This window comes from Triticum urartu, chromosome 5A (genome assembly GCF_056163025.1).
Source record: "Triticum urartu cultivar PI428250 chromosome 5A, HENAU_Tu73, whole genome shotgun sequence".
NCBI classification, from domain to species: domain Eukaryota; kingdom Viridiplantae; phylum Streptophyta; class Magnoliopsida; order Poales; family Poaceae; genus Triticum; species Triticum urartu.
The window spans coordinates 498279472-498350905 of NC_141877.1; the positions used below are offsets into that span (position 1 = coordinate 498279472).

Sequence of the window (71434 nt, forward strand, 5' to 3'; positions counted from 1 at the left end):
TTTCATGAGGTTAATGAACGAAGTTTTACGTGCTTTCATTGGACGATTTGTGGTAGTTTACTTTGATGACATATTGATTTATAGCAAATCTTTGGAGGAACATTTGGAACATTTACGTGCTGTTTTTATTGCTCTACGTGATGCACGTTTGTTTGGTAACCTTGGAAACTGCACCTTTTGCACCGACCGAGTATCTTTTCTTGGCTATGTTGTTACTCCACAGGGAATTGAAGTTGATAAAGCCAATATTGAAGCTATTGAGAGTTGGCCGCAGCCCAAAACGGTCACACAAGTGAGGAGTTTCCTTGGCCTCGCTGGTTTCTATAGGCGTTTTGTGAGAGATTTCAGCACCATTGCCGCACCTCTCAACGAGCTTACAAAGAAGGATGTGCCTTTTGTTTGGGGTACCGCACAGGAAGAAACCTTCACGGTATTGAAAGATAAGTTGACACATGCTCCTTTACTCCAACATCCTAATTTCAATAAGACTTTTGAGCTTGAATGTGATGCTAGTGGAATTGGATTAGGAGGTGTGTTATTACAAGATGGAAAACCTGTTGCATACTTTTCTGAAAAATTGAGTGGGCCTAGTCTGAACTATTCTACTTATGATAAAGAATTATATGCTCTTGTTCGGACCTTAGAAACATGGCAACATTATTTATGGCCTAAGGAATTTTTTATACATTCTGATCATGAATCTTTGAAACACATTAAAAGTCAAGCAAAACTGAACCGTAGACATGCTAAATGGGTTGAATTCATTGAGACTTTCCCTTATGTCATTAAACACAAGAAGGGTAAAGAAAATGTTATTGCTGATGCCTTGTCTCGTCGTTATACTATGCTTTCACAACTTGACTTTAAAATATTTGGTTTGGAGACCATCAAAGATCAATATGTTCATGATGCTAAATTTAAAGATGTATTGCAGAATTGTAAGGAAGGGAGAACTTGGAACAAGTTCGTTCTTAACGATGGATTTGTGTTTCGTGCTAACAAGCTATGCATTCCAGCTAGCTCCGTTCGTCTTTTGTTGTTGCAGGAGGCGCATGGAGGAGGACTAATGGGACACTTTGGCGTGAAGAAGACGGAGGACGTACTTGCTACACATTTCTTTTGGCCAAAGATGAGACGGGATGTTGAGCGTTTTGTTGCTCGCTGCACTACATGTCAAAAAGCTAAGTCACGACTCAATCCTCATGGTTTATATATGCCTTTGCCTGTACCTAGTGTTCCTTGGGAGGATATATCTATGGACTTTGTTTTAGGTTTACCTCGAACAAAGAAGGGGAGGGATAGCATATTTGTTGTCGTGGATAGATTCTTGAAAATGGCACACTTTATACCATGTCATAAAAGCGATGATGCTGTTAATGTTGCTGATTTGTTTTTTTTGTGAAATTATTCGCTTGCATGGTGTGCCAAATACTATTGTTTATGGGCTAAGTTGGGGACTAAACTGCTTTTTAGTACTACTTGTCACCCCCAAACTGATGGACAAACTGAAGTAGTCAATAGAACATTGTCTACTCTGCTTAGGGCTGTTTTGAAGAATAATAAGAAAATGTGGGAAGAATGCTTGCCTCATATTGAATTTGCTTATAATCGTTCATTGCATTCTACAACTAAGATTTGCCCTTTTGAAATTGTGTATGGTTTCCTACCTCGTGCACCTATTGATTTGTTGCCTCTTCCATCTTCGGAGAAGGTTAATTTTGATGCTAAAGAACGTTCTGAATTGATTTTAAAAATGCATGAGTTAACTAAGGAAAACATTGAGCGTATGAATGCTAAATATAAACTTGCTGGAGATAAGGGTAGAAAACATGTTGTGTTTGCACCTGGAGATCTTGTTTGGTTACATTTGCGTAAAGATAGATTTCCTAATTTTCGCAAATCAAAGCTAATGCCATGTGCTGAGGGTCCTTTTAAGGTGTTAGAGAAAATAAATGATAATGCATATAAACTTGAGCTACCTGCAGATTTTGGGGTTAGTCCCACTTTTAACATTGCAGATTTGAAGCCTTATTTGGGTGAGGAAGATGAGCTTCCGTCGAGGATGACTTCATTTCAAGAAGGGGAGGATGATGAGGACATCAATACCATTGTTACACCCACAGCCCCTACTGTTACATATACTGGACCAATTACTAGAGCTCGCGCACGCCAATTAAATTACCAGGTACTTTCGTTTCTTGGTAATGATTCTAATGTTCATGAGATTATGATGCTGCCTAAATTGGATACATTTGTTTTGCTTACAAATGAAGGGCCTAGCTTGGAGAGGGATGAACATTGGAGCAAGAACACGCATGGAGTTGATGGCATGCGCAAGGGGATCAAGAATGGAGTTACAAGTGATGATTTCAGGACTTTGAAGCCGCCATAAGGAGTGCATGAAGCCTTGGATGAAATATACAAGATGCCACTTCATAATATTCGTCCATAGGCTATTCTAGGTGCTGCGTCACCTTATTAATGGGCCAGGCCCATGTAATTTCGAAATACTTAAGTATAGGCTATATTTAGAGTCCGTATGTGTGGGGAAACAAGAGTTAGGGTTGGTTTCGGACCCCACCCTCAAGGGCCACGAAATTCCCCCCTCTTCCTCCATATACAGCCCTTAGGGCGTCGTTTAGACTTTGGGTTTTGTTTAGATTAAAAGTTCGCCATAGCTGCAACTTCTCGTACTTCGTTTGTGTCCAACGACCACACCAAGACGTCACAGAACCCCACCTTGATCAATAAAGCTTTCATCTTATATTCGCAATATCCAGATTGCAATCTCAGTTTCTTGCTTGTTCTTTGTTTGCTTGCAGGAAACAGACCCTCGTGGTCAGGTTGATCGTGCTCCGGCGTGGTCAATAACCCCTCGGAAGTTGGTTTAGCGATTGCTAAGGCGCGCCGTCTCGCACGTTCGTAGTCGGATCGTCAAGGTCGACTCCCCCAGAAACGATAGCCACCATCTCATCGAAACATCGGGACACCTTTGCCTCTATCACCAAATGGGGTAAAAAATTTACCACGACATGTTGATGCCGCTCCATGATAGCATGTCAAGTTTCATGAATTTCAGACGAGTTTTGGATTTACTAGAATTTAAAAACCAGGCATCTCAATGTTTTGCCGGCAATCAACGGTGCCCTAGTGTTTGAAATTCATTCCCATTTCTTTCATGGGACCCAAGAATGCACCCAAGGACAAAAATTTTATTTTTCAATGAATTTATATGCACTGGAGCATGCACATGTCGCTCAAATTTGAATTATGCACATAAATGCATTGAAAACTCATATAATACATAAAAGTGTCCAAACGAACCCCGAAAAATCACAAAAATTCACACAACACTCCTGTTGTTCTATGTTGACACGAGAAAAATATTTGAAAGCAATAAGAGGCAATGGATATCGTTTCGTCCCCAAAGGTGGGGCGTTCCCTACCGAAAACCATCATGCTTGTTGTGAGAAGCTCTGGTTTGTGAGAAGCATATACCCAAACCTGCACAAATGGGACAAAATTTTTACCACGACATGTTGATGCCGCTCCATGATAGCATGCCAAGTTTCATGAATTTTATACTAGTTTTGGATTTACTAGAATTTAAAAACCAGGCATCTCAATGTTTACGGCCGAGTGACGGTGGCAGGGTGTTTGACATTCATTCCCATTTCTTGCATGGGACCTAAGCATGCACCCAAGGACAAAGATTTGATTTTTCAATCAATTTATATGCACTGGAGCATTTGCATGTAGTTCAAATTTGAATTATGCACATAAATGCATTGAAAACTAACTTAATGCATAAAAATTCCAAACTAACCTTGAATAATTCCAATTTTTTGACGACACACCTATAGTTGCATGTTCACTACAGATAAAAGTTCTATTAATTGAAACACCGTTCATGGCCGATGTGACCCCATTATGTAATTCAAATCAAGATGAAAAATCAAGTAGATCCCACACACAGTTTATTATAACCAACCGTGTGAGATGCAACACAAAATATCTTCGAACCGTGTCTGAATAAGGGACCGTGTCTGATGACACTTTGTGCACCAGTTTTTTGGCTGAAGCGATTCCAAATTTTTGGCTTCCTTGGAAATATCTACCTCCCCGCCCCTCCCCCTTACCAAAAGCCACATTTCCCCTGTTTCCGCCTTCCTTTCCAAGTTGAAACCTTCACTCCTTGCTTGGAGCGCCGCCACCTCCTCGTCGGCGACCCTCCTTCACGTTGTTCAGCCTCGCCTATCCAGGCAGGTAATCCACACCCAACCCCCATCCCCCTCCTCCTTCCACATCCCACATGCCCTGACCGCCGGCGCGAGCGCGACACCTTCCACCCAAATCACCGACCCCTCCACCAAATAAGCGTCGGCCTAAGGCATGGTGCACTGATACGTCTCCAACGTATCTATAATTTTTTATTGTTCCATGCTATTATATTATCTATTTTGGATGTTTAATGGGATTTATTATACACTTTTATATTATTTTTTGGGACTAACCTACTAACCCAAGGCCCAGTGCAAATTGTTGTTTTTTGCCCATTTTAGTGTTTCGCAGAAAAGCAATATCAAACATAATCCAAACGGAATGAAACCTTCGGGAGAGTTATTTTTGGAACAAACGTGATCCAGGGGACTTGGAGTATACGTCAAGAAAGGAGCGGGGAGGCCACGAGGCAGGGAGGCGCGCCTGCCCCCCTGGGCGTGCCCCCACCCTCATGGGCCCCTCGCAGCTCCACTGACCTACTTCTTCCTCCTATATATATATCCATATACCCCAAAAACATCCAGGAGCACCAGGAAACCCTATTTCCACCGCCGCAACCTTCTGTACCCAAGAGATCCCATCTTGGGGCCTTTTCCGGAGCTCCGCCAGAGGGGGAATCGATCACGGAGGGCTTCTACACCAACACCATAGCCTCTCCGATGATGTGTGAGTAGTTTACCATAGACCTTCGGATCCATAGTTATTAGCTAGATGGCTTCTTCTCTCTCTTTGGATCTCAATACAAAGTTCTCCTCGATCTTCTTGGAGATCTATTCGATGTAATTCTTTTTGCGGTGTGTTTGTCGAGATCTGATGAATTGTGGGTTTATGATCAAGATTATCTATGAACAATATTTGATTATTCTCTAAAATCTTTTATGTATGATTTGTTATATTTGCAAGTGTCTTTGAATTATCAGTTTGGTTTGGCCTACTAGATTGATCTTTCTTGCAATGGAGAAGTGCTTAGCTTTGGGTTCAATCTTGCGGTGTCCTTTCCCAGTGTCAGCATGGGTAGCAAGGCACGTATTGTATTGTTGCCATCGAGGATAAAAAGATGGGGTTTATATCATATTGCTTGAGTTTATCCCTCTACATCATGTCATATTGCCTAATGCGTTACTCTATTCTTATGAACTTAATACTCTAGATGCATACTGGATAGCGGTCGATGTGTGGAGTAATAGTAGTAGATGCAGAATCGTTTCGGTCTACTTGTCGCGGACGTGATGCCTATATACATGATCATGCCTAGATATTCCCATAATTATGCACTTTTCTATCAATTGCTCGACAGTAATTTGTTTACCCACCGTAATACTTATGCTATCTTGAGAGAAACCACTAATGAAACCTATGGCCCCCGGGTCTATCTTCCATCATATCAATTTCCAATCTATTTTACTTTGCAATATTTACTTTCAATCTATATCATAAAAATACCAAAAATATTTATCTTATTATCTCTATCAGATCTCACTTTTGCAATTGACTGTGAAGGGATTGACAACCCCTTTATCGCATTGGTTGCAAGATTCTTATTTGTTTGTGTAGGTGCGAGGTGACTTGCGTGTAGTCTCCTACTGGATTGATACCTTGGTTCTCAAAACTGAGGGAAATACTTACGCTACTTTGCTGCATCACTCTTTCCTCTTCAAGGGAAAACCAACGCAGTGCTCAAGAGGTAGCAAGAAGGATTTCTGGCGCCGTTGCCGGGGACATCTACGCACAAGTCAAGACATACCAAGTACCCATCACAAACTCTTATCCCTCGCATTACATTATTTGCCATTCGCCTCTCGTTTTCCTCTCCCCCACTTCACCTTTGCCTTTGCCTTTTCTTCCCGTATGTCTTTTTGTTTGTGTTTCCACGTGTGTCGGTGTCAAAACCGGCGGATCTCGGGTAGGGGGCCCTGAACTGTGCGTCTAGGCCGGATGGTAACAGGAGGCAGGGGACACGAAGTTTTACCCAGGTTTGGGCCCTCTCGATGGAGGTAAAACCCTACGTCCTGCTTGATTAATATTGATGATATGGGTATTACAAGAGTTGATCTACCACGAGATCAGAGAGGCTAAACCCTAGAAGCTAGCCTATGGTCTGATTGTTGATGTGTATGTTGTCCTACAGACTAAAACCCTCCGGTTTATATAGACACCGGATAGGGTTAGGGTTACATAGAGTCGGTTACAATGGTAGGAGATCTGAACATCCATATCGCCAAGCTTGCCTTCCACGCCAAGGAAAATCCCTTCCGGACACGGGACGGAGTCTTCAATCTTGTATCTTCATAGTCCAGGAGTCCGGCTGAAGGTATAATTCGGCTATCCGAACACCCCCTAATCCAGGACTCCCTCAACGTGCCTTCTATTTGCTTGCATCTTTGCCCGCTAAAAATCTATTGATATGGATCCACTTAAAGTGTTCTATTTGGATCATCTTCGGTCCTTATGCGCTTGTGCTGAAACCCCAACTAGCCTGGTTGATGGGAAATCTTTAGATGAGCATGCTCGTTTTGTGCGTCACCGTCTGTCTAAAAAAGGGAAACTCTTATGGGATCAAATAAACATATTGATGTGTTATGCTTCGAGTCTTTGTGAAATTTGTGATTTTACTTGTTGCTCTAAGAACCCTAAAAACACCTTCCCTGCCTATGTGAGTTTAATGAAAATGAAATCTTATCTTCTGATGTAAAGGGTGTTTATAGTTACTATGATATTGAACAAATTGAAGAATTTGTTGCTTTTAAGGGTGCTTATGAAGTTGCTTATTTGATTGAAATGTATGATATTACTCTCTACGAATCTGAAAATCTTGACATACTTAAATATTGCTATGAAAACTATGCTCATAATGTCTATGTCAAAGAATTTATTGAAAGAATCACCGCTGCTTTGGTAGAAAATAATGATATGAATGAATCTATAGATAATTATGATTCCAATGATTTGATTGAAATATCCTTGATGAACATGATGCTTTCTATTCTTGTGGCCATGATGCCAATATTTATGAATATGAATTTGCTATAGTTCCTTATGTTAAACATGAGATGTTTGCTATTGCACCCACACTTGATGGTTCCTTTGATGAAAAGCATGATTGCAATGATGTTATTATAAATTCTATGAACATCAATTGTGCTAATAATATGCAAAACCCTAAGCTTGGGGATGCAAGTTTTGCTATAACTACTATTTGTTGCAATGATCATGATTGGGGTGATTCTTCTTTTGATCTTGAAAATTTATTTAAGCCCCATGATGAATATGAGATTGGTAATAGTGTTTGCAATATTATTGAAAGTGGGTTTGGAAGAGTGTCAACTTTAGATCCCACATATTTGGAGAATGTTCAATCTTATGAAATTTTTGATAAAAGTGGGTTTGGAGAGGTCATGACTTTAGTTAATATTAATCCCACTGTTTTGAAAGAGTGTCAACTTTGCATGCATGTGGATCGTGTTGAAAATATTTTATGTGATAGCTATTTTGTTGAATTTTCTTATGATCCCACATGTAATCATTATTAGAGAGGAAAATATGATTGTAGAAATTTTTATGTTACTAAATTACCTCTCGTTATGTTGAGATTGCTATTGTTTCTTTCCGCTTCCTTGCATATGCTAGTTTTTGCTGCTATGATAATTTGTTTGCCTATAAGATGCCTATGCATAGGAAGTATGTTATACTTAGATGTGTTTGTCACGCGTTTTATGATTCTCTCTTTTGTGCTTCAATTCTTGTCTTTCATGTGAGCATCATTGAATTTATCAATGCCTAGCTAGGGGCGTTAAACCATAGCGCTTGTTGGTAGGCAACCGTTTTTGTTTCTTGCTTTTTGGTTCTGTTTAGTAATGAATAATTGATCTAGCTTATGTTTAGATGTGGTTTTATGCTTTTAATTAGTGTTTGTGCCAAGTAGAACCTTTGGGAAGACTTGGGGGGAAGTTTTTGTGATCTTGCTATAAAAAACAGAAACTTTAGCGCTCACGAGATTTGCTGCCATTTTTTACTGGAGAGTGTGATTAGGTTGATTATTTTTCATATGATTAATAGACAAATTTCTAATGTCCACCAATTTATTTCAGAATTTTTGGGGTTATAGAAGTATTTGAAACCTACAGATTACTACAGACTGTTCTGTTTTTGACCGATTCTGTTTTTTCGTGTGTTGTTTGCTTATTTTGATGAATCTATGGCTAGTATCGGAGGGTATAAACCATAGAGAAGTTGGAATGCAGTAGGTTTAACACAAATATAAATAAATAATGATTCAATTGCAGTACCTTAAGTGGTGGTTTTTTTATTATACTAACGGAGCTCATGAGATTTTCTGTTGAGTTTTATGTTGTGAAGTTTTCAAGTTTTGGGTAAAGATTAGATGGATTATGGAATAAGGAGTGGCAAGAGCCTAAGCTTGGGGATGCCCAAGGCACCCCAAGGTAAAATTCAAGGACAACAAAAATCCTATGCTTGGGGATGCCCCGGAAGGCATCCCCTCTTTCGTCTTCGTCCATCGGTAACTTTACTTGAGGCTATATTTTTATTCACCACATGATATGTGTTTTGCTTGGAGCGTCTTGTATGATTTGAGTCTTTGCTTTTTATTTTACCACAACCATCCTTGCTGTACACACCTTTTGGGAGAGACACACATGAATCGGAATTTATTAGAATACTCTATGTGCTTCACTTATATCTTTTGATCTAGATAATTTTGCTCTAGTGCTTCACTTATATCTTTTAGAGCACGGTGGTGGTTTTATTTTATAGAAATTATTGATCTCTCAAGTTTCACTTATATTATTTTTAGAGTCCTTTAGAACAGCATGGTAATTTTCTTTGGCTATAAAATTGGTCGTAATATGATAGGCATCCAAGATTGGTATAATAAAAACTTTCATAAAAGGTGCATTGAATACTATGAGAAGTTTGATACTTGATAATTGTTTTGAGATATAAAGATGGTGATATTAGAGTTGTGCTATTTGAGTAGTTGTGAATTTGAGAAATACTTGTGTTGAAGATTGCAAGTCCCGTAGCATGCACACATGGTAACCGTTGTGTTACAAATTTGAAACATGAGGTGTTCTTTGATTGTCTTCCTTATGAGTGGCGGTCGGGGACGAGCGATGGTCTTTTCCTACCAATCTATACCCCTAGGAGCATGCGCGTAATGCTTGGTTTTTAATGACTTGTAGATTTTTGCAATAAGTATGTGAGTCCTTTATGACTAATGTTGAGTCCATGGATTATACGCACTCTCACCTTTCCATCGTTGCTAGTCTCTTCGGTGCCGTGCATTGCCCTTTCTCACCTTGAGAGTTGGTGCAAACTTCGCCGGTGCATCCAAACCCCGTGATATGATACGCTCTATCACACATAAACCTCCTTATATCTTCCTCAAAACAGCCACCATACCTACCTATTATGGCATTTCCATAGCCATTCTGAGATATATTGCCATGCAACTTTCCACCGTTTCATTTTTGACACGCTTCTTCATTGTCATATTGCCTTGCATGATCATGTAGTTGACATCGTATTTCTGGCAAAGCCACCATGCATAATTTATCATACATGTCACTCTTGATTCATTGCCCTTCCCGGTACACCGGCGGAGGCATTCATATAGAGTCATTATTTTGTTCTAGTATCGAGTTGTAATCATTGAGTTGTAAATAAATAGAAGTGTGATGATCATCATTAATAGAGCATTGTCCCAAATTAAAAAAAAAGGGAAGGCCAAAAAAATAAGAAAGGCCCAAAAAAAGAGAAATAAAAAGGGACAATGCTACTATCTTTTTTTCCACACTTGTGCTTCAAAGTAGCACCATGATCTTTATGATATAGAGTCTCTTGTTTTGTCACTTTCATATACTAGTGGGAATTTTTCATTATAGAACTTGGCTTGTATATTCCAACAATGGGCTTCCTCAAATGCCCTAGGTGTTCGTGAGCAAGCAAGTTGTATGCACACCCACTTAGTTTCTTTTGTTGAGCTTTCATACATTTATAGCTCTAGTGCATCCGTTGCATGGCAATCCCTACTCCTTGCATTGACATCAATTGATGGGCATCTCGCTAGCCCGTTGATTAGCCGCATCGATGTGAGACTTTCTCCTTTTTGTCTTCTCCACATAACCCCCATCATTATATTCTATTCCACCCATAGTGCTATATCCATGCCTCACGTTCATGTATTGCGTGAAAATTGAAAAAAGTTTGAGATTACTAAAGTATGAAACAATTGCTTGGCTCATCGGGGTTGTGCATGATGAGAGCATTCTTGTGTGACGAAAATGGAGCATGACCAAACTATATGATTTTGTAGGGATGAACTTTCTTTGGCCATGTTATTTTGAGAAGACATGATTGCTTAGTTAGTATGCTTGAAGTATTATTATTTTTATGTCAATATTAAACTTTTGTCTTGAATCTCTCGGATCTGAATATTCATGCCACAATAAAGAAAATTTACATTGAGAATTATGCTAGGTAGCATTCCACATCAAAAATTCTATTTTTTATCATTTACTTACTCGAGGACGAGTGGGAGTTAAGCTTGGGGATGCTTGATACGTCTCCAACGTATCTATAATTTTTGATTGTTCCATGCTATTATATTATCTATTTTGGATGTTTAATGGGCTTTATTATACACTTTTATATTGTTTTTGGGACTAACCTACTAACCCAAGGCCCAGTGCAAATTGCTGTTTTTTTTCCTATTTCAGTGTTTCGCAGAAAAGGAATATCAAACGGAATCCAAACAGAATGAAACCTTCGGGAGAGTTATTTTTGGAACAAACGTGATCCAGGGGACTTGGAGTTGACGTCAAGAAAGGAGCGAGGAGGCCACGAGGCAGGGAGGCGCGCTTGCCCCCCTAGGCGCGCCCCCACCCTCGTGGGCCCCTCACAGCTCCACTGACCTACTTCTTCCTCCTATATATACCCATATCCCCGAAAACATCCAGGAGCACCACGAAACCCTATTTCCATCGCCGAAACTTTCTGTACCCAAGAGATCCCATCTTGGGGCCTTTTCCGGAGCTCCGTCGAAGGGGGGAATCGATCACGGAGGGCTTCTACATCAACACCATAGCCTCTCCGATGATGTGTGAGTAGTTTACCACAGACCTTCGGGTCTATAGTTATTAGCTAGATGGCTACTTCTCTCTCTTTGGATCTCAGTACACTCCTCGATCTTCTTGGATATCTATTCGATGTTATTCATTTTCCGTTGTGTTTGTCGAGATCCGATGAATTGTGGGTTTACGATCAAGATTATCTATGAACAATATTTGATTCTTCTCTGAAATCTTTTATGTATGATTTGTTATCTTGGCAAGTCTCTTTGAATTATCAGTTTGGTTTAGCCTACTAGATTGATCTTTCTTGCAATGGGAGAAGTGCTTAGCTTTGGGTTCAATCTTGCGGTGTCCTTTCCAGTGATAGCAGGGGCCGTCAAGAAAGAAGCGAGGAGGCCACGAGGCAGGGGGCACACCCAGGGGGGTGATGCAGCCCCTACTGTCACTGGGAAAGGACACCGCAAGATTGAAGCCAAAGCTAAGCACTTTCCCATTGCAAGAAATATCAATCTAGTAGGCCAAACCAAACTGATAATTCGAAGAGACTTGAAAAGATAACAAATCATACATAAAAGATTTCAGAGAAGAATCAAATATTGTTTATAGATAATCTTGATCATAAACCCACAATTCATCGGATCTCGACAAACACACCGCAAAAAGAATTACATAGAATAGATCTCCAAGAAGATCGAGGAGAACTTTGTATTGAGATCCAAAGAGAGAGAAGAAGCCATCTAGCTAATAACTATGGACCCGAAGGTCTGTGGTAAACTACTCACACATCATCGGAGAGGCTATGGTGTTGATGTAGAAGCCCTGCATAATCGATTCCCCCTCCGGCGGAGCTCCGAAAAAGGCCGTAAGATGGGATCTCTTGTGTATAGAAGGTTGCGGTGGTGGAAATAGGGTTTCGTGGTGCTCTCAGATGTTTTAGGGGTATATGGGTATATATAGGAGGAAGAAGTACGTTGGTGGAGCTGTGAGGGGCCCATGAGGGTGGGGGCGCGCCCCCTGCCTCGTGGCCTCATCGCTTCTTTATTGACGGCCACTCCAAGTCTCCTGGATCGCGGTTGTTCCAAAAATAACTCTCCCAAAGGTTTCATTCCGTTTGGATTCCGTTTGATATTCCTTTTGTGCGAAACACCGAAATAGGCAAAAATACAGCAATTTGCACTGGGCCTTTGGTTAGTAGGTTAGTCCCAAAAATAATATAAAAAGGTATTTTAAAGCCCATTAAACATCCAAAACAGATAATATAATAGCATGGAACAATAAAAAATTATAGATACGTTGGAGACGTATCAGGACCCATGTTCAGTTTGCTCTGCCTTTCCTTAACAAATTCTAGTGAATTGTGATATCTACTTTTACCATGCAATCTTCTGCTATAGTGTATATGTTCTATATGTCCTACAATGTGGTGTTCAATTAACTGCTTGGTTCAATTATGAAATGTGATGTTCAATTCTTCAGGATGCAATATTTCCAAGTTGTTAAGCATGCTTGGTTTGGTTAACTGTCTGATCTTCTATTAGGAGTATGTTATATTGTTCAATTGGTGTTTATTTAACTGCTTGGTTCATTTGTTGTGGCTTGGTTCACTTGTTGTGGTGTTTAGTTAACTGCTTGGTTCAATTCTGCAATGTGATGTTCAATTGTTGTGGCTACATTTTGTTATTGTATACCATGTGAGGAATAAATTGAATTTGGCTGTACTAAATACATGAGAAACAAATACAATTGCTATATTTCCAAGTTGCTAAGCATGCTTGGTTTGGTTAACTGTCTGATCTTCTATTAGGAGTATGTTATATTGTGCAATGTGGTGCTCAGTTAACGTTTGGTTCATTTGTTGTGGTGTTTAGTTAACTGCTTGGTTCAATTATGCAATGCAATGTTCAATTGTTGTGGCTGCATTCTGTTATTGTATACCATGTGAGGAATAAATCGAATTTGGGTGTACTAAATACATGAGAAACAAATACAAGTGCTATATTTCCAAGTTGTTAAGCATGCTTGGTTTGGTTAACTGTCTGATCTTCTATTAGGAGTATGTTATATTGTGCAATGTGATGCTCAGTTAATGTTTGGTTCATTTGTTGTGGTGTTTAGTTAACTGCTTGGTTCAATTCTGCAATGCGATGTTCAATTGATGTGGTTGTATTATGTTATTGTATACCATATGAGGAATAAATCGAATTGGCTGCACTTAATACATGAGAAAAATATACAAGTGCTATATTTCCTAGTTCTTAATCATGCTTGGTTTGGATAAATGGGTTTTCCACGTGGCTTGAATTAATCTGATGAATCTGAAATGTGCTTATTTATCATCAACATATTTTACTGATAGCATGCGAACCCTTACTTAACCTGATTACTAACTACCTTATATGTGTTGCAGGGAAACAATGGGAAGCACTGAGGTTTACAAGATGGTACTAACTATTATACCTTGCCTTTTTATATTCCTTTGCCCCATTTCCAATGTAGAGAAGATATTTATGCACATCCTTGTTTTCAGGCTTCACTGATGATTACCTCTCAAACCACCTTTGTGGTCAGGAGGCGAGGAAAGTTTTAATACAACACTCACGGTTCAATATTGAAGTGTTCCTGAAGAGGTCGAAGGATGGATGGTCAATCATCCACGAGCACTGGCCTAAAGTTGCAAAGACCTTCAGCATGAATGAAGGCTCAATATTCGCCTTCCGCTTCAGCAGTTTTCCAGATGAGATGCATCTCTCTATGTACCGTCTATGATGCTAATTTCAAAAGGTTCTAGATGTTGCATGTGAAACTTGTTGCTGGTGCAGTTGTGTAATGGGGTAGTTGAGTGCTGAAGCTATATCATGTTGTACCCCGATGTATTTCAATTGTGAAATCCTGCTTCTTTAATATGGAAATGGAATATATTATGTGCTTAATATGAATGTCAATTAGATTAGTAAATGGATTATTGATAATAGGGCAATTAGCCCGCTAATTAGGTTTTCCTATTGCAAATGGCTAATGAGAAAACACCGTGGGCGATGACCTCAGGAAACGCACACAGTTTCTAGGAATAAACCGTGTTGGATCAATGAACAATCACACACGATATTCTTTTTAAAACTGTTTGCGTTACGCCACCTTGCTCAAAAAATTTCCTTGTAGCGGCTGTGTGGGATGTACTTGCGACCGGAAACAATTACGCCGTATAATTGTATTTTTTAGCACTACTATACGTATTTTCGTATTTGAGCACTCGCTGGTTGCACACGACCTCATTTTGCCAAGCCTGTGTGCCAGGAGGGCATATCCCCAACGGTTTCTGGGTCGTGTGGGAAGGACCCCCCTATCGCCCACACTCACTTGGTGACGGTTCCGAATGCCGTCATGGAAAGGGGTTAAAAACCGTTTGTTTAGGACCGACGCGCACCAGTGCTGGTTCTACCGATGTGCTTCGCACACAGGTGGCTAGTGGGTGTCTGTTTCTCCAATTTTAGTTGAATCAAGTTTTGCTACGCCCGGTCCTTGTTGAAGGTTAAAACATCACACTTGACGAAAAATCGTTGTGGTTTTTGATGCGTAGGTAAGAACAGTTCTTCCTAGAAGCCCGTAGCAGCCACGTAAAACTTGCAACAACAAAGTAGAGTGATAATCCCCAAGTGCAGGGAATCATCGTAGCAATTCCCAATGGTGGAAGTGATAGGTATGGAGTGTCGAACCCACAAGGAGCTAAAGGTAATATCAATATTCTCTCAAGTCCTATCTGCCACTGATACGACTCTACGTACACCGAACGTTTGCTTCCAACTAGCAACGAGAAATAAAACTATGTTGTGGGTATGAAGTGGATAACTTTGCATGATATCGGAGAGATGAAATATGAAAGTAGGTGTTGTTATCATAAAGTTAGAATATATTACTAAATATTATAAATAGCGAGTGTGGAATAATGGTGGATCGGTGTGCGGAATTGTCCTAGGCAATTGTTAACAAGACCGATAGTCGTCATTGCAATTTCATATGAGGGAGAGGCATAAGCTAACATACTTTCTATTCTTGGATCATATGCATTTATGATTGGAACTCTAGCAAGCATCCGCAACTACTAAAGATCATTAAGGTAAAAACCCAACCATAGCATTAAAGCATCAAGTCCCCTTTATCCCATACGCAACAATCCCCTTACTCGGGTTTATGCTTCTGTCACTCACACAACCCACTATAAGCGAATCATGAACGTATTTCAACACCCTACAGAGGGAATCCCTCACGCTTGCGCGACATGGAGGGCACAATAGGACAGCACCAAAATAAAACATACAACTCGTACCAATCTAGATCATCAATCAACCCAAAGACAAAAGATATCTACTCAAAACATCATAGGATGGCAACACATCATTGGATCATAATATGTGGCATAAAGCACCATGTTCAAGTAGGGATTACAGTGGGGTGCCAGAGAGTGGACCGCGTAAAAGAGATGAGGATGGTGATGATGATGGTGATGTTGATGAAGACGATCACTACGGCGATGATTCCCCTCTCGATGGCACTTTGGTGCCACCAAGAGAGAGGAGGAGAGGTTCTCCCCCTTGTGCTTCCTCCTCCATGGCCTCCCCCTGGATGGTGAGAGGTGATACGTCTCCAACGTATCTATAATTTTTGATTGCTCCATGCTATATTATCTACCGTTTTGGACTATATTGGGCTTTATTTTCCACTTTTATATTATTTTTGGGACTAACCTATTAACTGGAGGCCCGGCCCAGAATTGCTGTTTTTTTGCCTATTTCAGTGTTTTGGAGAAACAGAATATCAAACGGAGTCGAAACGGAATGGAACCTTCGGAAACGTGATTTTCTCATCAGATAAGATCCAGGAGACTTGGACCCTCCGTCAAGAAAGCCACGAGGTGGCCATGAGGGTGGAGGGCGCCCCCCCTAGGGCGCGCCCCCTGCCTCGTGGGCCCCTCGAAGCTCCACCGATGTACTTCTTCCTCCTATATATACCTACGTACCCCCAAACGATCGGGGACGGAGCCAAAACGCTAATTCCACCGTCGCAACTTTCTGTATCCACGAGATCCCATCTTGGGGCCTGTTCTGGAGCTCCGCCGGAGGGGGCATCGATCACGGAGGGCTTCTACATCATCATCCAAGCCCCTCCGATGAAGTGTGAGTAGTTTACTTCAGACCTATGGGTCCATAGTTAGTAGCTAGATGGCTTCTTCTCTCTTTTTGGATCTCAATACAATGTTCTCCCCCTCTCTCATGGAGATCTATTCGATGTAATCTTCTTTTTGCGGTGTGTTTGTTGAGATCGATGAATTGTGGGTTTATGATCAAGTCTATCTATGAATAATATTTGAATATTCTCTGAATTCTTTTATGTATGATTGGTTATCTTTGCAGGTCTCTTCGAATTATCAGTTTGGTTTGGCCTACTAGATTGGTTTTTCTTGCCATGGGAGAAGTGCTTAGCTTTGGGTTCGATCTTGCGGTGTCCTTTCCCAGTGACAGAAGGGGCAGCAAGGCATGTACTGTATCGTTGCCATCGAGGATAACAAGATGGGTTTTTTATCATATTGCATGAAACTATCCCTCTACATCATGTCATCTTGCTTAAGGCGTTACTCTGTTTTTAACTTAATACTCTAGATGCATGCTGGATAGCGGTCGATGAGTGGAGTAATAGTAGTAGATGCAGGCAGGAGTCGGTCTAGTTGTCTCGGACGTGATGCCTATATACATGATCATACCTAGATATTCTCATAACTATGCTCAATTCTGTCAATTGCTCAACAGTAATTTGTTCACCCACCGTAGAATACTTATGCTCTTGAGAGAAACCACTAGTGAAACCTATGGCCCCCGGGTCTCTTTCTCATTATATCAATCTCCATCACTTTATTATTTCTTTGCTTTTACTTTTTACTTTGCATCTCTATACCAAAAATATTATTTATCATCTCTATCAGATCTCACTTTCGTAAGTGACCGTGAAGGGATTGACAACCCCTAAGCATGTTGGTTGCATTGAGCTATTGTTTTTGTGTAGGTACAAGGGACTCGCGCGTAGCCTCCTACTGGATTGATACCTTGGTTCTCAAAAACTGAGGGAAATACTTACGCTACTTTGTTGCATCATCCTCTCCTCTTCGGGGAAATCCAACGGAGTGCTCAAGAGGTAGCAAGAGGTTCCCCCTCTGGTCCTTGGCCTTCATGATGATGATGATGGCCCCTCTGGGATCCTCCTCCATGCCCCCGGGATGTTTTCGGTGGCTACAGAGGCTTCTGGCGGTGGAACTCCCGACCTAGGTTATTTTCTGGAGGTTTCTGTATTTATAGGACTTTTTGGCGTCGGTCTCACGTCAAGGAGATGCCCAAGTCATCCATGAGGCAGGCCCACGTGCCCCGGGGGGGGGGGGGCGCCCCCACCCTCATGGATGGCTCGGGACTCTTCTGGCTCAACTCTTTTACTCCGGGGTCTTCTTTTGGTCCATAAGAAATCATCAAAAATTGGCACGTCAATTGGACTCCGTTTGGTATTCCTTTTCTGCAAAACTCAAAAACAAGGAAAAAACAGAAATTGGCACTGGGCTCTAGGTCAATAGGTTAGTCCCAAAAATCATATAAAATAGCATATAAATGCATATAAAACATCCAAGGTTGATAATATAATAGCACGAATACTTCATAAATTATAGATACGTTGGAGACGTATCATAGAGGACATCTAACTTGTTTTTGCAGGTCATGTTGTGATGTGATATGGTCAAGACGTGATGAGATATAAGTTTTTGTATGAGATGATCATGTTTTGTTAAAGTTATCAGTAACTGGCTTGAGCCTTATGGTTGTATCTTTATTGCATAAGATGCAAGTGCCATATAATTGCTTTACTTTATCACTATGCGATAGCAATGGTTGCAAAAGCAATAGTTGGCGAGATGACCATGTGACAACATGTTGATAGAGATCAAGATGATGGAGATCATGGTGTCATGCCGGTGACGATGAAGATCATGACGGTACTTTGGAGATGGGGATCAAAGGCACAAGATGATGATAGCCATATCATGTCACATATTTTGATTGCATGTGATGTTTATCTTATTATGCATCTTATTTTGCTTAGTACGATGGTAGCATTATAAGATGATCCCTCACTAAATTTCAAGGTATAAGTGTTCTCCCTGAGTATGCACCGTTCCTACAGTTCGTCGTGCCGAGACACCACGTGATGATTGGGTGTGATAAGCTCTACGTTCACATACAACGGGTGCAAGCCAGTTTTGCACATGCAGAATACTCGTGTTAATCTTGACGAGCCTAGCATATGCAGATATGGCCTCGGAACACTGAGACCGAAAGGTCGAGCGTGAATCATATAGTAGATATGATCAACATATATAGAGATGTTCGCCATTGAAAACTACTCCATCTCACGTGATGATCGGACATGGTTTAGTTGATATGGATCACACGATCATTTAGATGACTAGAGGGATGTCTATCTAAGTGGGAGTTCTTAAGTAATATGATTAATTGAACTTTAATTTATCATGAACTTAGTCTTGATAGTATTTGCAAATTATGTTGTAGATCAATAGCTCGCGATGTAGCTCCTCGTTTATTTTTGATATGTTCCTAGAGAAAATAAGTTGAAAGATGATAGTAGCAATGATGTGGACTTGGCCCGTGATCTGAGGATTATCCTCATTGCTGCACAGAAGAATTATGTTCTTGATGCACCGCTAGGTGACAGACCTGTTGCAGGAGCAGATGCAGACGTTATGAACGTTTGACAAATCTCGGTATGATGACTACTTGATAGTTTAGTGCATCATGCTTTACGGCTTAAAACCGGGACTTCAAAAACGTTTTGAATGCCACGGAGCATATGAGATGTTCCAAGAGATGAATTTGGTATTTCGGTCTCATGCCCGTGTCGAGAGGTATGAGACCTCTGACAAGCATTTTGCCTACAAGATGGAGGAGAATAGCTCAACTAGTGAGCATGTGCTCAGGATGTTTGAGTACTACAATCACTTGAATCAAGTGGGAGTTAATTTTCCAGATAAGATAGTGATTGACAGAGTTCTCTAGTCACTATCACCAAGTTACTAGAAATTCATGATGAACTATAATATGCAAGGGATAACGGAAACGATTCCCAAGCTCTTCGCAATGCTGAAATCGGCGAAGGTAGAAATCAAGAAAAAGCATCAAGTGTTGATGGTTGACAAGACCACTAGTTTCAAGTAAAAGGGCAATGGAAAGAAAGGGAACTTCAAGAAGAATGGCAAGCAAGTTGCCACTCCCGTGAAGAAGCCCAAAGGTAGACCTAAGCCTGAAACTGAGTGCTTCTACTGCAAAGGTAATGGTCACTAGAAGCGGAACTACGCCAAATACTTGGCAGATAAGAAGGATGGCAAAGTGAACAAAAATTTATTTGATATACATGTTATTGATATGTACTTTACTAGTGTTCATAGTAACCCCAGGGTATTTGATACCGGTTCAGTTGCTAAGATTAGTAACTCGAAACATGAGTTGCAAAATGAACAATGACTAGTTAAGGGCAAGGTGACGATGTGTGTTGGAAATTATTCCAAGGTTGATAAGATCACCAGCGCACACTATTTTTACCTTCTGGATTAGTGTTGAACCTAAAATAAATGTTATTTGGTATTTGCGTTGAGCATGAATATGATTGGATCATGCTTATTGCAATATGATTATTCATTTAAATCAAAGAATAATTGTTGTTCTGTTTACATGAATAAAACCTTCTATGGTCATACACTTAATATAAATGGTTTATTGAATCTTGATCGTAGTGATACACGTATCCATAATATTGATGCCAAAAGATGCAAAGTTGATAATGATAGTGCAACATACTTGTGGCACTGCCGTTTAGGTCATATTGGTGTAAAGCGCATGAAGAAACTCCATGTGGATGGACTTTTGGAATCACTTGATTATGAATCATTTGATGCTTGCGAACCATGCCTCATGGGCAAGATGGCTAAAAATCCATTCTCTAGAACAATGGAGCGAGCAAATGACTTGTTGGAAATAATACATACTGATGTATGCGGTCCGATAAGTGTTGAGGCTCGCGGCGGGTATCGTTATTTTCTGACCTTCACAGATGATTTGAGCAGATATGGGTATATCTACTTGATGAAACACAAGCCTGAAATATTTGAAAAGTTCAAATATATTCAGAGTGAAGTGGAGAATCATCGTAACAAGAAAATAAAGTTTCTACGATCTGATCATGGAGGCGAATATTTGAGTTACGAGTTTGGCCTTCAATTAAAACAATGTGGAATAGTTTCACAAACTCATGCCACCTAGAACACCATAGCATAATGGTGTGTCCGAACGTCGTAACCGTACTTTATTAGATATGGTGTGATCTCTTACCGATTTACCACTATCGTTTTGGGGTTATGCATTAGAGACAACTGCATTCATGTTAAATAGGGCACCGTCTAAAAATCCGTTGAGATGACACCGTATAAACTGTGGTTTAGCAAGAAACCTAAGCTGTCATTTCTTGAAGTTTGGGGTTGCGATGCTTAGGTGAAAAAGTTTCGGCCTGATAAGCTCAAACCCAAATCGAAGAAGTGTGTCTTCATAGGTACCCAAAAGAAACTGTTGGGTACACCTTCTATCACAGACCCGAAGGCAAGATCTTTGTTGCTAAGAGTGGATCCTTTCTAGAGAAGGAGTTTCTCTCAAAAGAAGTGAGTGGGAGGAAAGCAGAACTTGATGAGGTAATTGTACCTGCTCCCTTATTGGAAAGTAGTTCATCACAAAAATCAGTTCCAGTGATTCCTACAAAAATTAGTGAGGAAGCTAATGATGATGATCATGAAATTTCAGATCAAGTTACTACCGAACCTCGTAGGTCAACCAGAGTACGGTCTGCACTAGAGTGGTAAGTAATCCTGTTCTGGAAGTCATGTTACTAGACCATGATAAACCTATGAACTATGAGGAAGCGATGATGAGCCCAGATTCCGCAAAATGGCTTGAGGCCATGAAATCTGAGATGGGATCCATGCATGAGAACAAAATATGGACTTTGGTGGACTTGCCCGTTGATCGGCAAGCCATGGAGAATAAATGGATATTCAAGAGTAAGATAGATGATGATGGTAGTGTTACTATCTACAAAGCTCGAATTGTCGCAAAAAAGGTTTTCGACAAGTTCAAGGTGTTGACTGTGATGAGATTTTCTCACTCGCAGCGATGCTTAAGTCTGTCTGAATTATGTTAGCAATTGCCGCATTTTATGAAATCTGGCAAATGGATTACAAAACTGCATTCCTTAATGGATTCTTTAAAGAAGAGTTGTATATGATGCAACCAAGAGGTTTTTGTCGATCCTAAAGGTGCTAACAAAGTATGAAAACTCCAGCGATCCATCTATGGACTGGAGCAAGCATCTCGGAGTTGGAATATACGCTTTGATAAGTTGATCAAAGCATATAGTTTTACACAGACTTGCGGTGAAGCCTGTATTTACAAGAAAGTGAGTGGGAGCACTACATCCTTTCTGATAAGTACTCCCTCCGTCCGGAAATACTAGTCCTCGAAATGGATAAAATAGATGTATCTATAACTAAAATAAGTCTTGATACAACCATTTCGAGGACAAGTATTTCCGGACGGAGGGAGTATATGCGAATGACATATTGTTGATCAGAAATGATGTAGAATTATTTGGAAAGCATAAAGGAGTATTTGAAAGGATTTTTTCAAAAGAAAGACCTCGGTTAAGCTACTTACATATTGGGCATCAAGATCTATAGAGATATATCAAGGCGCATGATAATTTTTTCAATGAGTACATGCCTTGACAAGTTTTTGAAGTAGTTCCAAATGGAACAGTCAAAGAATTAGTTCTTGCCTGTGTAGTGTAAAGTTGAGTAAGACTCAAAACACGACCACGACAAAAAATAAAAAGAGAACGAAAGTCATTCCCTATGCCTCAGCCATAGGTTCTATAAAGTATGCTATATTGTGTACCAAACCTATTGTGTACCTTGTCATGAGTTTGGCAAGGGGTACGATATTGATCCAGGAGTGGATTACTTGACAGCGGTCAAAATTATCCTTAGAAGACTAAGGAGATATTTCTCGGTTATGGAGGTGATAAAAGAGTTCGTCGTAAAGAGTTCCATCGATGCAAGCTTTTGAGACCGATCTAGATGACTCTAAGTCTCAATCTAGATACATATTGAAAGTGGGAGCAATTAGCTAGAGTAGCTCTGTGCAGAGTATTGTAGACATAGAAATTTGCAAAATACATATAGATCTGAATGTTGCAGACCCGTAGACTAAACTTCTCTGACAAGCAAAACATGATCACTCTTTGGGTATTAATCACATAGCGATCTGAACTAGATTATTGACTCTAGTAAACACTTTGAGTATTAGTCAAATGAAGATGTGAACTAGTCACATAAAGATGTGAACTATTGGTGTGAAATCACACGACGATGTGAACTAGATTATTGACTCTACTGCAAGTGGGAGACTGAAGGAAATATGCCCTAGAGGCAATAATAAAGTTGTTATTTATATTTCCTTATATCATGGTAAATGTTTATTATTCATGCTAGAATTATATTAACCGAAAACTTAGTACATGTGTGAATACATAGACAAACAGAGTGTCCCTAGTATGCCTCTACTTGACTATCTCATTGATCAAAGATGGTTAGGTTTCCTAGCCATAGACATGTGTTGTCATTTTATGATCGGGATCACATCATTAGAGAATGATGTGATGGACAAGACCCATCCGTTAGCTTAGCACTATGATCATTTAGTTTATTGGTATTTCTTTCTTCATGACTTATACATGTTCCTCTGACTATGAGATTATGCAACTTCCGGATACCGGAGGAACACATTTTGTGCTATCAAATGTCACAACGTAACTGGGTGATTATAAAGATGCTCTACAGGTGTGTCTGAAGGTGTTTGTTGGGTTGGCATAGATCGAGATTAGGATTTGTCACTCCAAGTTTCGGAGAGGTATCTCTGGGCCCTCTCGGTAATGCACACCACTATAAGCCTTGCAAGCAATGTGACTAATGAGTTAGTTGCGGGATGATGCATTACGGAACGAGTAAAGAGACTTGCCGGTAACTAGATTAAACTAGGTATGATGGTACCGACGATCAAATCTCGGGCAAGTAACATATCGATGTCAAAAGGGAACAACGTATGTTTTTATGCGGTTTGACCGATAAAGATCTTCGTAGAATATGTAGGAGCCAATATGAGCATCCAGGTTCTGCTATTGGTTATTGACCGGAGACATGTCTCGGTCATGTCTACATAGTTCTCGAACCCATAGGGTCCGCACACTTGACGTTCGGTGACGATCGGTATTATGAGTTTATGTGTTTTGATGTACCGAAGGTAGTTCGGAGTCCCGGATTTGATCACGGACATGACGAGGAGTCTCGAAATGGTCGAGACTTAAAGATCGATATATTGGACGACTATGTTTGGACACCGGAAGGGTTCCGAGTGAAGTTCGGGTCTATCTTTCATCATATAAGTTTCCAGTCTATTTTATTTTGAATCTTTACTTTCAATCTATATCATAAAAATACCAAAAATATTTATTTTATTATTATTAGCTCTATCAGATCTCACTCTCGTAAGTGACCATGAAGGGATTGACAACCCCTTTATCGCGTTGGTTGCGAGGTTCTTATTTGTTTGTGTAGGTACGAGGGACTTGCGTGTAGTCTCCTACTGGATTGATACCTTGGTTCTCAAAAACTGAGGGAATACTTACGCTACTTTGATGCATCACCCTTTCCTCTTCAAGGAAAAACCAACGCAGTGCTCAATAGGTAGCAGATAGTGATTGACAAAGTTCTCTAGTCACTATCGCCAAGTTACTGAAACTTTGTGATGAACTATAATATGTAAGGGATGACAAAAACGATTCCCGAGCTCTTCGCGATGCTGAAATCAGCGAAGGTAGAAATCAAGAAAAAGCATCAAGTGTTGATGGTTGACAAGACCACTAGTTTCAAGTAAAAGGGCAAGGGAAAGAAAGGGAACTTCAAGAAGAATGGCAAGCAAGTTGCCACTCCCATGAAGAAGCGCAAAGCTAGACCCAAGCCTGAAACTGAGTGCTTCTACTGCAAAGGAAATGGTCACTGGAAGTGGAACTGCCCTAGATACTTGGCGGATAAGAAGGATGGTAAAGTGAACAAAGGTATATTTGATATACATGTTATTGATGTGTACTTTACTAGTGTTTATAGCAAGCCCTCAGTATTTGATACTGGTTCAGTTGCTAAGATTAGTAACTCGAAACGGGAGTTGCAAAATAAACAGAGACTAGTTAAGGGCGATGTGATGATATGAGTTGGAAGTGATTTCAAGGTTGATAAGATCACCATCGCACACTCCCTTTACCTTCGGGATTAGTGTTGAACCTAAAATAAATGTTATTTGGTGTTTGCGTTGAGCATAATATGATTGGATCATGTTTATTGCAATACAGTTATTCATTTAAGTCAAAGAATAATTGTTACTCTGTTTACATGAATAAAGCCTTCTGAGGTCATACACCCAAGGTGAATGGTTTATTGAATCTCGATCGTAGTGATACACATATTCATAGTATTGAAGCCAAAAGATGCAGAGTTGATAATGATAGTGCAACTTATTTGTGGCACTGCCATTTATGTCATATTGGTGTAAAGCGCATGAAGAAACTCCATTCTGATGGACTTCTGGAATCACTTGATTATGAATCACTTGGTACTTGTGAACCATGCCTCATGGGCAAGATGACTAAAATCCGTTCTCCGGAACAATGGAGCGAGCAACAGAGTTATTGGAAATCATACATACTGATGTATGTGGTCCAATGAACATTGAAGCTCGTGGCGGATATCATTATTTTATGGCCTTCATAGATGATTTGAGCAGATATGGGTATATCTACTTGATGGAACATAAGTCTGAAACATTTGAAAAGTTCAAAGAATTTCAGAGTGAAGTGGAAAATCATCGTAATAAGAAAATAAAGTTTCCGCGATCAAATCGTGGAGGAGAATATTTGAGTTACGAGTTTGGTCTTCATTTGAAACAATGTGAAATAGTTTCGCAACTCACGCCACCTAGAGCACCACAGCATAATGGTGTGTCCGAATGTCATAACCATACTTTATTAGATATGGTGCGATCTATGATGTCTCTTACCGATTTTTCACTATCGTTTTGGGGTTATGCATTAGAGACAGCTGCATTCACGTTAAATAGGGCACCATCTAAATCCGTTGAGATGACACCATATGAACTATGGTTTAGCAAGAAACCTAAGCTGTCGTTTCTTAAAGTTTGGGATTGTGATGCTTATGTGAAATTTTTTCATCCTGATAAGCTCAAACTCAAATCGGAGAAGTGCATCTTCATAGGATACCCAAAAGTAATTGTTGGGTACACCTTCTATCACAGATCCGAAGGAAAGATATTCTTTTCTAAGAATGGATCCTTTCTAGAGAAGGAGTTTCTCTCGAAAGAAGTGAGTAGGAGGAAAGTAGAACTTGATGAGGTAATTGTACCTTCTCCAGAATTGGAAAGTAGTTCATCACAAAGATTAGTTCCAGTGATTCCTACACCAATTAGTGAGGAAGCTAATGATGAAACTTCAGATCAAGTTACTACCGAACCTCGTAGGACAACCAGAGTATGGTCCGCACCAGAGTGGTACGGTAATCCTTTCTGGAAGTCATGTTACTAGACCACGATGAACCTACGAACTATGAGGAAGCGATGATGAGCCCAGATTCCGCGAAATGGCTTGAGGCCATGAAATCTGAGATGGGATCCATGTATGGGAACAAAGTATGGACTTTGGTTGACTTGCTCGATCATCGGTGAGTCATTAAGAATAAATGGATCTTCAAGAGGAAGACGGGCGCTGATAGTACTGTTACTATCTACAAAGCTCGAATTGTCGCAAAATGTTTTCGACAAATTCAATATGTTGACTATGATGAGATATTCTCACTCGTATCGATGCTTAAAAGTCTGTCCGAATCATGTTAGCAGTTGCTGCATTTTACGAAATCTGGCAAATGGATGTCAAAACAACATTCCTTAATGGATTTCTTAAAGAAGAGTTGTATATGATGCAACCAGAAGGTTTTGTCGATCCTAAAGTGCTAACAAAGTGAGCAAGCTCCAGCGATCCATCTATGGAGTGGTGCAAGCATCTCGGAGTTGGAATGTATGCTTTGATAAAGTGATCAAAGCATATGGTTTTATACAGACTTGCGGTGAAGCCTGTATTTACAAGAAAGTGAGTGGGAGCACTACAACATTTCTGATAAGTATATGTGAATGAAATATTGATTGATTGAAAATAATGTAGAATTTTCTGGAAAGCATAAAGGAGTGTTTGAAAAAGTTTTTCAAAGAAAGACCTCGATGAAGCTACTTACATATTGAGCATCAAGATCTATAGATATAGATCAAGATGCTTGATATATTTTCAATGAGTACATACCTTGACAAGATTTTGAAGTAGTTCAAAATGGAAAAGTCAAAGAAGGAGTTCTTGCCTGTGTTGCAAGGTGTGTAGTTGAGTAAAGACTCAAAACCCGACCACGGCAGAAAATAGAAAGAGAATGAAAAGTCATTCCCTATGCCTCAATCATAGGTTCTATAAAGTATGCTATGATCTGTACCAGACCTATTGTGTACCTCACCATAAGTTTGGCAAGAGGGTACAATAGTGATCCAGGAGTGATCACTGGACAGCGGTAAAAAATATCCATAGTGGAATAAGGAAATGTTTCTCGGTTATGGAGGTGACAAAGAGTTCGTCGTAAAGAGTTACGTCGATGCAAGCATTGACACTGATCTAGATGACTCTAAGTATCGATCTAGATACATATTGAAAGTGGGAGCGATTAGCTAGAGTAGCTCCATGCATAGCATTGTAGACATAGAAAATTTGAAAAATACATACGGCTCTGAATGTGGCAGACCCGTTGACTATACTTCTCTCACAAGAAAAACATGATCACACCTTAGTACTCTTTGGGTGTTAATCACATAGCGATGTGAACTAGATTATTGACTCTAGTAAACCGTTTGGGTGTTGGTCACATGACGATGTGAACTATGGGTGTTAATCACATGGTGATGTGAACTATTGGTGTTAAATCACATGGCGATGTGAACTAGATTATTGATCTAGTGCAAGTGGGAGACTGAAGAAAATATGCCCTAGAGGCAATAATAAAGTTATTATTTATTTCCTTATTTCATGACAAATGTTTATTATTCATGCTAGAATTGTATTAACTGGAAACTTAGTACATGTGTGAATACATAAACAAAACAAAGTGTCCCTAGTTTGCCTCTACTTGACTAGCTCGTTGAATCGATGATGGTTATGTTTCCTAACCATAGACATGAGTTGTCATTTGATTAACGGGATCACATCATTAGAGAATGATGTGATTGACTTGACCCATCCGTTAGCTTAGCACGATGATTGTTTAGTTTGTTGCTATTGCTTTCTCCATAACTATACATGTTCCTATGACTATGAGATCATGCAACTCCCGAATACCGGAGGAACACTTTGTGTCATGGAGTTGACACGGCAGATGTCCTAGAGCAAGGACTTAGTCGTAGGGCCATCGCACTAGGAAGCTTAAAGGGGTTAATCAGGACAAAGGACACATAAGAGAGTTTTTATACTAGTTCGGCCCCTTACGATCTCCAAGGGGCTCAACTTGCCGGCTTGGTTATCGATTTGGTTGTTTGTGCCCTAAGCCGCCACCGGGTCGTCCCCTTATATACATGGGTTGACGCCTAGTGGCCTACAGAGTCCCGGCCGGCTCATAATCATGTCCGGCTCGGTGACTTCCTTTACATGCCTTTCCTTACAAGTCTTTCCTTACATACGGCGGTTTACAATATTGGGCCTTCTATATGTTTAATAAACTATCATCTTGAATGTATATTGGGCTCCTTATGTAACCCGCCATTAGGGCTGACCCAGCCCCTCCTGGGTGGGTCATACTGATAGTAATATCCCCAACATTAGGCCCCAGGTTGACTTTGAACTTTGTTCTTTGTCAATCTTCAATACTTAGATGAAATCCATCTTCTGTCTGAAAAACTCTGTAACCCACCCTGACATCATCTTTTGAAAACACAAAAAACTTTCATGACGTCATCTTCCAATGAACCTTTTATCTTTAATGCTTCCCGAGAATCGAGGCATCTATATAGCTGGATAACCATTATTTGGTTCTCCCTTGATTTTCGCGCCCGTCTGTTCGCACCTGCCCTTATAAATAGGCATGCGGCCGGTTTTTCTCGTTCTCCCCTCTTCTTCATCTTCTTCGTCTCGCAATCTCCGGTGCTGCTCGAGCTCCACCACTGCCGCAACGCTCATCGTCGTCCTCGAGCTTGGCCGCTGCATCACCCTGAACTGTCCAGATAAACGGTGAAGACCCTCCGCAGTGAATCCGCATCCGTAAGTCTTGCTTTCTCAAACCTTTTAAATCTGCATTAGGGCTTGCGAGTTCATCGGTGTTCTTCACCGTTCTTCATGAACCTTTCTAGTAGTTCTTCCTCCGCAGCCTCTCTTGATCCAAAGAGGAGATATAACTCGCGCGGTAGTTGTTTTGCGTCCATTTTGGAGATGCTTCGTTATAGCTGACGAACCCATCTGTACTAGGTTTTAGGTCTAGAATATTTTTCTTTTCAGAACAACCATTTGATCCAAAATAATAATGATAGCTTGGTAAAACTTGTTTATGCCAATACTTAGGTGAATCTGCTTTCTGAGAAAATCTGTAGTCATGGCGGCTTACCTCTCCGGCTTTCTTTTCCTTATATGTCATTAGCCCTTAGTTAAGCCACTATTACTTGTTTTACATCTCCAACCTTTAACTGTTAACCTGACCATAAACTGAACCGGCATGTTTGTTATTTCTTTTTCAGTTCCTTGCACATCATGCCGTCAAAGACAACCACCATATGTAATTGGGTCCCCTCAACCATAACTGAGGATCGTTTAAAAGAGTTCTTCCTCATTGGGTTTCTGCCCTCAAAAAGCATCACGTCTTATCGTGCTCCTGACCCGGAAGAAGAACGACCCAATCCAAAAGATGGCGAAGTGATTGTCTTTACTGACCACATGAACCGTGGCTTCTCGCCGCCCGGTTCAAAGTTTTTCAGAGAAGTTCTTCACTTTGTCAAACTCCATCCTCAGGACATTGGGCCCAATTCCATATCCAATATTTGTAACTTCCAAGTGCTCTGTGAGGTATATCTTCAGCAAGAGCCGACTGTGGAACTATTTAGAGAATACTTCTATCTGAACCGGCAGAACGAGTGCACCAACGGCCTTAGCTTAGAGCTTGGAGGCATCTCAATTCAGCGCCGGCAGGGTGCTGTCTTCCCCCTCATAGTTTTACCAAGTCACCCAAAGGATAGGAACCAAACTTGGTTTTACTGTCAGGACATCTCACCAGCCAACGAGAACCTGCTGCCGGGTTACCGCCCCGATCGTCTTGACTCCAAGTTCGCACTGCCAGATAAACTTACCGTTGCTGAACGCAAGAAGCTGCTTCCATCTATCAGAAGAATCAACGCTTTGTTGGGGAACGGTTTAACCGGAGTTGATCTGACCTGCTGCTGGATCTCATGGCGGGTTATTCCATTAAGCCGCCGTTCAAAATTGATGTATGAATATGGTGGAGGCCCGGACGACTCTCTCCGTCATACCCTGGTTCAACTAACCGAGGAAGACATTGTCTCAATGTCAAACCTTTTGGTGAATGGGAAGTATGAAGATTGCAGTATTGTTGGGTTAAATCCCTTCTGTAAACTTAACCCGGTACCAGAAGTAAGGATATTCTGATCTTTTTTTCCTTTGTATTTTGTCCAGCCGTATTGTTTATCACTGATCCTTCCTCTTGTCTTTGTAGGCCAATTTTGACTTTTGGAAAGTGAAGTATGATCACGAAGCTGCCAAGAAGGCGAAACTCGCCGCCATGAACGCTAAGAAGACGACCCGGAGATCGAAGAAGAAAAAGAAGACCACTGCTGAAGATTTGATGAAACTTGATGACACATCTGACTCAGAGGTAGTTCTTGATTCCCTTGGCCAATTTTTTAACAATCTTATTGACACTGATCCTTACCAGGATGACACTGGGGCCATTCAGGCTGGGGAAGCTGAGGTAACTATTATTTCCTCCGACTCAGAGCCCTTACCAAGACCCAAAGTTCGACGAGTGATCCGTAAAGTAAGGTTCTCTAACCCTTTAGCTCACTTGGATCCTAACTTTCATTTGAAAAAGCAGTAACATGAAAGCCGTCGTGAAGTTGGGATTGAAGATGAACCGGATGTCGTCCTTCAATAGACCCCTCAGAAACGCCCGAACGAGGTTTACTTATTGCTATCTTTAACTCGTTTTAATGAATCCTGCTCCTTGTATTTCTTTTAACTCTTTTCTTTTATCCTTTCAGGAGGTGTCTCGTTCCTCAGGCGACTCATCACAAACACAATTCCCGGCTTTCAAGACTGCTCCTGGGTAATCAGAAATCCTCCTTTCTTCCGGGTTGCCCAATTGTATCTTTATGCTGACAATCCTGCAATATTTTTCCTTAGCGGCCAGGCTAAATCCAAGAAGGCGAAGGCAGAAAAACCGGCGGAAGACCCGCCAGTGCTGGCATCTGACCCGGCTAGGCCGTCTTCTCCATTAACTGACGCTCCAGAAGACCCGCCTGTTGTCAATGAAGCAAATCCTCCAGAGCTGTCTTTTGACGAAGCCACTAAGAATACTTCTACAGCTGGACCGTCAAGATCAACCGACCCGCCGTCTCCACCTGCTCAAGATGTTCAAATTACTGGGAGCCGCTTTGTTGAGCCGGGGAACCCAATGGTGTTGGCTTGGTGCACAGCAAAGCAAGAGGCATTGGAGAGGCAGAAGGTTCATTTTGACGTTGCCAACTATGACCGTCTCAATGCCAGTGACATTTTATCCGGCTATCTCAGTCATGTACACTCCAGCCGCGAGTCTGAGATCGAGATGGTCAAGAAGCTTCAGTTGAAGTATGAGGTACGTTGTTTCCGGTTTACTAGTATTCCTTCAGCCCCCAAGTCTTCAGATTATGAGAGAAATGGAATAACCTGTAGACTTAAAATATAGGCCGAGACTTTTACCTCTGAATCTTTGCTTGATATTGATAGAACAAAACTTCACCTATAGTCCCCAAGGACCGGTTCATTTTGATCATTAATGAATCGGTACTTTAGAATTTAAAACCGTCTTCAAAGTACTTAACACTCCGGCTTAACCTTGGTAAACTCGCTGAACGGCATACATTAGCCCCCAAGTGCCAAGTGCTGTTACTTTGTAAGGGACTTGGGACTTTAAATATGTTTGTAGAGTCATAAAAATTTGATTTGGCATACATTAGCCCCCAAGTGTCAAGTGGTTTATTCGTAAAGTACTTGAGACTTGAATCTTGAATTTGGATTTTTGAATTTGAAAACAAGTCTTGACTTATCTGAACGTTTCACAGAATGCCTTGTCTGAATTGAACTCTCAATTGACTGACGCAAAGACCCGGCTAGCGAGTCAGGAGTCAGAAATCAAGTCTTCCACCTCCAAACTTCAAATAAGCCTTTCTGCAACAGAAAATTTGAAGACCAGCTTTGCTGCCATGGAGAAGACTTGGGAAAATGAGAAAACACTTCTGACCCGATGAGCTGAGACAGTCGAAACAGCTCTGAGAGAAATTTCAACAGAGCTGAACGGGTTAAAGGGACGGGTGTCTCAGATGGTCGCTGCTACCTTTGGTAAGCTGCCTGATTTGACCTTTTGTATATTTTTTGCCAAACCGGAGTATAATCCACCAACTGACTCTGTAAAAATTTATGTAGGTCCGCGAAGTAAGAATCTGAGCCAAGACCCGTTGATTAAGCTGAAGGCAGTATACACTTTGGTTGAACAATTGTATATCGGCGCACAACGGGCTTTGGCTGCCATCTCTCCTGCTAATCAAGGACCCAACCGGCTCAGCGACGTCCTGAAGAAGTTGTCCATCCTTCCTGCCAGGTTCCAAGAAGTAAAACGCTCCTACGCACGAGCCGGAGCTTTGACTGCCCTAAGCCGCTCCAAGGCTTGGGTGCCGGACCTAGACCCGGTGGACGTAGCAAGGGGCTATCCTACCGTGAAGGAGGACGGGTCTCCTTTTGATCAGGATGACTTCATAGCCTGCGTCCGTGAAGTCCGGCCTCATGCGACTAGTCTTGGATATGACACCAATGTGGACAAGTACCAGCCGGGTTTTGATAGTGAGAATAAGAAGATGGCCCCTCCCTCATATAAAGTAACAGACTTGATCCCACCAGTGAGAGAAAATACATTTACCTCGGAGGTTGACCCGGTTGGCCTGATTGATGATGAAGCCGAATTTGTCGCCGTGAACGGCTTTGATTGGTCAAAGCCCAACTTCCAGCAGACTCAAGATGGTGAACCGGCGAGGGCGGGACAATGATCATCTTCATGGGCTTATAAAGCCTTGTAATAACTTTAGTTGTTAAAACACCGCATATTTGCTTATGCCATCGCGCATAAAATACTTATGTCTGTGTTTCCAGCTGCCAATGTTTAATGCTTGCTTATGCATCGTTTAATGCTTGTCTCTGCAATGTTTGAACTCCGTTCCTGTAAATACAAGGAAAAGACTGGCATGGTGGTTTAGAACCAAACGGGTTTAAACACCTAATGTAGAGCCAATATATTTACCTCGATAAGAGCAGAGACAAATATAAATAAAGGATATGGGCTAATACAACCTTTTAGTTAACACATCAGGTAAGCGTGTATAAGTAATAACCATACCTTGTCCCTTTTGATCCTTAGATCGCCGAATTAAATAATCCGGGTGATTGAATTTGATAACTCAATGTTTATGAAAAGTTAATGCTTCTTGAATACTCAACGATCATTATACCTTAGTAGCTCATACCTTTTGATCCTTGAACCACCGGCTTGAATGACCCGGGCGGTTCTGTTGTCCAATAATTGAGCCGGTGAAGAAGACCATGCTAATTTATTTGTGATATTGAAACGGCAACAAACTAAAAGGCAAGCGACAGATGACAAGCATAATTTTAATCTTGTATTCAAAATGTTGGGGGTTTTCTGATTCGAATACAACCAATAAACCGGACCAAAGGGGTTAAGCTAAGGTTCGAATACGACCATATAGCCCCCAGTGGCTTTGGCGTTGCGCCGATCAAGAGGGTACCGACAACTATGTTCTCTTTGGTTCGAATACGACCTATGTTTGAACAGGAATCCCCCAAATGACCTTGAGAGGTTTTTAACGACCTTGATTCGAATACGATCCAAGTCGGACTAAAAGGGGTTAAGCTATGATCCGGATACGATCAAGAAGCCCCCAGTGAGTTTTGGCCTTGAGCCGATAAAAAGGGTTACGACAGCTATGTTCTCTTTGGTTCGAATACGACCTATGTTTTAACAGGAAGCCCCCAAGTGACCATGAGATTTGTAGCTAGATTCGGATACGATCATGAGCTGGACCAAAAAGGTTAAATTTGATTCAAATATGATCAGCTCCTTAATAGACTTTTGTAAATAAGAAATAATAAAAATGCATAGTCTTTGAAAAGAAAAGAGACCGATGGTCTTACTTTATTGCTTATCATAGTATATACAACGTGAACGTATGTACATGATGAGAGCCGATGGCTCAGGTGTAATATGGCCGAAGTTGAGCAATGTTCCATGGCCGGCGGGTCTCCTCTTCCGACTTACGTGAGTCTGCTAAGTCTCTTTCTTCATCCAACAAGTCAAGTGTATCCTGTCTGGCTTTTTCGTTGTTAGCCTGAACATAAGCCGCCACACGGGGCGAGTCATGACAGATGTCACTAGGCAACACTGCTTCCGCTCCATAAACCATTAAGAAAGGTGTGTAACCCGTAGACCTATTGGGTGTAGTATTGATACTCCATAGCACTGAAGGTAATTCCTCTACCCAACAACCCCGTGTTTGCTGTAAAGGAACCATAAGCCGGGGTTTGATCCCTTTCAAAATTTCCTGATTGGCTCTCTCAGCTTGACCATTGGATTGAGGGTGAGCTACAGAAGAAACATCGAGCCAAATGTGTTCTCGTTGACAAAATTCTTCCATAGCTCCTTGGGACAGATTAGTGCCATTGTCAGTGATAATGCTGTGTGGAAAACCGAAACGGAAAATCATTTTTTTCATGAACTGAACCGACGTGGATGCGTCACATTTACTCACAGGATCCGCCTCAACCCACTTGGTGAATTTATCAACTGCCACCAGGAGATGTGTCTTTTTATCCTTAGACCTTTTGAAAGGTCCCACCATGTCAAGTCCCCAGACCGCAAACGGCCAAGTGATTGGAATCATCCAGAGCTCTTGAGCCGGCACATGCGCTCGTCGTGCAAATTTCTGACATCCATCACATCTACTGACCAGATCTTCTGCATCAGCGTGACCTGTCAACCAGTAAAAACCATGATGAAACGCCTTGGCCACTAAAGATTTTGACCCGGCGTGATGACCACAATCGCCTTCATGGATCTCACAAAGGATTTCCTGACCTTCTTCGGGGGAAACACACCGCTGAAACGCTCCGAAAACACTGCGATGATACAACTCTCCATCTGAAATCGTCATAGACTTAGATCGCCGGGTTATCTGTCGAGCCAGGGTCTCATCCGCTAGCAACTCTCCCTGGGTCATGTAAGCCAAGAACGGCACCGTCCAATCTGGGATGGCATGAAGAGCCGCTACCAACTGCGCCTCCGGGTCAGGAATAGCTAAATCTTCTTCTGTGGGCAACTTGACAGAGGGGTTATGCAAAACATCCAAAAAGGTGTTAGGTGGCACCGGCTTACGCTGAGACCCCAGTCGGCTTAAAGCATCAGCTGCTTCATTCTTTCGACGGTCAATGTGTTCCACCTGATAACCTTTAAAATATCCTGCAACGGCATCAACCTCTCGGCGATAAGCCGCCATGAGAGGGTCCTTGGAATCCCACTTGCCAGATACCTGTTGAGCCACTAGATCCGAGTCACCAAGACATCGGACCCGGCTCAAGCTCATCTCTTTTGCCACTCGAAGACCATGGAGCAAGGCTTCATACTCTGTTGCGTTGTTAGTGCAAGGAAACATTAACCGTAACACATAAGAAAAAATTTCACCTCGTGGGGAAGTTAGCACGACTACAACCCCCGAGCCTTCCAACTGCCTGGACCCATCAAAATGAATAGTCCAATACGTGTTGTCTGGCTTCTCTTCTGGCATCTGCATCTCTGTCCAGTCATTGATGAAGTCAACCAGGGCTTGAGACTTAATTGTAGTATGTGGAACATACTTCAACCCATGAGACCCAAGCTCAATTGCCCACTTGGCGACTCGCCCAGTGGCTTCTCTGTTTTGAATAATGTCTCCCAAAGGAGCAGAGCTAACCACAGTGATTGGATGTCCCTGAAAGTAATGCTTAAGCTTCCGGCTCGCCATGAACACCCCATAAACAAGCTTCTGCCAATGTGGATATCGTTGCTTAGACTCAATTAGCACTTCACTGACATAATAAACCGGCCGTTGAACCGGATGCTTTTTGCCAGCCTCCTTGCGCTCTACCACAATAGCCACACTAACAGCTCGTGAGTTGGTAGCCACGTATAACAACAGCGGCTCCTTCTCAATTGGAGCAGCTAGGACGGCGGCTCAGCCAGTTGTGTCTTCAGATCCTCAAAAGCAGCATTTGCAACATCGCTCCAAATAAAAACATCCGTTTTATTCATCAACTGATACAGAGGCATAGCCTTTTCCCCTAACCGGCTTATGAACCGGCTCAAAGCAGCCACACGACCCGCCAGCCGCTGAACATCTTTGACGCATGTTGGTTTGGCTAAGGATGTAATTGCCTTGATTTTCTCCGGGTTAGCTTCAATGCCTCGATTAGACACCAAAAAACCCAAAACCTTGCCGGCTTGCACTCCAAAAACACACTTGGCCGAGTTAAGCATCATTTTGTAAACCCGGAGATTATCAAAAGTCTCTTTCGGGTCTGTGACCAAGGTTTCCTCTTCCCTGGATTTCACCACTATATCATCCACATAAGCATGAACATTGCGCCCAATTTGATTGTGAAGACAATTCTACACACACTGTTGGTAAGTCGCCTGGGCACTCTTAAGCCCAAAAGGCATAGACACATAGCAGAAAGCTCCAAAAGGAGTTATAAAAGTTGTCTTCTCTTGATCCTTGACTGCCATCTTAATCTGATGATAACTAGAATAAGCATCCAAGAAACTCAACCGTGCGCAACCCGCCGTAGCATCAATGATTTGATCAATACGGGGTGGAGCAAAAGGATCAGCCGGACAAGCCTTGTTCAGATCGGTGTAATCCACACACATACACCAGGTGCCATTCTTTTTTAGTACAAGCACCGGGTTAGCTAACCATTCGGGGTGAAAGACCTCCACAATGAACTCGGCTGCCAAGAGCCGAGCCACCTCTTCTCCAATGGCCTTGCGCCTTTCTTCATTGAACCGTCAGAGAAACAGTCTGACAGGTTTGAACTTTGGATCGATATGAAGAGTGTGCTCAGCGAGTTCCCTCGGGACACCCGGCATGTGTGAAGGTTTCCATGCAAAAATGTCCCGGTTCTCACAGATGAACTCGATGAGCGCGCTTTCCTATTTCGGATCCAAGTTTGCGCTGATAATGAACTACTTGGATGAGTCGCCAGGTACAAAGTCAACCATCTTAGTGTCATCAGCTGATTTGAATTTCAACTCCGGCTCATGCTCTGTTGTTGGTTTCTTTAGTGACGTCATATCTGCCGGGTCAACATGATCCTTGTAAAATTTTAACTCCTCTGTTGCACAAACAGATTCAGCATAGACAGCATCACCTTCTTCACATTCCAAGGCTATCTTCCGGCTCCCATGTACTGTAATGGTGCCTTTATGACCCGGCATCTTGAGCTGCAAATATATGTAACACGGCCGAGCCATGAACTTGGCATAAGCCGGCCGCCCAAACAGAGCATGATATGGGCTCTTGATCTTAACCACCTCAAAGGTTATTTTTTCTGCTCTGGAGTCATACTCATCCCCAAAGGAAACTTCCAGCTCAATTTTACCAACTGGGTATGCCGACTTACCAGGCACCACACCGTGAAAAATAGTGTTGGATTGTTTAAGATTTTTGTCAGTCAATCCCATCCGGCGGAACGTCTCATAGTAGAGGATGTTGATGTTGCTGCCTCCATCCATGAGTACCTTAGTAAACTTGTATCCACCAACCTGAGGTTCCACTACCAAAGCCAAGTGACCCAAATTATCAACCCGGGGCGGGTGATCCTCTCTGCTCCACGCAATAGGCTGCTCTGACCAACGTAGATAACGTGGAATCGCTGGCTCGACGGCATTGACGGCCCTCTTGTGAAGTTTCTGCTCCCTCTTGCATAAACTGGTGGTAAATACATGATACTGCCCACTACTTAGCCGCTTCGGGTTGCTCTGATAACTGGATTGCTGCTGCTGATTTCCTTGGCCGGGTTGCTGATTATATCCTCCTTGGTGACCAGGATAACCTTGACCTTGAAAACCTCCTCCGCCTGAACCGGCGCCCGGGCCCTGAAAGCCGCCTCCACATGAACCGCCACCTAGGCCTTGACCCCGATCAAATGCATTTGAATTTTTAAATGCCTTCATGATCATGCAATCTTTCCATAGATGAGTGGTTGGCTTCTCTCGGGTGTCGTGCTTTAGACAAGGTTCATTCAACAATTGCTCAAGAGTGGGACCTGACCCGCCTGACCGAGGGGGCTGTCTCCCCTTGCGCCGTTGATTTCCATCCTATGCATTAGTGTTAGCAACAAATTCATCAGCCTTACGTTTATTACCTCCCTGATTCACCGGGTTATGCTGGTGACCCTTGCCGTTGCTATTCTTCTTTCCCTTCGTTGCCTTTTCTTCATCAGACACCGGGTCCTTAGTAGTATCAGAATCAGCATACTTGACGAGAGCCGCCATCAACGTCCCCATGTCATTACAGTCACGCTTAAGCCACCCCAGCTTCTGTTTCAGAGGTTCAAAACGGCAATTTTTCTCCAACATCAAAACTGCTGAGCCGGCATCCATCTTATCAGATAAATGTATTATCTCCTTGACCCGGCGCACCCAATGGGTTGTAGATTCACCATCCTCTTGCTTGCAATTGGTCAGGTCCACAATCGACATTGGCTGCATACATGTGTCCTTAAAGTTCTGGATGAACCGCACTTTCAACTCTGCCCATGAGCTGATAGAATTGGGTGGCAATCCCTTCAACCAAGTCTGAGCTGTTCCGTCCAACATCATGGTAAAATACTTGGCCATTGCAGCGTCGCTAACCTCCAACCGTTCCATAGCCATCTCATAACTCTCAATCCAAGCCCCCGGCTGTAGGTCAGCCGTGTAATTAGGCACCTTACGAGGCCCCTTGAAATCCTTTGGCAACCGCTCATTGCGTATGGCCGGTACCAAGCAAGGCATGCCTCAGGTTCTTATGGCCACTCCTGCCTCAACCGAGGTTGCTGGATAAGCCGGAAAGGTTTGATGAGCCGCCTGCTCTGCCGCTATTTGAGCCGCTCGCTCCGCCTCTTGACGAATCCTCTCTTGATCCGCCAAGTTAAGGGCTCCATCCCGCACCGGCTCATGCCTATATGGCCGGTTGTGGCATTGAGCATTACTTGACATCTCTGCGGACTCCATGTGCCTACTTTAACTCGGGCTCCGGCTTGGGCGAGGAGTTGAATGAATCCTGTCTCGACTGTAGGAGTATGCATCCTTGTGGGCCAGAGCTGTCTGAAGTAGTTCTCTTACCCTCCGGGTTTCAATTGCTGCTGGCGAGTCGCCTTCCATTGGGAGAGCCGCCAAACGAGCCGACGCTGCGATGAGGTTTTCCAAGGGGTTGGAGAAGTGACCCGAAGGTGTTGACACATAACGAGGAGGAGCTGTATTTACACGAGGCGGCTCCATGGCGCGTGGCTGAACTGGTGCGCCGGGTGTTGTGACCCGGTTTGCCTCCGGCGGGTGGCTCCCCCCAGCCTCGGGTGTATGGAACAGGTTCCTCGGATCCAGCGTTAGAGGCAGACGCGACTGATGCCTCCTCATGACCTCGTTTGATGCGTTAAGATCCACCGAGAGCCGGAAAGTTTCTACTTGAAGTTGCTAAGCATGAGCATCCAGAGCTGCTCGTTCTGCTGCCATCCGGGTTTCCTCCGCGGCTAGATTTTCCTTAGCTTGCACCATCTCCTCCCGCACGCGTGCCACTTTTGCGTCGTGCTTGGCTTTATCCGCCGGCTCTACCACAACGGTTAACAGAGTCATCAGCCGATCAATGAGGTCCATTAGAATCTGAGCCGGGGGGCGCGCGGGGTCTCCTGACCCGGCTGCTGCCGACCCGGTAGCTGCTGCTGTCGATGCGTTAGAGTTCTGCCCGGGCTGCGTCCCCACCATGAAGACTCCGGCCCAGTTCGGCAGCTCAAGGGGGTCCGGAATACTGCTACCATCAGAATAGCCCCCGAGCATGCAGTCTTGCAGCTGGTACAACGAGTCCGTCTCGCTGGTTGATGATGCAGTATCAGAGCAGATGGCCGTCTCCCCGCCTTCCACCGATCCTTCGGAGTATTCACTGTCGTGGATGCATCCTACGAAGGCATGTTTCACGGCAGATTAAACACGGGTGGTCCTGGCGCGCTGAGCCGTTTCGATGAGGTTGGTGTGGACGTCCGGCTCAGGGCCTGACTCGCCGATCCGGCCGATGAAGACGTGAATTCCGCCGAAGGGGACCCGGTACCCGTACTCGATTGAGCCGGCCTCGGGGCCCCAGCCTTCGTCGTCGATGTAGAGCTTGCCGCGACGACTCTTAGTCATCCGGCCCACAGCGTATCCCTTGAGCCCTTCGAAGTGGCCCTTCAAGAACTCAAATCCATCGTGCACTGGCCCCACGGTGGGCGCCAACTGTCGTGGAGTTGACATGGCAGATGTCCTAGAGTAAGGACTTAGTCATAGGGCCATTGCACTAGGAAGTTTAAAGGGGTTAATCGGGACAAAGGACACACGCGAGAGTTTTTATACTAGTTCGGCCCCTTACGATGAAGGTAAAAGCCTACGTCTAGTTGGGATTGGTATTGCTAAAGTTTCGATCTCCAAGGGGCTCAACTCGCCGGCTTGGTTATCGATTTGGTTGTTTTTTGCCCCAAGCCGCCACCGGGTCGTCCCCTTATATACATGGGTTGACGCCTGGTGGCCTACAGAGTCCCGGCCGGCTCATAATCATGTCCGGCTCGGTGACTTCCTTTACATGCCTTTCCTTACAAGTCTTTCCTTACATACGGCGGTTTATAATATTGGGCCTTAAGCCGGCCCCAGGCCTTTGGGCCTTCTATATGTTTAATAAACTATCATCTTCAATGTATATTGGGCTTCTTATGTAACCCGCCATTAGGGCTGACCTGGCCCCTCCTGGGAGGGTCATACTGATTGTAATATCCCCAACACTTTGTGTGCTACCAAACGTCACAACGTAACTGGGTGATTATAAAGGTGCTCTACAGGTGTATCCGATGGTGTTTGTTGAGTTGGCATGTATCAAGATTAGGATTTGTCACTCCGATTGTCGGAGAGCTATCTCTGGGCCCTCTCGGTAATGTACATCACAATAAGACTTACAAGCAATGTAGCTAATGAGTTAGTTACGGGATGTAGCATTACGGAACGAGTAAAGAGACTTGCCAGTAACGAGATTGAACTAGGTATTGAGATACCGACAATCAAATATCGGGCAAGTAACATAGTGATGACAAAGGGAACAACGTATACCGTTATGCGGTTTGACCGATAAAGATCTTCGTAGAATATGTAGGAGCCAATATGAGCATCCAGGTTCCGCTATTGGTTATTGACCGGAGACATGTCTCGGTCATGTCTACATAGTTCTCGAACCTGTAGGGTCCGCACGCTTAACGTTCAGTGACGATCGGTATTACGAGTTTATGTGTTTTGATGTACCAAAGGTAGTTTGGAGTCCTGGATTTGATCACGGACATGACGAGGAGTCTAGAAATGGTCGAGACGTAAAGAACGATATATTGGAAGCTTATGTTTGGACATCGGAATGGTTCTGGGTGAAATCGGGAGTATACTGGAGCATCGGGAGGTTACCAGACCCCCCGGGAGGTGTATGGGCCTTATTGGGCCTTAGTGAAAGAGAGGGCGAAGAAGCAAAGGAGGGGGCGCGCCCCCAAGCCCAATCCGAATTGGGAAGGGGGCCGGCCGCCCCTTTCCTTCCTTCTTCCTCCTCCTTCCTTCTCTCCTAAAACCAAACAAGGGAAGGGGGAATCCTACTCCCGGTGGGAGTAGGACTCCCTTGGGCGCGCCTAGAGAGGCCGCCCCTCCCCCTCCTCCACTCCTTTATATACGGGGGAGGGGGCACCCCATGGACATACAAGTTGATCATTGATCTTTTAGCCGTGTGCGGTGCCCCCCTCCACCATAATCCACCTCGGTCATATTGTAGCGGTGCTTAGGCGAAGCCCTGTTCCGGTAGCATCATCATAACCGTCATCACGCCGTCGTGCTGACGAAACTCTTCCTTGAAGCTCTACCGGATCGTGAGTTCGTGGGATGTCACCGAGCCGAATGTGTGCAGATTGCCGAGGTGTCGTACCTTCGGTGCTAGATCGGTCGATCATGAAGACGTACGACTACATCAACCGCGTTGTCATAACGCTTCCACTTACGGTCTACGAGGGTACATAGATGATACTCTCCCCTCTCGTTGCTATGCATCACCATGACCGTGCGTGTGCGTAGGATTTTTTTTTGAAATTACTATGTTCCCCAACACTCGAATAGTATCATACATATAGCACCGCTAATACAACTAGAACCGTAGCGAATGACGGGTATCGGCGCGGGCGGTGGACACCGAAAGAGAAGGAACCATCACAGGATCATAGCTCCAACGAGATCCCTGAAGAACCTGACAGGTATTGTCCAACCTGCCCTACAACGCAACCATGTAGCGATGGAGATGCTCGTCCTCCTCGCTGACACGGTGACGTACCACCTCCGCGGTGTTCGAAAGCCTTGGCACCGTCACTGGCCCACGCGACCGCCACCAAACAAGGTTCGAGTCAATGACGGGCTGACTCCTCACTAACCTGCGCCCCTCGGAAGGTAGAACCTCCCAGTACCAGCCCGACGAAGCCCGGTCTCGGACATGGCCCCTCTGATCAAGCAGGCCTCCTCCGCCGAGTCGACGACGAGGATGCGGGATAAGCATCGTCGACGTCGAAGCGGGAATAAATGCTTGAACTAAAAAAATAACAACAAATTTCACATGTTCAAAATAAACCAGAAACTTAACTTAAAGTAAACTAAACTAAACCTAAACTAAACCTATACTAAACTAACTAAACTAAACCAGAAACTTGACCTAAAGTAAACTAACTAAACAAAACAAAACCTAAACTAAATTATACTAAACCTAATTAAACTAAATCTAAAAAACAGAAACAAATAAAAATGTCTCACCTTGGAGCGGTCCGGCGGCGCAGCCGGGGCGGGGTGGCGGCGCGGCCGGGGCGAGGCGGTCCGGCGAGGCCTATCGGGGCGGCCGAGGCAGCGGGGCGACCGAGGCGGGGCGACCGGGGCGGCATGGCGAGGGGGGCGGCCGGGGCGGGGCGGCGGCGAGGGGGCGGCCGGGGTGGGGCGGCGACGAGGAGGGCGGCCAGGGCGAGGCGGCGACGCGGGGTTGGGATGAGGGGAGAGGGAGAGAGAGGGGCAGGGCGTGAGGGCGTTTTCATACATATAGTGCTAGGCTCTTTGTCGTCCGCTAGCTGACGGCAAAAAGCATAGCTAACGCACGTTAGAACGACTACTTTCTTTGCTGTCTGCTAGCGGACGGCAAAGTTTCTTTGCCATCAGCTGGCGGGCGGTAAAGAAAAGTGGCTGTTAGCTGCCCCTCACTATCGGCCCACCCTGCCTCTCGAACGGCAAAGGTTCTATGTCGTCAGCTAGCTGACGGTAAAGATGGAGCTGACGGAAAACACTTTCTTTGCTGTTAGCTGCTTTTTTGCCGTCAGGTTTCTTCAAGCTGATGGAAAAAAGGATCAGCTAGGTGACGGCAAAGAAACGGCTGGCGAGAAAGTTCCTGAATCCAGTAATGGGCTAGGGTTGTAGTGCTGTCTTCGACTTAAATAGATGGGCTTGCTTCCTCGAGCAGCACGCCGGAGCGGCGCCACACAATGCCATGAATGCATCCGCACCGAGAAACGAAGGAGACGTTCGTCGGACCCTCGATCTCTTCATGTGACCGCATTGGCCCTTGCAGTCAGCCCGACATGACGGTGGTGCGTGAGTGCGACTGTGCCTCGTTATATCCGTCCCACATATAAGCCGGATATGAGAAATGTCGGTCAGACCGGTCCTTTGGTGTGCGAAGAGGTCGGCGGGTATGGTCCGGTTGTAGATGCTCTGAGATGATCATCGGATACCGGTCCAGACGGAGGCTCTTGTCACAGTGACTGGCGAGTAAAACAATGTCACGTAGTACCACCGGCGGCCGTCTCCATGGGAACCAGCTCGAAAGCGCAGGCAGCGCACGGCAAAGCAACGACGAGGCAGTGCAACGCGACGCGATGCACCACATCCATCGTTTCCGTGTGTCACAGCGAAAGGCGCAAGAATCCAAAGCACACATTCCCACCAGTGACACCGCTCCGTGGCAGTGCACCACTACCCAGGCACCCATGCTCCCCGCCACCCTCCCCGTCTCTTCTTCCTGCGTTCACAGCTAGCCCGTTCACGAGCGTTCACTCCTCTCTCTCACTGACTCACTCCCCTCTCTCTTCTTCCCCAATCCCCACACGCTAGCGTGAGCTCCAAATGGCAGCGTGAGCTCAGCCCAGCTCCCTTCAGTCTCGCCGAGCTTGCGTTGCGTGGGTGATGGCGTGGTAGGTGGTAGGTGGCGAGCGAGCGAGCGGGCGGGGCTTGTCGTCTCGTCGACCCAGGGCGTGCGCCGGCCGTTTGTTTGCACGCGCGATGCCAATGCCAATGCCCGCGCGGCGGCGGCGGCTGCTCGTGCTCGTGCTCCTGCACCTCCTCTTCCTCCTCCCTTCTTCTGCCTCCGCCTCCCTCCATCGCCGGCGCGACGGCAGCCATCACAAGGGGTATGGCGGGAGGAGGGCGCTGCACGAGCCGCTCTTCCCTCTCGAGAGCGCGCCGGCGCTGCCGCCGCCGCCCCCCGCGCCCTTCTTCCCGTTCCTGCCCGACGCGGCGCCCCCGCAGCCGCCGACGGTGGCCAACCCCGCGCCAGCCGCCGTCGGCGTCGGCGATGTGGGCGCCGGCGGCGACCCGGCGTCCTCCTCGCTGCCGAACCCCACGGCGCCGGCCAACATGTCCTCCCTGGCTCTGCCGGTCCCCCGCAGCGCGCCGGCGCCGCTCCGCGCGTTCCTCTCCTCCCACCGCCTGCTCACCGTCCTCCTCCTCGTCGCGGCCGCGGCCTCCGCCGTGCTGGCCGCCGCGCTCGTCTACCTCCTCGCCCGCCGCCGCCGCGGCCGGCCCGAGCCGGAACCCGAAGCTTATAAGAAGCCCGCCTTGCCTAAGCCTTCGCCGGCCAAGCCCGCGCTCCACGATGACGACCAGCACCCCCGGGGCTCCACCGCCACCATCTCCAGCACCAGCTCGCCGGAGCTCAGGCCCATGCCGCCCCTGCCTCGCCAGTTCCAACCGCAGCCAGGGATGAGCCCGCTGTCAAGCCCTGTCCATCAGGACAGAATAGGGGACAGCCGGGCGGCGCCGGCGGGTGTTCCACCGCCCGCGCCGCCCCCACCACCTCCTCCGCCAATGCCACCGAGCAAAGGCAACGGGAGCGCGCAAGCGGCACCTGCACCTCCAACGCCCCCCCCTCTGCTGCCACGGGCAGGCAACGGCAGCGGCTGGCTGCCTCGGCGGCTCTCCGAGCGCCCCGCGCCCACGGTGATCCGGGCCTCGGCGGGGGCAGTCCACCCCGAGGAGTCGCCGCAGTCGGAGGAGAAGGACGTGGACGCCGGCGCGGCTGCTCTACCAAAACTGAAGCCGCTGCACTGGGACAAGTTCCGCGCGAGCTCCGGCCGGCCGACGGTGTGGGACCAGCTCAAGGCAAGCTCATTCCGGTGAGCCCTCTCCACTGCCTCTGGAGTATACTTCATTTATCATACTCTGCATCATAGCTGCTGCCATGTACTTACAGGATTCGTTTCGTTCTGAAACTGACTATGTCCATTTGTGCCACTGCCGTGTACCGAAACAGAGTGAACGAGGAGATGATCGAGACATTGTTCGTCTCCAACTCGACGAGGAGGATGCCCAAGAACGGATTCAAGGAGGCAAACGGGGCACCCTTCAACCAGGAGAACAAGGTGCTCGACGCGAAGAAATCGCAGAACATCGCGATCATGCTGCGGGCGCTCGACGCCACCAAGGAAGAAGTGTGCAAGGCCCTGCTTGATGGTGAGATGAGATGACGCCATACCCACACACATTTCATTTTATGAACCTGCATTCAGAGAATGCTTTCTCCGATCACCTGGCTCCATGAACATTTTGCTTGTGTTGCCATTTCTTGCAAGTGCAGGCCAGGCAGAGAGCCTTGGGACTGAGCTGCTGGAGATGCTGCTGAAGATGGCCCCTACCAGAGAAGAAGAGCTCAAGCTCAGAGAGTACAGGGAGGATGCTCAGTCGAAGCTCGGCCCCGCCGAGAGCTTCCTCAAGGCGGTGCTCGGGATACCGTTCGCCTTCAAGAGAGCGGAGGCGATGCTCTACATCGCCAACTTCGATTTGGAGGTCGATTACCTCAAGACCGCCTTCAGAACCCTCGAGGTACTAATCATGTCCTAACTTGTACTGTAAACAGTTTTAGATGACAAAAGGGGACCGGCGTGCCATGACAGTGTCTCTGAATCGAGTAAAAGGACTCTTGTTTCTGTAAAGGTGTGTTTGGAGATCTAAAGCGCCGTATGTGCCATGTTCCTATGATCATTGGCCGCATTTGTGATCTTTACCATTTACTGTCATCATGTAGGCATCCTTGGGCACAATCATGTACTATTGTTCAAAATCTCAAATTATTGATTCAGGTGTTCTTTGCAGCATATAGTGGCAAATAATCACTTACCAACTCACCATCCATTACCATTTCAGGCAGCGTGTGAAGAACTCAGGGGCAGCAGGCTGTTCCACAAGATCTTGGATGCCGTCCTGAAGACCGGTAACCGGATGAACACCGGCACGAACCGAGGTAACGCGCACGCCTTCAAGCTCGACTCGCTCCTCAAGTTGGTCGATATAAAGGGCACAGATGGCAAGACAACGCTCCTGCACTTTGTCATCGAGGAGATCACCAAGTCTGAGGGTGCCAACATTGTAGTCACGAGCCCAAAGAAAGACAAGGTGAGCGCCGTTGCAGATGATTTCCAGTGCAAGAAGGTTGGCCTGAAGATCGTGGCTAGCCTCGGCGGTGAGCTCGGCAACGTCAAGAAGGCGGCAGGAATGGACTCCGACTCGCTGGCCAGTTGCGTCTCGAAGCTCTCAGCCGGCGTAAGCAAGATCAGCGATGTTTTGCAGCTGAACCAGCAGCTCAGTTCGGACGAGCGCTGCAAGAGGTTCCGCGCCTCCATCGGCGAGTTCCTGCAGAAGGCCGAAGCGGAGATCACAGCGGTGCAGGCTCAGGAGGGGCTCGCCCTCTCCCTCGTTAGGGAGACGACCGAGTTCTTCCACGGCAACTCTGCCAAGGAGGAAGGCCACCCACTGAGGATCTTCATGGTGGTCCGCGACTTCCTCGCCGTTCTGGACCGCGTCTGCAAGGACGTCAGCAGGATGAATGAACGGACGGCGCCAGGGGGCTTCAGCACGTCACGCCGGGTGGAGACCGCGGCCGTTCCTCCACGGTTCAACGCCGCGCCGCAGTCCAGCAGCTCCGAGGAGGAGAGCTCGTCGTCATCGTCGTAGTCGCCGCCAGTAGCCATGATACCGAATGTCTCAGCTTGGAACCTGCATCTTAGCTACTGTCTAGAGGAGCAGGCAATGCAGAGGGCCCAACCTATAATTATCACTAGTATTTTGTAACTTGAGCAGATAAGTGTAGATCATCAAAGTCTATATCGTAGTAGTACATGATTCCGCATGCTAAAGCATCATCCAGCAGCCAATGGCCTACCAGCAAAGGTGAAAGTGGCATCTGTACATGATGATTCAGACATGCTAAGAATCAATCACTGGCACTAGTAGATCAAATCTTTTGGCAAATTGACCGTTCTGAATCTCATGATAAAAGTCCAGTCTAAAAGAACCATCACATGATCAAAGTAGAAGTGGCCAGTAGCCACATTTATATTTACTCACTGCAGCTACAACCTTTCAGGATCTGCTAGGATTCGTCTTTTGCTCCCCATGCTGACAAGAGAATTATCCCTGCATTCTTTCACTCTGACCTGAAGGCAGTGACCTAATGGCCTCTATCTTTGTTTACATGCTGAAACAAAAAAAAAAGCAATTATACATATATAATCAATGGACAGTGCCCTCACAAAAGGCACATTTTTTGGGTCTCGAGGCTGGGGTTATTATATATCCCACTACTATACTCCAAATAATTTCCCAAAAGAAACGCCAAAAAGCTACACTTTCGCCGGTCTTCTGCCAGCATGCTGCTTATCTGCTGCTGATGTTCAAATCATGGGGTACATCTCCCACTAGTTAACATGGCCAGTAAAAAGTTGCTAAAATTATGGCTGGAACCAGTGACTCCGCCGAAGGATCAATCGAACAAACCCTCGGCATCCATGCGGTTTAATATACGGCGTGCCTCTTCTTCGGTTGAGGGAACAACGTTGCGGATGTTCACTCCATTCTTCAGAGCGTCGCTGCCGACTGAGAAGGTGAAGTGGAATGTGTTGGAGATCTGTTTGTTGGACAACACTATCAGCAATGTGGTATGGTGAATGGAAGCATTCAACAAGATACAAAGACTAGAGTATAGCTGCTGCAGTTAAAACAGTTTGTCCTGGGCAGCACTGTGAGATTACCTCGCTTTTTCGGAGCTCGGGCCTTGTCACATGAGCGACGACTTCGACATTTACCAGGGGCTGCCATTTATTCTCAAGCTGGGTAAACAAGACACATGATTTGAATCGAAGAAAGTCTCCAACATCCACCTGTGCAATCACAATTTGACATTGTTATTCCTCACATTATGGGAAACCCAATTTATAGTTTCTGAAATAGATTTCACAACTGCTACCATGATCCAGTCATACATAACATCTTCAGTGGTAACTTGAGGTAATCACCAAGAAGCAACCATGGAATAGTACTTCTTAAATTAGAAATGCTGACTTGATTGTCTGAAGATACGAGCTTAATTACTCAGAGATGCACCCAAAAAAATAGCCTAGTTACTTACCGGCTTTAAGAAGTCGACATGGTCGACCTCAAGAAAACACGGTCTCTGTCCAACAAAGGCATAGGCAGTCGAGAAAGCAAGCTCAAATGCTCGGTGCATCAAGAAACCTCCAAATATCCGTCCATACAAGTTTCGCTGTTGAGGCTGGCAGATCATAGAGGTCTCCAGGCGAGTATCCTTCATCAATATGCTATCCCTATCAGCCAAAGCAGGAAAATCAGAGAAAACACGACCCTCTGCCAGTAAAGCCTTCAGCCTCTCAGCCTCAGCACCAAGCTTATGCACCCCCTTTTCAAGCACTCCCTTCTGTTCTTCTCTTTTCCTTCTTTTCACCTTTTCCAGTGCTTCTGTCTCTGCATATAACTGCTTCTCTCTCTCGGTTTCTGGTGAAAGGCGGTTCACTGGAGCGGATTTTCCGGTCACCGAGTCTCGTGCAACAAATGTGAAGTTAGCCGTCAATGCAATTGGGTCTGACTGCACATCACCGTCTGTTGCAAGTTGTGAAATGTCAGACAAGAGAGTAGAAAGATCTATCATACATGACAGTTGTTCAAAATCAAATAAATAAAGAGATCGATAATTTCTTTAGCAACAATACCTTGATCAACCTGAGTCACTTCAATCTGTATATCAATCGAAGAGCGACCAACGTAAGTAACAGCCCCTGTAATCTTTACTTCAGTGTCCAGACGAAGTGGCTTCATTAAGACCATCTTATCCACAGAAGCAGTAACTAACAAAAGGGGTCTTGTTGTGCTATCGTCATCAGAACAGTGCTGCGTGTCACATAAGATTTGTCAACAAAGATTCCGGCTGGATGTTAAAAATACCATAAAATGAACAGATATCGGTTATCTGTCGTACATAAGTATCATTGTTATAGCATATACTCCCTCCGTCCGGAAATACTTGTCAGAGAAATGGATGTATCTAGATGTATTTTAGTTCTAGATAGATCCATTTTTATCCATTTCTCCGACAAGTATTTTCGAACGGAGGGAGTATGTTTAACTGACAGCCTTATTAGAGTTATCTGTCATCCATAGGTAATCAGGTATCATTGCATAGTATATGTTTCCCTGCCGTTAATTTCCTGCTGAGGCAACCCCTTTGCCGTTCCTCCGCAAGCTTTACTTTCCAAATAAGTTGTATCAGACATATTCGGTTTCGTTGTTATGCAATGGAGCCGGGGCTGGAGCACTTTCCCTATTAAAATTGTATCGTATATGTTGAACTGACAGCCTGGAAAGAATGCTTATGCCGCTGTTCAAAAGAAAAGGAGAAAGCGATCTTTAAAAAAAAGGAACAGAAAGCTACTAAAGGCCTTACTTATTTAACAGTATGTACCATTGAGCTAGTTAAAAGGTGTGCCCGCAATGCAACCTCTGCTGCTTCCATTACCAAACTGACGCAATCCTGATCCAGCATGGTTAATTACTCGTTCGGGTTTCAAACGTGTAACACAGTGATATTTTCTGGATGTAGTGAGTAGTGAATACATTCGGATGAATCATGCATCTCAGTTGTTAATATCTGAACCTTTATGAGAGGAATCAGATTCATGAAATCCGAACATTTCCATGAGCACATAGAAACAACAGATACCCCAAATCCTGGCGTCTACTTAGTATACTTACGTATAATATACAGCCAGTTCCAGTTCAGTTGTCAAGCCAACTAATTGTAAGTTGTGACAATGAGTGAACAAGCTATATCATTACAAAGCACAACTTCGTCATTTCTATGGGCACCTAAAATATCTGACCAACACGACTGCAAAATACTACAGATGATCTAAAAAGCAAGGTGGTCGAGTGTGCGTGGCGTCAATCCCATGCCAAGGAGAAGGTAAAAACAGTTGGAAAATGTTTTGTATATCTGGTATAGTTGCAATATTATGATGGCAATGGAATACCCTGTTTTAAATGGAAGGTTGTTCTGCAATATGGGTGTTGTTCACTTTCTGCTAGAGTTAGCTGCGAAATGGTTAATCTTGCAATAGATGATCATGCTTTTTTTCTTGCTTTCTGACAAAGCTAGATCATGATGCAACCTTTCCTCTAAAATAAAAGGGATTTACATTTACTCTCGCATTCACATCGAAACGTCCCCAATGCCTGAAGTTCTATGAAACAGGACAGATTCTGAAACATCTAGGGGATTTTGTTTCGACCGGTATTCCTAATTTGATGAGAAATGAGTAGCAAACAGAGGGAGGATCGCGATTACAATACCTTGACGGCGATGGTGCCGGCGAGGGCGTCGAGGTCCTCGAGCAGCTTGCCGACGCGCACCTCGTTCCAGGGGTCGCGGTACTGCTCGCGGAGGATGTCGTCGGAGGCGAACTTGTAGACGATGGAGGTCCGGCTCTGTGCGGGCCTCTTGGTGAGCAGCTCCGTCTGCGGGCCGGCGTCGGCGTTGCCCCCGGCGTCCATCTTGCGCTCGAAGATGCTGGACCGCGCCTCCCACAGCGCGTTGGTGACCGGCGAGTGGTACATCCCGGGCCACAGGCTGAGCGGCTTCCGCGCCGACCCGCCCGCGTCGATCGCCCCGCCCCCGCCGCGGCCGCCCCCTCCGCCGCGGAGGTCGGAGAACACCTTGATCGGGGAGTCCATGGGCGCCGGCGCCGGCTCCTCGCCCGACGGATCCCCTCCGCCCGACGACGCGGCTCTCGATTCGACACGGGGGAGGCGGTGCGCGGACGGTTCGAGGAGGGGCGGGGAGGAGGTGGCGCGGAGGCGGAGGGTTCTGGAGAGCAGCGACGTCGCTGTCGAGGATCTCATGGCCATGGCGATCCCGAGGCGGCTCCGGCCATGTGGGAGGATGACGGGGGTTTGATGGCGAGTGGGTGCGGTGGAAAGTAGGACGGACACGCCTAAAGCGGAGCGAGAGGTCGTCGGATCTATCCTGGCCGTCCGATCTAGAGTGCTGTGTGGACTAACTGCGGAGAACCGTTGGATCTCCCACGTTTAGCTGTGGCGGGCGATCCAGAAAGCACCGGTGCCTTTCATGGTGGAATAATTTATATATATAGTCGAATCCGGTGAAATATGAGTTCTCTCTTGGAAGATCCAACAGATCGAGGAAATTCAAATAGCAACATGAACAACCAACTCTTTCATTTTGTTCCCCAAAAAGACTCCTTTTTTGTGTGAATTTTTTGCACCAACTCTTGGGCAACCATGGAAAAGATTGACCATGTTTTTTGCACCAACTCTTGGGAAGACATGTACCCTAACAACCTCCTTACGGAGCTGAGCACGGCAGTTTCCGATCATTGCCCCATGTTGCTGAACCTTGATGCGGAGTTGAGCATGGGACGGAGATTCAAGTTCGAGTCTTATTGGACGAAGGCAGACGGATTCTTTGACACGGTCAGGGACGCTTGGGCATCGATCCCACAAGGTGGAAACCCGTACGTTGTGCTCGATCAAAAACTTAGGGCCACGGCCAAGGCTCTAAAGAAGTGGAGTGACCGGTGGGTGGGCAACGTCAAGATGCAGATTGCAATAGCCCTAGAAGTCATTTTTCGCCTAGACACGGCCATGGATGCAAGGAAGCTTTCTTCTCCGGAGCGGGAGTTGCGCAAAATTCTAAAAAGGAAGCTGCTTGGGCTATCCTCCCTTGAGCGCACAATTGCACGGCTGCGTTCCCGTCTCCTCTTCCTTCATGAGGGGGACGCGAACACCAAGTTTTTTCATAGCCATGCCCGTCACCGCCAACGGCGCAACTTGATCACCGCTCTCAAGGAAGGGGAGGCTGTGGCCTCGGGCCAGGATGAGCTTTCCTGCTTGGTGGATGGCTTCTACGACCGCTTGTTGGGGGCGGCACCACTACGGGCGCAGACTCTTAACCTGGAAGCCCTGAACCTGCCGTGTAGAGACCTGGCACACCTCGAGGTGCCTTTTACGGTGGATGAGATTGAGCTGGTAGTCAAGTCCATGCCCATGGACAAGGCTCCGGGACCGGACGGCTTCACTGGAAGATTCTATGCATCTTGCTGGCCCATAATCAAGGATGACATCATGCGCTCCATGGACCTCTTCCACCAAGGTGACATGCGCGGGCTGCCGGCGATCAACAAAGCTATTGTTACTCTCCTCCCCAAGATCGATGGGGCGGAGGACATCAAGGACTACCGGCCGGTCAGCCTCATGCATGGGGCTGTGAAGATTTTTGACAAAGCAATGGCAGTTAGGTTGTCGCTAGAGCTGCCTGAGTTGGTGGGCATCCACCAGAGTGCCTTCATCAAAGGTCGGTCCATCCACGACAATTTCATGTTGGTCCAATGCATGGCGCGTCGATTGCATGCCCTCCGGGAACCCACGGTGATGCTCAAGCTGGATATCACGAAAGCATTCGACACGATTCAATGGCCTTTTCTTCTCGAGGTGCTGCGGGCAATGGGCTTTGGTGCGAGGTGGATTGAGTGGGTTTGTGGACTTGTGGACACCTCTTCGACACATATCATGGTAAACGGACACCCCGGCAGGCCAATCTTCAATGCCAGGGGCATGCGACAGGGCGCGCCCCTCTCGCCAATGCTCTTCATCCTAGCTATGGAGCCGCTGCACAAGATATTCCAGATGGCCACATCTTGTGCCATCATGTCTCCGCTGGCCCGGATTGGGATGTAGCAGCGACTCTCGCTGTTTGCTGACGATGTGATGCTCTTTGTCAAACCGAAAGACGCTGACCTGCGGGCAAGTGATATGATCCTTCACAACTTTGGAGAGGCTTCGGGCCTTATGGTGAACCTCTCCAAAAGCATGTCATTGCTCATACGATGCACTACAACTGACATGGAACGAGTGGAGCAAATCCTGGGATGCCCGACGGGTGTATATCCTTGCAAATACCCCGGCCTACCGCTTACAATCCGGATACAAACGTCGGCTCAGCTGATGGGGCTCGTGGATTGCCTTGCGCGCAAACTGCCAACTTGGAGGGCCACCTCCATGCCGAAGAGTGGCCGCCTTCTGCTGATCAAATCGGTCCTCTATGCAACTCCGATCACGCAATGATGGCGCTTGACATTCCTCAGAAGGTGCTCAAAGCCATGAGAAAAATTTGCAGGAGCTTCCTCTGGTGCGCTCGCGCGAGCGCCAATGGTGGGCAGTGCAGAGTTTCCTGGGAGGCCGTTTGCGCGCCCAAGTGGGCGGACGGCTTGGGCCTTCCCAACCTCCGGTGGCTGAACATAGCTATTCAAGCCCGATGGCTCTGGCTCCAGCACACAGATCAGTCCAGACCATGGGCTGAATTCCAAATTACAGTTCCTGTGGAATTGCGGCAACTCTTCAGGGCAGCCACAAAAACTATGCTGGGCGATGGCAAGTGCTCCCGCTTCTGGGAAGATCGGTGGCTCGGCGGCTTTACGGTCCAAGACCTTGCCCCATCCATATATGCAATTGTCGCTCCCAGTGCGCGGGGTTCTCGGACGGTCCATCGGGCGGTTTCAACGGGGGACTGGGCTTTAGACATCGACCCCGACCTCTCCAGCGAGCAGTTGAATGAATACATGAGCCTTTGGGACCGGGTAAGTAACATGGCGCTCAGACCGGCAGAACCGGACCGCATGACCTGGAGTTGGGAGGCCAATGTGGACTACTCCACTAAATCTGCTTACAAGGCCCGGTTTGTGGGGCGGGAAGTAGAGCCGATGGCAGAATTCACGTGGAAATCAAAGGCCCCGCTCCGTTGCCATTTCTTTCTCTGGCTGGCGATGCACAACAGGTGCTGGACCTCGGACAGACTCGCGAGGCGAGGCTTGGACCATCAAGAGGCGTGCCCCTTCTGTGACCAGCATGAAGAGACCATCGATCATCTCTTTTTGGGTTGTGTCTTCGTGAGGGATGTTTGGCATGTCCTTTGTGGAGCTCTCGGTAGGCCACAGTGGACGCCGAGCCCGGACTCGAGGCTGCGGGACTGGGACGCCGTCACAGCTACTCTTGGGCCAGCGACGAAGGACACACGTGCATTGCTGCTGCTAGTGTTGTGGGAAATTTGGAAGCACCGAAACGCGATCATCTTCGATGGCGCATCCCTCTCCTTGAAGACGCTCGTGAGTAGAATTGACACCGAAGGACGCGCATGGAAGCAAGCCGGCATCTTCAAAGGCAGCGTAGAACCTCTTCTGGAAGGTTTAGTTAGGTGGGCTGAGGGGAGAAGTTAGGCTTTGGTAGTACATGGCTAAGCCGGCGGTGTTGGTCCGCATGTAACATTGCAACATGTGAATGCCAACGTGGACGGGCTCTTGTCCCCACCCTCTTCCTTTAATATATAGTACGCACACTCGTGCGTATTCGAGAAAGAAAATTGTGAATTTTTTAAAAATGCTTTATTTGTTGTTTGAATGTCTTGTGTCCTAATACTTATTTTGTATCAAATGCTTAATTCATGCTATGTGCTTTATATTATAATAACGTTGGGTGTTTCCTGCATCTTCGTTCTAAAAATTTGAACAATTAAATGTTTGACACAACTTCAAAATGTAAAGTGTGATACCACCTCCTCAAAACCTGCAGATGGAAAAGATGAAAATTGAGCGAAATTGTATGAAAAAAAAGATATCATGTCAATCTAAAACAACTTATAGAAATGATTGACCCGAAACCACACATTCATATTAGAAGCTAATCTGAAGGCTTAAAATAGTTTTATGCTTATAAACCAAGATCGATAAAAATACAAAATAGAAGCAAATACTGTGAAAGTGCTCTTTTGATCTCGAGCTCACATGCTTCCCAATGACAGTAAAATCCTTCGTGCTTTTTTGGATTTTACTGTTCATCAGGGAGCATGTGAGCTCAGGTTCAAATACTCCGTGTCCCAAATATTGTTATTAAACTACGTGTTGATCTCCATGATCTTTCATAACATGTGCACACAACCTTAATCACACAACGATGCACAAGAGAAAAGGAGGTGGATAGATAACTGTTTCATCAACAGGAGACTCGGCTACATCTACACGCTGATAGCCTGATACCAACTAAAATGAGTGTTCAAAGAAAGTAATCTGAATAATAAGAAGTTGAAGATCATCAACGTCATCTTGCCACGGCATTTAGGTTTTAGTGTTGCCTTGTTATCTTTTTATCTTTATGCGGTGGTGGCTTGGTCCCTCTTCTCTATTAAAAAAAATTGTATGCCTTATTTGTTTGATATTTCATTTTATGGTATTTGTAGTTCCCGTAAGAATATCTTAGTTCCGTACACACATCACATGTGGCATTGGCCTTGCCTCATCCCTATCACGTCGCCTAACCGTTGTACGTGTTGGGGAACGTAGTAAGTTCAAAAAATTTCCTACGCACACGCAAGATCATGGTAATGCATAGCAACGAGAGGGGAGAGTGTTGTCCACGTACCCTCGTAGACCGAAAGCGGAAGCGTTAGCACAACACGGTTGATGTAGTCGTACGTCTTCACGATCTGACCGATCAAGTACCGAACGTACGACACCTCCGAGTTCAGCACACGTTCAGCCCGATGACGTCCCTCGAACACGTTCAACACAAGGGGGGAGAGGCGGCCGACCAGGAGCGGCGCGCCAGGAGGAGTCCTACTCCCACCGGGAGTAGGAATCCCTCCCTTTTCCTTGTTGGATTAGGAGAGGAGAGGGAAGGAGAGAGAGGGGGAAAGGAAAGGGGGGAGGCGCCGCCCCCCTAACCCCCGGAACCATTCCGGTGTCCGAATATAGTCGTCCAATATATCAATCTTCATGTCTCGACCATTTTGAGACTCCTCGCTATGTCCGTGATCACATCCGGGACTCCGAACAATCTTCGGTACATCAAAACATATAAACTCATAATATAACTGTCATCAAATCTTTAAGCGTGCGGACCCTACGGGTTCGAGAACTATGTAGACATGACCGAGACACGTCTCCGGTCAACAACCAATAGCTGAACCTGGATGCTCATATTGGCTCCCACATATTCTACGAAGATCTTTATCGGTCAAACCGCATAACAACATACGTTGTTCCCTTTGTCATCGGTATGTTACTTGCCCGAGATTCGATCGTCGGTATCTCAATACCTAGTTCAATCTCGTTACTGGCAAGTCTGTTTACTCGTTCCGTAATACATAATCCCACAACTAACTCATTAGTTGTAATGCTTGCAAGGCTTAAGTGATGTGCATTACCGGGTGGGCCCAGAGATACCTCTTCGACAATCAGAGTGACAAATCATAATCTCGAAATACGCAACCCAACAAGTACCTTTGGAGACACCTGTAGAGCACCTTTATAATCACCCAGTTACGTTGTGACGTTTGGTAGCACACAAAGTGTGCCTCCGGTAAACGGGAGTTGCATAATCTCATAGTCATAGGAACATGTATGAGTCATGAAGAAAGCGATAGCAGAATACTAAACGATCGTGTGCTAAGCTAACGGAATGGGTCAAGTCAATCACATCATTCTCCTAATGATGTGATCCCGTTAATCAAATGACAACTCATGTCTATGGCTAGGAAACATAGCCATCTTTGATCAACGAGCTAGTCAAGTAGAGGCATACTAGTGACACTCTATTTGTCTATGTATTCACACAAGTATTATGTTTCCGGTTAATACAATTCTAGCATGAATAATAAACATTTATCATGATATAAGGAAATAAATAATAACTTTATTATTGCCTCTAGGGCATATTTCCTTTAGTACGAACGCATCAATCTCACCAAGTTGCACTACACTGTCAATACTTACCATTGTCTTCAATACATACGATCCGAAAAGGAGCGCTCCTCTCGGGAGCGTGACAAGGTGGCATGGATGTGGATGCTTATAGAGAGCGGTGACGTCGTTATCAAGGATCACATGGACATGGTTCATCGCGGGTTAATCCCAAGTCTGTTTAACCCATGTGGTAAAAGAAGGTTTGATGAAGAGTGAGTGTGACAAGAGCGCATTGAAAAGTAGATCATCCTTTTCCAAATATGTCCATGATTGGCTGGAAGTGCTCATCTTTCATTCGTCCTTCTGGCATCGAGAGCCCTAGGTATTTGCTCTCGAAGGACGACGACACAGCACCCAACGTTTCCTTTATACCCTCTCTTATCACCTCTGGGCATTTCTCGTTGAAGAAGATAGAGCACTTGTTTTCACTTAACAATTGCTTTGTGCATCTCGGAAAAACTGTCAACACCCTTTTCACAGTCTCAGCTTGGTCCACAATAGCCTTGAAAAAAGAGCAAACTGTCATTTGCAAACAAGATGTTCGAAATCCCAGGGCTATTCCTTGCAATTTTTAGCGGTGTCAGGTTGCCTTGGTTTATCTCATGGTCAATCAGTTTTACTAACTCGTTTGCCATGAAAAGAAACATATACGAACTGAGTATCTCGCAGATCGAACACACCGCATAACCCATGCACTCCACTTTGCGCAGAAACCAGTTTTCAACAACACCCCTTCAAGGAACTCCCAGTCCATCTGGTCATACGCTTTGGCCAGGTTAAGCTTTGGTCAGGCTTTCTTTCCAAATGAAACACACACACACACACACGTTGACCAAGACAACCAAACCGATTAATGCAGGTGCCATCGATGTGCATGGATTGGGTCAATTTGCACGTGCTCATTTCAATTGATAATAAAGATAATGAGGTGAACACTAAAGTGCACAGTGAAGTCAGTGATGGTGATAGAGCATACGGTTGGTCACTATTTTTTGATGAGAACATCACAACGAAGTCAGTACCTCCTGCAATTGATGTGGTGGGTAATTAGCGGCTCAACCATACACTCTATGAGCATTACTGACTAACTGTATGCGATGCTCTCATAAATATGTAGGCAAAAAGAAGAGGCTTTATCACGGGAAGTGGAGTATTTGGTCCCGAACTCATATGTTGATGAACAGTAGAATAAAAAATAGTAAATTAAATAAAAAATGTTTTTATAAACTTCAAGAAAAGTTTGTGTGCTTGCAAATATTTATCATGAAATGACATTTGTGGAAGTCGTGGAAAGAAAACGATGCTCTAAAAATGCTATTTTTGATAGCATTTTGGAGTACTGCTTTTTTTTGCTGTGACTTCCATGAATGCCATTTCATGATGCAATTTTCAAGTATACAAAAAATTTGTTGAAGTTTTCAACAATTTTTTTTAGAATTTTTTGAATGCATTTTCAATTTTTCCAATTTTACTATTCACACCAAGCTCATTTGAGCTCGAAGCAGAAGATGACTTTCGCTCTATCACCGTGTGCTACACCGTGAATTGTGCAACGAAAAGCGGCCACACGACATGATGTCACTCACATAATAACATCTATTATGTTCAATGATAATTAGATAAATGGAAAGGTGAACATTGCAAATATAATAGCTTATGAAGTTCAAATAAACGAACACGAACATCAAAGTTCTTGCCCAATTTGGAAAACGTGACTAAAATAGCAGCGCTTCAGTGTTACCGGTACGAATGAAAGCAAATCCTCGGGAATCAACGATACTACAATGAGTTAATTTGGCTAATCGATCTAAAAATGAAAGACACACACATATATATGTAGGATTGCTGAAGTTAATAAGGATGGGTAGCTGGTGGCTTGATCCTTCGCTGTTCTGGGGTTGGCGTCTCCTACTGGGCGTTGGTTCAGCCGGAGTGGAGTACCTCGATGACTCCTTAGCCATTCGCAACAAAAATAGTCCGGCTTCGAGAGTGGAGTGCAGCGGCCCCGTAGAAGAAGAAAAAAAACCTTCTTCCAAGAATCTGGATGTTTTTTCTTGTTCGTGCAGTGGTTCTTTGTAGTACTGGTGTTGACGGGCCCATTTGTAATTCCTTCAATATAAGGGGAAAAAATCCTGAAAACATCTAAAACAAGCCAGAAAACTGTGGTGTCTTTTTCTGCAGGGAAGAAACGTGGAGATATTTTTACAGCGTTCTAGGATCCGGGAGCATACAGACATAACTCAAAGCTGCTATCGGTTGAGTTGATCGAAAGCAAAAAAAGAAAACTCGGCCAGATAAATTAATGAGCTCACCACCATTTGTTTGGTTTAAACTATTTTTGCAGCTAGCCAACAATCGGCCGTTGCCATCTGCTAAAAAAACAAATCAACTGTTGCATCAGAGATCATCAGACCACGAGTATTTAACCAAAAACTACCACATTTGCCGGAAACATGACGGAAAACTACCACTCTACATTTTTATGCGAAAAACTACCAAATTTTTCCTAAACCGTGACAAAAAACTACCAACTCGCGAAAACGCTCGCTTCGCCCGCGCTAACCCCGTTCCTGACCGGTTGGGCCCGCGAACAGTTGCCACGCGGGCTAACGGGCGGCTGACGCGCGTTGACGGCCGTTAACGGCGCATCTGCTGTCGGAACGGCGGCTGTCGGTCGGCTGATAAGTGAGAGCGAGCGAGCTCAGCCACTCGCTCATTCTCTTCCTCCTCGCTCGCTCTCACTCATCCTCTCCCCTCTCCCTGGTGCTGTGAGCTAGGTTAGCCTATCGCTGTCGCCGCCGTGGCCATTGCTGCCGGTAGAAGTTGAGGATGCCATCCTGGAATGACGAGGAGAGCTCGGACGAGGACATCAACATGGTTTCAATGGATCCTCAGCTCTTTGTAAGTGCATAATGGTGGAACAGAGTTAAGGTTAGGGTTAGTTCATCCAAGTTGGAGATTCCAAGTTGCTTTTGGTTTGATTCGAAGTTTCTTTTGCAGGAAATCGCTGACACTGTGGTGGAACCATTTTTCTGTGGTTCTTACACTGAATCTGAGCCGACGTGCATGATGCATCATTAGAGGCCGAAGAAGATGGTGGCTTTTGAAGGTGCTTTGACTGGGAGGCGATTCCTGGGTTGTCCTGTGCAGCAGGTATTAAATCTTGAAAGCTAACTTGTTTTGCTGGTGGAGATGTGTGATGTGTTTTGCTGCTGGAGATGTGTGGTGCAGCATGTGGTGCAGAGATGTGTGATGTGCAGAGATGTGTGCTGTAGTTTAGAACAGAAACTTGAAAGTGCCATACATATGGAAGCTATATGTGAAAGTAGATCTTTAGTTAACTGAATTCAATACATGACTGAACCTGAGAACACCTACATGCAGAGATCTTTAGTGTACTGTGAACTGAATGTATTAGTTAGGTGTTTACTGAATATAGCTGTTAACTAAAAAAGAACAGAGTTAAATGAATTTATATTTACTGCTTAATATAGCTATTAACTGAATTTATCTCTGATGCCAAGTCAGGTGTTGTGTGCTTACTATGAAAGAATTATGTTTGCATAATTCAGAGAGCATATTGATGTAGGTGTGAACTTTGGTTATCTGTACTTAGTTTGTTACTAAGTGATTTGTGCTTAATTATAAATAATTGCTTCTGTAGGATGTAGGTGTGAACTATGGGGTTGTGGAGTGGGTGGATGGTCCTTGGCCAGAGATTCTACAAAGGTGCCTAACAAGGATTTGGGACATGTACCATGAGCAAAACTTGGGGAGGGTGAAGGACAAACAAGCCCATGAGAAAGAGGTGGCCAAGCTACAGAAGGAAATTGATTTCCTGTCAAACAACTACAGCTAGTTGGTGGAAGATGTATCCAAGCTTTTTGACTATCAAGATGGCAAGATGTCTCATGACATGGACTATACCAGTCAGGCAATCAATGATCTAAATGCAAAGAAGAAACAACTTGAGGATCAAGCAAAGATTGAGATAAGTATGGAAAAGATGAAGCTTGCTAAGGAGCAAAGGTGCATTCTTCAAAGCCAAGCAGATATCATTCAGAACATGAGGAAGGCCATGAAGGAAGTGGAGGGGGACAGGGACCTACTTAAGAAAGAGAAGAAGCTGGAGTATCTGATTGCTGATATGGTCAATGCTGGTCATGCCAGCAAAGATAAGATGGAAAGGATCAAGGCAATTATGAATGAGTGAAGTGCTTGGTGTGTGGGTTAAGTAATTAGTAGGCCTATATATATAGCTGGCCTTGGAATGTCATGCATGTTAGGTGTATATTTTGGGAAAGTTTTATGTGCTTTCAGAATGGTATGAGGGAGGGAGGTACTCTTATGGTTTAAGAACTAGTTGGTTTTATCTATGATGTAATGACTTTTATGTTAAGACCTACTATGCTAAGTGAGTACTCATGCTAAGTTAATTAAGTAAGAATGTTTTATCTATGATGAGTCTGTTTTACTCTGCATATATCATGTGTGGATAACTGACAGTAGTGACATAGTTGGAAGTAGAAAGCAGCAAGTAACATATATAGCAAATAGCTTAGATAGTCTGACAAATAACTTAACATATGTAGCAAGTAGCAACTAACATATATAGATAATCTGACATAGATAGATAGCACAACCATTCATAGTCTGACATAGATAGCAACTAGTAGTAGATAGTGCCTGACATAGATAGCAAGTAGATAGTGCTGACGAAACTGAACCTAGGAACTTACTGAACTTACGGAAGTTCAGGACTGAAGAAACTGAATTTTTTTGCACTGAACTAACTGAAGGCAGCACTTCACTCCTCCTTCTTCAGCATCTTCAGGCGCTGGGAGCGGCGCACTGCAGTCACGGCCGCCCTCTTCTTCTTGCCCGGCGCCGGCTCCACCACATCTTCCTCGCCGCCATCTTGTTCTTGCTTCACCACGACGCCGTCTGGGAGATCGACCTCCGGCAGCGCATCCACGTGGATTGGGAGGTTCCTATCCCCCTCCACGGCGTCAAGGACGGGAGCCAGCAGCTGCACTTCAGGCTCGTCGTCGGAGAGGACGACGACCTCATCCACCTCGTCGTCACATTCGTCAGATGACTCCTCCTCATCATATTCACTGGACTCGTCGTCTGAAGACTCGCCGTCAGAGTTGTCAGAGGGCCCAAGGACCCATGGATTGCGCCTCTCCCAGTAGGTGTTGTTGATTGGGGCTGGGAGCGCAAGGACGGCATCGGTGACGTGGTCTGCGGGGGCCGGCGGCGTGGTGGATGAGCGGTACATCCACCATCGGGCGCGTTGCCTGGGGTCGGGGGAGCGCTGCACCTCGCGCATCGCCCACAGCAGAAGGGACAGCGGCGGGATGGTGCGGCCGGCAGGGAAGGCACGCTGCTTTTCAGCAGCTGTCATCACCTTCACGAGGCCGCAGGCGTGGTTCCTCATCATCGCTAGACTGGGGAACCAGCGCGCGATCTCCCTGTACTGCGCGCGCATCTCCTGGTTGTTGCCGGCGAGAGCTTCGATGGCCAGCTGCCAGTCCATGGCGACGGCGGTGGCGGTGGTTGTCGGCGGCGATTTTGACAGGAGAGAGGGGGAAGCGGAGTGGGCGGTGCGAGCGGCGAGTGGGCGAGTGAGCAGAGAGCGTGGTGGGTGGACACGTAATAAAGTCGTAGAATCCGAAACGGCTGGGTTTACTCAACGCACGCTCACCACGATGGCGGCTGCAACGCACGCTGAACAGACGACGTGGTGGGCAACATATAATAAGTTTGGCCGATGCTAGTCAAACAAATGACTAGCACTAGCCCATTGATATTGAACGCATGGTTACAACCAATTGGTCTTGGGTTCGAGCCCGAGGCCAGACATTTTTTTGTGCATATTTAAAAAAAATGAATTTGGCAGTCACTTTTGAACTATAGAAACGGCAAAGTAAAACAAAAAAAACAAATCAAAACAATTAAAACATGCACCTAAACTGCACAAATGGCAAAGTAAAACAAATAAAACAAAACACTAGCACTTAACCCATTGGTATTGGGCACAAATAAGTAGCAACCATACATTCAACATTGCACACAAGTTCACATGTCTGAATTTAAGCAGTCTAGTAGCAGAGCACAAACTTAGTACCATACAATCAAACTAAGTAGCAGAACACAAACTTAGTAACAGAGTTTCAATGGTTTCCACTAGCACTAAAATATAGTGCAAACTTGCTAGGGGGTTTCCTCTTCCTCTTGCCTGCTAATATCCCTGGTTCTGCAGTGGATGCTCTTGGTGCATTGAGTGTTCTTGTTGATGCTGATCCTCTTGGAGCTCTTGTTGATGCTGATCCTGTTGGAGGTGCTGGTGAAGACCTGGCTGCTCCTGCAAAAACAGTTGATGCTGAAGCTCTCTTATCTGCTGCTGTTTTTCTGTTCCTCACTGCTTTAGGAGGTGGAGCAGATGAGGCTGGCATCTGTGAAGTTTGGTGTTGATGTGGTGGTTCTGGAGGTGGGTGACTAGCACTAGAGGAACCCCTAAAAATTTCTCTATTCTCCTGCATGACAGAATTAAGATAGTTAGTACATAGAGCAGACCTAAAATAATTAAACAACTATTAACTAAACAAAGAATGCAACATTTTTGAATGACCTGGTGTAAGTTCTTTCTCATCTGAAGACTTGGGTTTAGAGCTTTCCCACAGTAAGTAAATCTATGGCCCTGTAGACCACAATTGCTGCATGTAATTGTTCCCATCCTGCTTGTGTCTTTTGGTGCAGGCACCTCAAACTGGCCCTTTCTCCTAGTTGTTTATTTCTTCCCTGCTTTTTCTTTGAACACTGGTGGCTCAATATCCTGAGTATGGGTGTTAGGCCAGAATCCAGGACCAGGGACAGGGTACACTATGTCTTTGTATGCTTCAATATATAGTGATTTTTTGAAAAATTCATGCACATAGTCCTCTGGGTGCATGTGAATCTTGCTCATTGCTGCTATTGCATGACTGCATGTCACACCTGTCATGTCCCACCTCCTGCAGTCACATGAGTTAGTAGCTAGGTTGACACAGTACTGATTTTCCTTACTAGACACTTGCCAAATGTCAGGACCAGCCTTATGTGCCTCACAAAATTTGGCATACTTCTTATTCTCCTCTAGTTTCTCTGAATAGTTGGGTGTGATCATCCACCTGTTGTTCTCTGTTTTTTCCCTGGTCTTCTGTCTTTTGATCATCTGCTTAGTCCTTATTCCTTCAAACATAGTTCTAATTGGTTTGGCCCTAACATCAAGGATCATTTTGTTGAAAACCTCACTAAGGTTGTTCACAACAAGATCAGTTTTGCAATTGTAATCCATTGAAGACCTACACCAAGTCTCCTTTGGAATTTTTGTAAGCCACTTCCAGGCATCCTCACACTCTGCTTTAAGCTTGCTAATTCATGGCCATGTTTGGTGAATGAGTAGCTAGCCTTATCTACTAGCTTTTTTAGTTCTGCTCCTCTGAAACCAGCTGACTGAAAATTTGCATAGATGTGCCTGAGGCAGTATCTCTGAGGGGAATCAGGGAACACCTCATTTATAGCCTTAAGAAGACCCTGATTGTAAATTAATAACCATGGTCATGAACAAAAACAAATAAAGCCAGTAATAACTATATTTATCTGAACTACTGGCTAAGATAGGTTGCATACCTTTTGCCCGTCAGAAATAATGGTGTAGGTTCCAAATTTGCTTCCACTTCCAATGCAACATCTTAGCTGGGTTAAGAACCATGTCCAACTTTCTGAATCTTCCTTATCAACCACACCAAAGGCTATGGGGTAGATGTTGTTGTTGCCATCTCTTCCTGTGGCTGCAAGAATTTGATGTCCAGTGGTTAGCTTGATGAAGCAACCATCAAGCCCTGCATCCATACCCAAATTAGCTACCAAAAAATTACAACAAGATATTTTGAACAAAATGCAGTTATATATTTACCTATAAAGGGCCTGCAACCATTAAGAAATCCTTGCTTTGATGCATGCAAGCAGTAGAACATGTACTTAAATCTAGGAGTTGGGGCAGGGTTTTCTGGATCCTCAAATGTTGTAACTACACACCTGCTACCAGGGTTTGTGTCAAGAACTGCTTGTAGGTAGTCCCTCAGTCTATAGTACTGCTCCTTCTGGTCACCTTGTACAACCTTAATAGCCTTCCTCCTTGCCCTATAGGCCACACTCTTTGATACATCAACTGAAAACTTGACTTTGCTGTTTTTAATTAGTGAATCCACAGGTGCTCTAGGATCTGCTCTAAGAGAAGGCTCAACTGCTTTGGAAAGCCACTTAGTAGTAACTTTTGTGTTCTCTGCTGATGCTGGACAAGTGTGCTCCATGTTACACTTCTTAATGCAAAATGTTCTTTCATGAGCTATCCTGGAGGCACACATGTAAAATTCACATCCATGCTCTCTCTGTGAACACCAAACAATAATTCTTGTTGGAGTGTTCCCGTGGTAGTGAAAAGACCTCAAAGTCCTTATATGAAAATCTCTTAATACTTCTCTGAACTGGTAAACAGAATCAAAACACAAGCTCTTGCACAAGAGTAAATGTGAATTGGGAATTGAAGGGTCAAAATATACCCTTTCCTTCATCTTTTTCTTACTACTCTTTGTCTTTGGCTTCTTCATGATGTATGGTAGTTCAACTTCATCTTCTTCTTCCTCATCACTTATGGCTGCATCACCAGCAAAACAAAACTCATCTGTTTCAGGAAACCAATCTTTAAAACGTTTTTTCTCTACCTCATTGTGACATCTGCTAGTTGGCCCACGGTTCTTCACATGTTTCACAATAGCAGTACTTTGCAATGTTGTTTCTTCTTGAGAGGCACACTCTATTTCCATTTGTTGAACAGCTTCAGCACTCCCATCTAAATGAACTGAATCATCAGAACAAAATTCAGACACTTCAGTGTCTCCTTCAAAGTGGTTCAAATATGCCTCTCTTTGAATCCTACTCCTCTCAAGCTGAGCCTTTCTATCATCTATCTCATTCTGAAGCTCAGATTGCTCCACAACCTTTTGCAGACAGCAACTCTCTTGAGTGTTCATGTAATTCTGAATAGCCTGTGTGCTTATTCCAGGTTCAACATCTCTCACAACCTTTATGTTCACAACATTAACATGATTAACAAACTCCAACATTTCATGAACACTAGCTTCATTACCTAAATACTTTACTCTTTCAGATCCAATTTCCTCCTCCTTCACATAGTACATGTAATCACTCTGCCCATACCCTTCACTAGCAATGAGTGATTGTAGAGTAACAAAAGATATATCTGACTCATATATACCCCTTTTCACAGGGTTTCTTCCTTCTAAATGAAGCCATATCTCCCACTTCTTGTCAGCAAAACTGCAGAAATAGGTGCTCATGAATTGAATTGAAAATGACAGAGCTACAAGTGCAATACAGTTTACTACACAACAGTCTCTAACAAACACATCTTACTAATTTGCCAGATTGAAGCAGCTAACCAATTCATGAGCAGCTAACCAAATTGACAGATTGAAGCAGCTAACCTAGCAGATGATATTTCCATACCTGCGACCCATTGGCGATGACTGGGCGAGCTGTGCCTCCTGCTGCTGCGAGCCGGCCTGCGTCGAGAAGCTGGTGCTCCCCAACCAATTGTCGACTGAGCCCGCAGCGTCCAAACTTGTGCCACCGCCGCCAGCGTCGCCGTCGCCGCCGCCACCACCCATATCGCCGACGCCCCCCTCCGGAACCACCGCCGCCATCGTCGCCGCCGCCGCCGCCACCTAGTTCAGAGAGAGGGAGAGGACGGAGAGAGTGCAGCGAGAGGGGAGAGGATCAGATCTTGACCCATTGGCCGACCGACAGCCGCCGTTCCGACAGCGGACGCGCCGTTAACGGCCGTCAACGCGCGCCGGCCGCCCGTTAGCCCGCGTGGCAGCTGTTCGCGGGCCCAACCGGTCAGAAACGGGGTTAGCGCGGGCGAAGCGAGCGTTTTCGCGAGTTGGTAGTTTTTTGTCACGGTTTAGAAAAAAAATTGGTAGTTTTTCGCACAAAAACGTAGAGTGGTAGTTTTCCGTCACGTTTCCGGCAAATGTGGTAGTTTTTGGTTAAATACTCTCATACCACAGATCCCAATAGTCTCGAGTTCTCGAGATCTTTTCTTCTTCTTCTGAAAAGTGTTCGAGATCATTTTGCCACGCGATATTTCGAGAGGAAATCGGCGATGTTGCGGTCGGAGGTGCCGCCCTCGCTCACGGCGGCCTTGGCCTTCTCCCGCCACTCCGACGCCCTCCTCTTGTACTCCTTGCCGCCCATCACCTCCTTGATGCATCTCTCCACCTCTCCCTTCCTCACCAGCCCGCCGGCGTCCGGCCGCGCGCGCACGCCGACGCGCCACACGTCCTCGATGTACTTGGCGTTGGTCGGCTGGTCCGACCACTGCGGCACCGCCACCATCGGCACGCCGGCGCTCAGCGCCTCCACGGTGGAGTTCCACCCGCAGTGCGTCACGAAGCACCCCACGGCGCCGTGCGCCAGCACCTCCAGCTGCGGGCACCACGGCACGATCAGGTCCCCCCGCGCCGCCGCCCTCGCCGCGAAGCCCTCGGGCAGCTTGGCCGTCTCCGTGGCGCGCACCACCCACAGGAATTGGCTGCCGGCGTTGCGGAGGCCCTCGGCCACCTCGGCCATCTGGTCCGGCCCCGGCGCCACGATGCTGCCGAAGGAGGCGTACACGACGGAGCGCGGCGGGCGCGCGTCCAGCCACGCCTTGGTCACGGCCGTCATCGGGGTGTGCAGGTGGAAGCCGTAGGACGCGTCGTCGGGCAGGCGGTCGTCCAGGTACGCCGACGGCACCGTCGGCCCGATCGTCCTGGCCCCCAGCGTCGACGCCAGGTACTCGGCTTCCTGCACATACGTAAGCACACAGACGTAGCCGGTGTCGTCAGTGCAAATGCTCGGAATCCATTAATGGCAGTAAACGTCAATTGGTTGCACGTTGCGAGCGACGTGCTTGCACGTATGCTGCATTGCTGCATGCGACGCGCGCCCTGGCATTGAACGCACGTACGCTCTGCTTGGGACACACGCGGCATATGATGCCAAGGGCGGATTCGCGTGGCGCTCACCTGAGGCTCCAGGTCGAAGAAGGAGTTGACGAACACGTGATCCACGGCGCCGAGCCCGGCGAACTGGTTCATCAGCATGTCGCGTAGGGACGGGTGGTGCGCGTCGGAGTCGGTCAGGAACGTCGGCACGTCGGCGGCGCCGAGCCGGCACGACAGTCCAGGGAGCTCGAGTGGGGAGTCCCCCTTGCGCACCGGCACCGGCACGCGCCCGGCCCGTGCGTGCGTGTACACGACGTCCACGGCGCACGTCTGGGTGAGCACCGCCGCGCACGCCGCCCCGTACCGCCGCGCCAGGGGCGCCACCCACGGCATGAACGTGTCGTACACCACCACGCGCACTGGGCGGCCACTCGCCGCCTCGGTCCGGAGGAGCTCGTCCAGCGCCTCGGACCCGGCCGACTCCAGCTGCTCGAAGTAGGGGCCCTTGTGCCCGCCCAGCTCAGCGGGCCCGCCGGCGTCGCAGCCGTCGGAGAAAACGGCGACGTGCACCGAGCCCGGGGACGGCTTCGTGGAGCCGACGACGAACTTGGTCGCCGCGACGGTGCACCGGACGCCGCCGTGGCCGGCGAGCCGCTTGCCGAACTGGAGGATCGGGTTGAGGTGGCCCTGGGCCGGGTACGGGACGAGGAGGATGTGTGTGGTTTCGTCGGCGTGCACCATGGCTACGGACGTGTTGTTAACCAGCGATCTCTGGGGAGAACGTTTCTTGGCTTATGAGCGAGTTTGTGTGGGAGGACGTGATGGACGCTGGGTATATATGGAGGATGGACAAGAGCTCCACTCTAATTATAAGAAAAACCGTAGAACGGCTCACAAACTGCAGCCTACAACAGCTTGCAGGTCACAAGTACGCCAAATTAGCGAACCAATATGTGGTTGGATGGTTAGAGCCACTGTGGTATCCTCAACCTATCAAAGTTCAAATCCTGGTGCTCGCATCTATTCCTGTATTTATTTCCGGATTTCCGGCTCAGTATTTCGAAAATGCTCTTAAGAATAGGGTGTGCATTTGTACCGTGTTAAAAAAAATGTACGCCAAATTAGAAAGTACTCAATCCGTCTTATAATATAAGAGCGTTTTTGACACCCTTCGATTCATACTATTTATGGCTCAATAGATGTATCTAGTATTGAAATATGTCTAAATACATCTGAGCGATAAATGATATGGATCGAAGGGAGATGAGGTGTATTTCCTTGCCAATCAACCTACACAGGTGGGTTTCCAAAAGAAAACTTGTACACTAGCCGAGAGTGTAGGTGCAGTTGCAACGTCTCTTCATTCTTAGAGACGGTTGTTTACTTTCCTAAACAAGGAGCTTTTGCTGATTTAGACTCCACCTTCGTCTTTTTCCCTGGCTCTAACCAGAAAACGGACAAACGCAATTTTGTGGGGGGGAATGCTTCTCACAAGCTTCCAATACCCGTTGCCATTGCTCCAAAATGCTTGGGCTCCATCGGCTTGTATCCTTGCTTCACAATAGTGCCTCTTGCTTATCGTCTCTAAATTGCTAGCTTATCTTCATCTTTTTCCCCTTTTTTTACAAGAAGAGGTGGCAACAACATTGTGATGGGCAAAGAGATGTGGTAGTGGTAGGAGATGATGGCGCGAAATAGGGATTGTGAGAACATCGAAAGCCATTGAGCAACAGGTTGGTATCGTGGGGGGCTCTGGGGGCGATAAAACCCTAAGGACGTAGAGAAGTAAGTCGGGGCTAGGGTTAAACTTGGATAGCCGACATTTAAAAAGATGGTGAAGATGGCCAGATTGTGTGATCTTGATCACAAGATCCACAAAATATCTTGAATGGCCTTTATTTTTTTAGTCGAAAAAAGTTTAAGGACCTTCTTATTTGCACATTCTTGTATTGTATATAGGCTACTCGGTGGCGGGGCTTGGGAACAATTTCAGCAAGATCTAGATGAACTTGAACTCCAAGTTATTCCTAGACGGTCATCTAATGACTTTCTTATTTGAAAAAATACCAGAATTAATCGATATTGTAGACTTTTGGTTATTAGTATGAAATGGCATTAATGTACCCTTGGAAAATGTATTGATTGTTCTGATAGAAATTGCAGTTCATTTCATAATCATAGCTACCATGTTTTTTCCCAAATAAGCTGAAATAGTTTATCACTTTTTTGCGAAGTAAAATAGCTTATCACTGTCCACACTAGAGTAATGCATGTAGCCAAATTATTACTGCAATCCTATGTACTCTCTCCATTTCACAATACACCATATTTTAGTTTTATCGTAAGTCAAACTTTGTGAAGTTTGACTAAGTTTTTTTTTCTAACACATAGGTTTGACAAAGTACGAAGGAACTACTAATGATGCAATGTATCTTGAAATGGAGGGACATACTTTTCACTGATATCCTTTTTGCAAAAAACAGCACATGTAATACTAGTATTTTTGGCAGTTCATTTTATAATCAAAATTCTAAGGGCCCATGCATGTTGTACGATAATAGTACGTTTTTCACATGCATCGGCATGCGTGCTGATCCCGAGATACTACATTGACCAAGCTTTTTTAGACAATGGTTGAATCATGCTCCAAGAATCAAAGATGCCCAGAGAACCAACTGCATTGACTATTTTTTGCTCTGCCGGAAGGAC

General features: G+C 45.3%; 4 protein-coding genes across 5 annotated transcripts; 1 reads left to right on the forward strand and 3 right to left on the reverse strand.

The window, feature by feature from the left end:
* Positions 1 to 44225: 44225 nt before the first annotated feature.
* LOC125510040 (formin-like protein 15) lies at positions 44226 to 47676 on the forward strand. Its single transcript, XM_048675127.2, has 4 exons — positions 44226 to 45692; positions 45830 to 46029; positions 46154 to 46398; positions 46720 to 47676. Exons 1-4 carry the CDS (start codon positions 44581 to 44583, stop codon positions 47524 to 47526), a joined length of 2364 nt encoding a protein of 787 aa, XP_048531084.1. The 5' UTR covers positions 44226 to 44580; the 3' UTR covers positions 47527 to 47676.
* Positions 47677 to 47971: 295 nt separating this feature from the next.
* On the reverse strand, positions 47972 to 51840 carry LOC125510041 (Thioesterase/thiol ester dehydrase-isomerase superfamily protein). The gene is made up of 5 exons (XM_048675128.2): positions 51214 to 51840; positions 49578 to 49755; positions 48980 to 49467; positions 48603 to 48731; positions 47972 to 48478 (listed from the first exon to the last, which is right to left on the reverse strand). Exons 1-5 carry the CDS (start codon positions 51766 to 51768, stop codon positions 48335 to 48337), a joined length of 1494 nt encoding a protein of 497 aa, XP_048531085.1. The 5' UTR covers positions 51769 to 51840; the 3' UTR covers positions 47972 to 48334.
* Positions 51841 to 63458: 11618 nt separating this feature from the next.
* On the reverse strand, positions 63459 to 67593 carry LOC147972257 (uncharacterized). 2 transcript variants are annotated; one of them, XR_015602486.1, is made up of 5 exons: positions 67245 to 67593; positions 65632 to 67055; positions 65346 to 65557; positions 64306 to 65249; positions 63459 to 64210 (listed from the first exon to the last, which is right to left on the reverse strand). XR_015602486.1 is itself a non-coding variant. In XM_087521371.1 (3 exons), exons 1-3 carry the CDS (start codon positions 67439 to 67441, stop codon positions 65328 to 65330), a joined length of 1851 nt encoding a protein of 616 aa, XP_087377497.1. In that variant the 5' UTR covers positions 67442 to 67593. The 2 variants fall into 2 exon arrangements, 1 of the variants encoding a protein (XP_087377497.1); XM_087521371.1 differs by lacking the exons at positions 63459 to 64210; positions 64306 to 65249 and having other exon boundaries at positions 65328 to 65557.
* Positions 67594 to 67776: 183 nt separating this feature from the next.
* LOC125556407 (UDP-glucosyltransferase UGT13248-like) lies at positions 67777 to 69557 on the reverse strand. Its single transcript, XM_048719147.2, has 2 exons — positions 68807 to 69557; positions 67777 to 68585 (listed from the first exon to the last, which is right to left on the reverse strand). Exons 1-2 carry the CDS (start codon positions 69464 to 69466, stop codon positions 67866 to 67868), a joined length of 1380 nt encoding a protein of 459 aa, XP_048575104.1. The 5' UTR covers positions 69467 to 69557; the 3' UTR covers positions 67777 to 67865.
* Between the last annotated feature and the right edge of the window lie 1877 nt (positions 69558 to 71434).

Coding starts and splice junctions, on each gene's coding strand:
- LOC125510040 (XM_048675127.2), top strand. CDS start 44,581: ATGCCAATGCCAATGCCCGCGCGGCGGCGGCGGCTGCTCGTGCTCGTG. Junction 45,693..45,829: donor CTCAAGGCAAGCTCATTCCG/GTGAGCCCTCTC, acceptor GTACCGAAACAG/AGTGAACGAGGAGATGATCG. Junction 46,399..46,719: donor CCGCCTTCAGAACCCTCGAG/GTACTAATCATG, acceptor TTACCATTTCAG/GCAGCGTGTGAAGAACTCAG.
- LOC125510041 (XM_048675128.2), bottom strand. CDS start 51,768: ATGGCCATGAGATCCTCGACAGCGACGTCGCTGCTCTCCAGAACCCTC. Junction 49,756..51,213: donor CCGGCACCATCGCCGTCAAG/GTATTGTAATCG, acceptor TGTGACACGCAG/CACTGTTCTGATGACGATAG. Junction 48,479..48,602: donor CCGAGCTCCGAAAAAGCGAG/GTAATCTCACAG, acceptor TCCAACAAACAG/ATCTCCAACACATTCCACTT.
- LOC147972257 (XM_087521371.1), bottom strand. CDS start 67,441: ATGGCGGCGGTGGTTCCGGAGGGGGGCGTCGGCGATATGGGTGGTGGC. Junction 67,056..67,244: donor TCATCGCCAATGGGTCGCAG/GTATGGAAATAT, acceptor CTATTTCTGCAG/TTTTGCTGACAAGAAGTGGG. Junction 65,558..65,631: donor TGGTTGCAGGCCCTTTATAG/GTAAATATATAA, acceptor GTATGGATGCAG/GGCTTGATGGTTGCTTCATC.
- LOC125556407 (XM_048719147.2), bottom strand. CDS start 69,466: ATGGTGCACGCCGACGAAACCACACACATCCTCCTCGTCCCGTACCCG. Junction 68,586..68,806: donor TCTTCGACCTGGAGCCTCAG/GTGAGCGCCACG, acceptor ACGTATGTGCAG/GAAGCCGAGTACCTGGCGTC.